General features: G+C 37.7%; 1 pseudogene; it reads right to left on the bottom strand.

The window, feature by feature from the left end:
• Positions 1-16,679: 16,679 nt before the first annotated feature.
• LOC129053215 (ribulose-phosphate 3-epimerase-like protein 1) lies at positions 16,680-71,470 on the bottom strand (annotated as a pseudogene).
• Positions 71,471-72,089: the final 619 nt, after the last annotated feature.

The raw sequence follows: 72,089 nt of genomic DNA, 5'->3' as shown, positions 1-72,089 counted from the left end.
GCTTGAAGTGTTGTTGAATTTTGTCAAAGGCCTTTTCGGCATCTATTGAGATAATCATGTGGGTTTTGTCTTTGGTTCTGTTTATATGCTGGATTACATTTATTGATTTGCGTATATGGAACCAGCCTTGCATCCCAGGGATGAAGCCAACTTGATCATGGTGGATAAGCTTTTTGATGTTCTGCTGGATTCTGTTTGCCAGTATTTTATTGAGGATTTTTGCATCAATGTTCATCAAGGATATTGGTCTAAAATTCTCTTTTTTTGTTCTGTCTCTGCCAGGCTTTGGTATCAGGATGATGCTGCCCTCATAAAATGAGTTAGGGAGGATTTCCTCTTTTTCTATTGATTGGAATAGTTTCAGAAGGAATGGTACCAGCTCCTCCTTGTACCTCTGGTAGAATTCGGCTGTGAACCCGTCTGGTCCCGGACTTTTTTTGGTTGGTAAGCTATTGATTGTTGCCACAATTTCAGCTCCTGTTTTTGGTCTATATAGAGATTCAACTTCTTCCTGGTATAGTCTTGGGAGGGTGTATGTGTTGAGGAATTTATCCATTTCTTCTAGATTTTCTAGATTATTTGCGACAAACCACTGCTCAAGGAAATAAAAGAGGATAAAAACAAATGGAAGAACATTCCATGCTCATGGGTAGGAAGAATCAATATCTTGAAAATGGCCATCCTTCCCAAGGTAATTTACGGATTCAATGCCATCCCCATCAAGTTACCAATGACTTTCTTCACAGAACTGGAAAAAGCTACTTTAAAGTTCATATGGAACCAAAAAAGAGCCCACATTGCCAAGACAATCCTAAGCCAAAAGAACAAAGCTGGAGGCATTATGCTACCTGACTTCAAACTATACTACAAGGCTGCAGTAACCAAAACAGCATGGTACTGGTACCAAAACAGAGTTATAGATCAATGGAACAGAACAGAGCCGTCAGAAATAATGCCACATATCTACAACTATCTGACCTTTGACAAACCTGACAAAAACAAGAAATGGGGAAAGGATTCCCTATTTAATAAATGGTGCTTGGAAAACGGGCTAGCCATATGTAGAAAGCTGAAACTGGATCCCTTCCTTACACCTTATACAAAAATCAATTCAAGATGGATTAAAAACTTAAATGTTAGACCTAAAACCATAAAAACCCTAGAAGAAAACCTAGGCATTACCATTCAGGACATAGGCATGGGCAAGGACTTCATGTCTTAAACACCAATAGCAATGGCAACAAAAGCCAAAATTGACAAATGGGATCTAATTAAACTAAAGAGCTTCTGCACAGCAAAGGAAACTACCATCAGAGTGAACAGGCAACCTACAAAATGGGAGAAAATTTTCACAACCTACTTATCTGACAAAGGGCTAATATCCAGATTCTACAATGAACTCCAACAAATTTAAAGAAAAAAACAAACAACCCCATCAAAAAGTGGGGGAAGGACATGAACAGACACTTCTCAAAAGAAGACATTTATACAGCCAAAAAACACATGAAAAAATGCTCACCATCACTGGCCATCAGAGAAATGCAAATCAAAACCACAATGAGATACCATCTCACACCAGTTAGAATGGCAATCATTAAAAAGTCAGGAAACAACAGGTGCTGGAGAGGATGTGGAGAAATAGGAACACTTTTACACTGTTGGTGGGACTGTAAACTTGTTCAACCCTTGTGGAAGTCAGTGTGACGATTCCTCAGGGATCTAGAACTAGAAATTCCATTTGACCTAGCCATCCCATTACTGGGTATATACCCAAAGGACTATAAATCATGCTGCTATAAAGACACATGCACACGTATGTTTATTGTGGCATTATTCACAATAGCAAAGACTTGCAACCAACCCAAATGTCCAACAATGATAGACTGGATTAAGAATATGTGGCACATATACACCATGGAATACTATGCAGCCATAAAAAATGATGAGTTCACGTCCTTTGTAGGGACATGGATGAAATTGGAAATCATCATTCTCAGTAAACTATCGCAAGAACAAAAAACCAAACAGCGCATATTCTCACTCATAGGTAGGAATTGAACAATGAGAACACATGGTCACAGGAAGGGGACATCACACTTCGGAGACTGTTGTGGGGTGGGGGGAGGGGAGAGGGATAGCATTGGGAGATATACCTAATGCTAGATGACGAGTTGGTGGGTGCAGCGCACCAGCATGGCACATGTATACATGTGTAACTTACCTGCACGTTGTGCACATGTGCCATAGAGCCTAAAGTATAATAATAATAATAATAATAATAATAGAAAAATAAAATAAAATAAAATAAAATAAAATACATCCATTAGTAGTTTGTCTTGTTTTGTTTTCGTTTGGTTCAGGAGCACTCTGTAAGTAGTAATCTTTTCAATCTTCATACTTTGAAAATAACATTTTGTCTTCTCCATGGAATGATAGTTTCACTTTTTCTAGAATTGTAGACAGACATTATTCTCCTTTATAACTCGAAAGCCATTTTATTTTCTTATGGAATATATCTTTGACAATAAGAAGTTTTTTTTCAGTCTTATTATTGGGATTTCATGGTTATCTGTCTTTGTGAGTGCTTTTAAAATTCTCTTTCTGTCTTTGAAGTTTTGCATTTTCATTATGACATGCCTGGTTTTGAAATTGTTTTGTTTTTCTCTTCTTTAGGAATTGCTATACTCCTTTGATCTCAACACCCATTTTTTAAATTCTGAGAAGTTATCCACCATAATGTCTTCAAATATTGCCTCTCTCATATTCTTTCTATCCTATCCTTACGGAATTATCATATTAAAGTGTCTCATTTTATCTTTCATATCTCTCTGAGCTTCTCTTTCACATTTTACATTTTTCCACTCTCTGTGCTGCCTTCTGAGTGATTTCCAAGATATATCTTCTAATTCCATTTTTATCCCTATGTAACCTTCCAATAATTTACCACATCTATGTAACTATTAATGGAGATTATGTCAAAGTGTATATTTTCCATTTCTAAAATTTTCTATTTGTTCTTCCCTAAGTTTTCTTTTTTGGTTTTTATAATAGAAATTCTTTCTTTAGAATGTCTTTTTAAATGTCATATAAATTTTGGTTATTGAGGTGTGCTTTTTATAATATCTCTGATTTGTTCTCATAACTGTTAACTTTTAATTATGGAATTAGAAATTGTTTTCCAAGGAGTTTCCACAGGATTTGAGCTGAGTTTCCTTATGTGGCAGTTTCATGTTTGTGTGTATTATTTTCCAAGATCCCTGTGTCCAATCATGCTGTGAGTTATTTAGCTAGGAGTTCCCACACCACACAGAAAAGGAGATTTGGAGATCCACATAAGTAGGTAAAAGCTTCATGATCCATTTTCCCACAGGTTCTGAACACTAGCCAGCTTCCTTACTACTTCTCCCAAGCTGGTAATTGTAGACTTAACTTGTCTCCAATTCACAAATGGAGCACACTTGAGAAACTCCCAGCTTTACTCAAGTGCCCTCAGTTCTAGTTCTTTGCTGTGGACCTTATCAACTTCATTGAAATCTGGTTTTTTAAATGCATTCTTCCACCATAATTTATATTTAAAGGAAAGAAAATATTATTTTTTACAACTGGGTAAATTAGAAATTGAAAAATTAAACTAAGGGTTTTATTTAATGCAAGAAATGTTAATGTGGAAAACATAGTTTTACGTCACATTTTTCGAAGGGAAATTCTATTCCTAGGAGTGTTCACAGAAAATAGGAAGGTGGACTAAAATGTTGTTGATGTCACATGAGAAGTTAGAGAACCTGGTAAACTGTGGTGCCAGAAGAAATCTAACTTTGGGACGCTTTGGACTGTGAAGTTTACAAACTTGTCAGCTTCTCAGGGTTTTAGCTTTCTCCGTGTCAAGTCGAAAATGTAGGTAGGTAGATAGGTAAATTAAATAATAAATTAATTAATCTGAGGCATGATGTCACCAACATGGCAAGATAGAAAGCTCCTGACTCTCCCGCCACCCACTGATGCTCCAAATGAACATCTATCTATGGGTCAATTCCATATGAGAGAAAGTAGAGACCAGTGGATGAACTCCTACCCACTGGGCTACTGAGAAAACATATACATCAAGTGGGTAGGAAAAGCCAAGGCACAGTCGGGTATAGATCCCCACCTTGGGCACTGTGCCACAAAATCAGAAAAGGAATCCCTAACACCCAGTTTCTCCCTGTGGAGAGGAGCATCTTCACTTCATGTATCAGGCTCACGTCTGGAATTTCCCCAGGTGTTGATTCTTAATTCACCAGTTCCAAGAGCAGAGGGGATTGGACACATGCATGCACCTTAGACTGTAAGAAAATGGGGTTTATACAGGCACCCAAATACTCCCAGGGACCTCATTCCCCTGGAGTAGTGCAGACAAAGGTCTTAGAAAACACAGGCCTCTGCTGTTTTCTCCCCAGAATGGGGTTTATAAAACACTCCTACAGTGGCAAATCAGGCAGAATGACTCTTAATAACTTGCATTGAGGAGTTAAATGGACAGTCAATTAATAACTCACCACAAGCATGGGAAGAATTTTCACTCACTACTGCATCCCCTACCTTAAGGAAGTGCATGCTAAATCTCTTGGCTCTGGGAACAGAAGGAACTGACATACACACATCTCTATAGACTGCAGGAAAAAGTAGCATTTTAAAATGGTATGTGAACACCTACCATTTGACTTTATCCCCCTGGAGCTTTACAGTGACTTTATCCCCCTGGAGCTTTACAGAGAAGGGGCCCCAAAAACCTAAGTCCCTATTTCTCCCCAGAAAAACTTTAGGACACATATCCAGAAACCTGCTTTGTAAAGCTACCTCCCAATGGACTCCACCCGAAACCTAGTAGCTCTGAGGACAGAAGGGACTAGGCATAGGTGGGTCTCCTTTGATCCCAGAACAAAGAGTTGACCTTAAATGGGCATCCAAACATTTACAGTGGCTGTAGTTCCTTGAAGCAATGCAGAAATGGGGCATGAACGTGTAGAACTCACTTTCTCCCTGGAAAGAGGTTATGACACAGACTCTCATGGACTACTTGATAGTTTAATATCTTACGAGCATATATCAAAGAGCTAACAGTGCAAACAAAAAATAGCCCTTTGGTAATTCAAGCCAGAATTTGGCTCTTCATAAGACTTCCTCCCAGATCATCCCAAAAATAAGTAGAAGCATACCTATTATTTTTGACAGGATTTTGGCTATGCACCAAGTGCTACAATTTTAATAACTCCCACCTAAGGGACTGTCATCTCAGTGACCTAGTTCTGGTAGTTAAGAGGGCTTTCTAATCTGAATGACACAAGATAACAGAAAACAAATATGTGAAAGTAAAATGGGCCCACACCCAAAAGTTATTCTTCAAGGATCAGAAGGCATAGCTCAAATGTGAGTTGAAGCTTTTTTCAAAAATCCTCTCCCAGCTTAGTACAGAAAGAGTGGGAAATAAACACCCATACCCAGCCCCACTATGAAGATAGAAAGAACTAGAACACATACTCAACACCTCCCTCACCTTTCCAACTGTATCTAAACTGCCTTGCTTCTATCAAATGAGTCTTGGGGTACTGGTAATATGTAGTACACCCTAAGATTCAGAGGGCCACTGAAGACAAAGATAGTGGTCTGGACAAACACAAAAATTAGAGAGGCACCTTAAAATCTCTGGCCAGACAGATTAGTGAAAACTTTCTCCTACACAAGAACTGGTCTAACAAGACATAAAGAGGTAGGTGTATTTTCTAATGTGTGGAAATCAACACAGAGAATCAAGGAAAATGAAAAGAAATTCCAAGCAAAAAACAAGATTAATGTCCAGAAGCCAAAAAAAATGAAGTGGAGTTTTATGAATTCACCAATAGGAAATTCTAAACAATGGTCATAAAGATGCTCCACAGAGGTCAAGACAGCAGTGTAAGAGAAAAGAGGTCAAGACAGCAATGTAAGGACAAGCTGAGAACTTGAACAAAGAGAAAGTATAAACAGTACCAAATGGTAACCCTGGATCTGAAGAATGTTATCACTGAACTGAAAAAATTTAATAAAGTGGTTCAACAACAGACTAGATCAGGAAGAATGAAAGATAGTGAACCTGAAGATAGCTCACTGGAAATCATCCAATCTGAGGAGCAAAAAGAAAAGAGAATGATAAAGAGTATGAGAAACCATCAAGCGTAATAACTTATGCATTATTGGCAGGCCAGAAGAAGAAGAAAGAAAAGGTCAGAAAATATATTCAAAGAAAGAATGGCAGAACACTCCCCAACTCTGGAAAGGGAATTAGAAAGCTAGATCCAGGAAGCCCATACAACACCAAATAAGTTAAATCCAAACACACCCACAATGTAACAAATCACAGTAAAATTGTCAAAAGTTAAAGACAAAGAATATTGAAAGAAGCAAGGGAAAAGCAAACCATCACACATAGGGATACCCCCCCACCTACACACACACACACACACACACACACACACATAGACACACACACGACTATCAGAGGAATTCTCAGTTGAAACCCTGCAAGCCAAAAATGAGTGGGATGATCTATTTTAAATCCTGAAAGAAAAAGATTGGCAATGAAGAATACTATACTCAGCAATCCTTTATTTCAAAAATTAGGGAATGATAAAGACTTTCTCAGACAAGCAAAAGCTGGGAAAGTTTATCACCACTAGACATGCATTACCAAAAAAAAAAAAAACAAAACAAAACAAACAAAAAAAAACAAATGCTAAAGGAAGTTCTTCAAGCTGACGGAAAAAGATGCTGATAAACAAAATAAAATTATATGAAAGTATAAAACTCATTGGAAAAAGTAAATACATTGTCAAATACAAAACACCCTAATACTTAAACTGCAAGTAAAACAATTATATCTCTACTAAAAATGTCAAAATACAAAACTATTAATAACAACTAAAGCCACAATAATTTGATAAGGGATACATATTATAAAAAATGTGAAGTGTGGTATCAAAAACATGAAACATGAAAAGAAAGGGGGTAAATGTGGAGAATTTGTGTATGTGGTCAAAATTAAGCTGTTATAGCTTAAATTACCCTGCTGTAAAATGCCTTATGTAAGCCTCTGGGTAGTTGCAAAGCAAAAGCCTATGATAGATACACAGAAGATAAAAAGAAAAGAACTAAAGCATTCCACTACAGAAAGCCATCAAAAACACAAAGAAAGCAAGAAGATTAAGATGGCAGATAGGAGGCAGGACTAGCTTGTAGTGCCTGCTCGGATGGACACAGCAGTGTGTGGAAACTCACATCATGAACTTTTGCTCCAAGAACTACCACAGGAACATTCCAGGAAAGCCGAGAGAATCCATGAAGGAAGTGGATCACCACTGCAGGCTCCCTGAGATGCCAAAAAACTGTGAGTCAGTTTGCTTTCTCAAAAGGGAGGCTGGTGGTCTGGGACAAGTTCTTAGCTCTCATCACCAGTTGCCTGGAAATAGACTTAGTGCTGTTGAGAGGGAAGGGCATGGTGGGAGAAAGACCAGGGTTTAGGACTGCAGACTGCAAAGGAGCAGGATGACTCCTGTGACTGCCAGCTTTCCCCCACTTCCCTGGTGACCTGTGTGACTCAGCAGAGGCAGCAATAATCCCCTTGGGAATATAACTCCACTGGACTTGGAACCACACCCCCATCCCCCATGAGAGCCACAGCAAGCCCCTCCAAAGGAGAGATTGAGCTCAGACATACCTATTTCTGCTCTCACCTAGTGGTCTTTCACTGCCCACCCTGGGAGCCAAAGACATGGAGCATTCTCCAAGATAGACCATATGATAGACCATAAAACAAGTCTCACTAAATTTCAGACAATCAAAATTATATCAAGAACTTTCTAAGACCACAGTAGAATAAAATTGGAAATTAATTCCATAAGGAAGCCTCAAAACCATGCAAATACATGGAAATTAAATAACTTACTCCTAACGATCACTGGGTAAACAACAAAATCAAGATGGAAATTTAAAAATTATTTGAACTGAATGATAACAGTGTCAGAAGCTATCAAATCCTCTGAAGTATAGCAAAAGCAGTGCTAAGAGAAAAGTTCATAGCATTAAATGCCTGAATCAAAACATCTGAAAGAGCACAAATAAACAATCTAAGGTCATACTCCATGGAACTGGAGAACAAGAACAATCCAAACCCAAGCCCAGAGAAGAAAAGAAATAACAAAGATCAGAGCAGAACTAAATGAAATTGAAACAAACAAACAAAAAAATACAAAAGATAAATAAAACAAAAAGCTGGTTCTTTGAAAAGAGAGTTGATAGACCATTATCAAGAATAACCAAGAAAAGAAGAGAGAAGATTCAAATAAGCTCAATTAGAAACAAAACAGAAGATATTACAACTGATACCACAGAAATACAAATGATTATTCAGGGATACTATGAACACCTTTACACACATAAACTAGAATACCTAGAGGAAATAAATAAATTCATGGAAATATACAACCCTCCTACATTAAACCAGGAAGATATAGAGTCTCTGAACAGGAAAATAACACGCAGCAAAATTGAAATGGTAATAAAAAATTTGCCAACGAAAAAAATTCCAGGACCAGATGGATTCACAGCTGAATTCTATCAGACATTCAAAGAAGAATTGGTGTCAATCCTATTGACATTAATCCAAAAGATACAGAAGGGAACCCTCCCATAATCATTTTATGAAGCCAGTATCACCCTAATAACAAAACCAGGGAGGGACATAACACAAAAACAAAACTACAGACCAATATCCCTGATGTACATAGATGCAAAAATCCTCAAAAAAATACTAGCAAACTGAATCCAACAGCATATGAAAAAGATAATCCACCATGATCAAGTGGGTTTCATAGCAGAGGTTCAGGGCTACTTTAACATATGTAAGTCAATAAATGTGACACACCATATAGACAGAATTAAAAACAAAAATCACATGATCATCACAATAGACACAAAGAAAGCATTTGACAAAATCCAGCATCTGTTTATGCTTAAAACCCTCTGCAAAATCGGCTTAGAAGGGACATACCTTAAGGTAATAAAAGCCAACTATGACAAACCCACAGCCAACATTTTACCGAACAGGGAAAAGTTTAAAGAATTCCCCCTGAGAATTGGAACAAGACAAAGATGCACACTTTCACTACTTCTATTCAACATTGTACTGGAAGTCCTAGCTAGAGCAATGAGACAAGAGAAAGAAATAAAGGACATCCATATTGATAAAGAGGAAGTCAAACTGTTGCTGTTTGCTTATGATATGATCATGTACCTAGAAAACCCTAAAGATTCATACAAAACTCCTAGAACTGGTAAATGAATTTGGCAAAGTTTCAGGATACAAAATTAATGTACACAAATCATTAGCTCTAGTATACACCAACAATGACCAAGGTGAGAATCAAATCAAGAACTCAAACCCTTTCACAATAGCTGAAAAAATAATAATAATAAGTATATACCTAAACAAGAATGTAAAACACCTCTACAAGGAAAACTACAGAACACTGCTGATAGAAATAATAGATGACATAAACAAATGGAAACACATCCCATGCTCATGGATGGGTAGAACCAATACTGCAAAATTGACTATACTGCCAAAAGCAATCTACAAACTAATGCAATTTCCATCAAAATACCACTGTCACTCTTCAAAAAACTAGAAAATAAATCCTAAAATTCATATAAAACCAAAAAGAGAGCCTGCATAGCTAAACCAAGACTGAGCTAAAAGAGCAAATCTGAAGGCTTCACATTACCCAACTTCAAACCATACTATAAGGACATAGTCAACAAAACAGTGTGGTACTGGTATAAAAATAGGCACATAGACCAATGGAACAGAATGGGGAACCCAGAAATAAAGCCAAATACTTATAGCCAACTGATCTTTGACAAAGCAAACATAACATAAAGTGGGGAAAAGACGCCCTATTCAGCAAATGGTGCTGGGATAACTGGCAAGGCACATGTAGAAGAATGAAACGATCCTCATCTCCCACCTATATAAAAATCAACTTAAGATGGATCGAATGGATCAAAGGCTTAAATCTAAGACCTAAAACTATAAAGCTTCTAGAAGATAACATCAGAAAAACCCTTCTAGACATTCACTCAGGCAAAGATCAAGAACCCATGATCAAAAACCCAAAAGCAAATGCAACAAAAACAAAGATAAAGAGGTGGACTAAATTAAACTAAAAGGCTTCTGCACAGCAAAATAAATAATCAACAGAGTTAACAGACAACCCACAGAGTGGGAGAAAATCTTCACAATCTATACATCTTACAAAGGACTAATGACCAGAATATGCAAAGAACTCAAACAAATCAGCAAGAAATAAACAAACAACCTCATCAAAAAGTGGGCTAAGGACATGAATAGACAATTCCCAAAAGAAGATATACAAATGGCCAATAAGTGTATGGTAAAATGCTTAACACCACTAATTATCAGGGAACTGCAAATCAAAACTACAATGCAATATCACCTCATTCCTGCAAGAATAGCCATAATCAAAAAATAATAGATGTTGGCATTGATGTGGGAAAAGAACAATCTTACACTGTTGGTGGGAATATAAACTATTACAACCACTGTGGAAAACAGTGTGGACATTCCTTTAAAATCTAAAAGTAGATCTCCCATTTGATTCAACAATCCCACTCCTGGGTATCTACCCACAGGAGAAGAAGTCATTATATGAAAAAAGATACTTGCACACACATGTTTGTAGCAGCACAATTTGTAATTGCAAAAATATGGAACCAGCCCAAATGCCCATCAATGAGTGAGTGGATAAGGAAAGCGTGATATATAAGTACACCATGGAATACTACTCAGTCATAAAAAGAAATAAAATAATGGCATTCACAGCAACCTGGATTGAATTGGAGACCATTATTCTAAGCGAAGTAACTCAAGAATGAAAAATCAAACATTGCGTGTTCTCACTATGAGGACACAAAGGCACAGTAATGGTACAATGGACTTTGGGGACTTGGTGGAAAGAGTGGGAGGGAACTAAGGGATAAAAGACTACACAGTGCATACAGAATGCATTGCTTGAGTGGTGGGTGCACCAAAATTGGAGAAATCACCACGAAATAACTTACTCATGTTACCAAATCCCACCTGTTCCCCAAAATCTTATTGAAATAAAAAATAAAAGTAAAAAAAAGCAAGATGGAAGGAAAAAAAGATCTACAAAACAACAATGAACAATAAACAAAATGGCATGAGTCAGTTTATACCTATCAGTAATAATTTTGAATGTAAATGGATTAAAATCCCCAATTAGAAGATATAAAGTGGCTGAAAGTATTTTTTTAAAAAAGCAAGACACAACTAGAGTTTTCCCTCAGTATCCACGGAGGATTGTTCCCAGGACCCCCACACATACCAAAATTCATATGATGTTCACATACTTTATACAAAATGGTGTAGTATTTGCATATACCCTATGTACATCCTCCTATATACATTAAATTATCCCTAGATTACTTATAACAGTGAAAAAGCCTACAGAATGAAAGAATGAAATCCTGTCGTTTATGGAAACATGAATGAGCCTGGAGGACATTGGGTTAAGTGAAATAAGCCAAACATAGAAAGACAAACAACACATGTTCTCACTCATATGTAGGAGCTAAAAACCGTGATCCCATAAAAGTAGAAAGTGGAATAGTAGTTACCAGAGGCTTGATGGGTACACATTTACAGTTAAATAGAAGGAAAAATTTATAGTGTTCTATAGCACAGCAGGGTGACTGTAGATAACAATAATTTATTGTATATTTCAAAGTGGCTAGAAGAATTTTGAATGTTATCAACATAAAGAATTGATAAATGTTTGAAGTCATGGATATGCCAGTTACTCTTACTTGATCATTACACATTGTATACACATATCAAAATATCACATGTATCCCATAAACATGTACAATTATTATCAATTAAAATTTTAAAAAATTAAAATTTAAAAAGACATCTGGTTTCAGGATATTATATATAAAGAAATCCCTTTCTTTATGAATAACATCAATGCCACAATATTTTCTGTCTTACTTGCTAATATGAGAATAAAAGTTTGGGGGACAGTAAGACCCATAAAATAGAGCCATATAAAGTGAGGCTGCTTTTTCAGGAAACAACAGGTGCTGGAGAGGATGTGGAGAAATAGGAACACTTTTACACTGTTGGTGGGATTGTAAACTATTTCAACCATTGTGGAAGACAGTGTGGCCATTCCTCAAGGATCTAGAACTAGAAATACCATTTGACCCAGCCATCCTATTACTGGGTATATACCCAAAGGATTATAAATCATGCTGCTCTAAAGACACATGCACACATTTGTTTATTGTGGCATTACTCACAATAGCAAAGACTTGGAACTAACCCGAATGCCAATCAATGATAGACTGGATTAAGAAAATGTGGCACATATACACCATGGAATACTAAACAGCCATAAAAAAGGATGAGTTCATGTCCTTTGTAGGGACAAGGACGCAGCTGGAAATCATCATTCTGAGCAAACTATTGAAAGGACAAAAAACCAAACACCGCATGTTCTCACTCATAGGTGCGAATTGAACAATGAGAAAACTTGGACACAGGAAGGGGAATATCACACACCAGGGCCTGTCGTAGGTTTGGGGGAGCGGGGAGGGATAGCCTTTGGAGATATACCTAATGTAAATGACAAATTAATGGGTGCTGCACACCAACATGGCACATATATACATATGTAACAAACCCGCAGGTTGTGAACATGTACCCTACAACTTAAAGTATAATAAAAATAAAAAAGAAAGAGGCTGCTTTAGACCAAGTCTCCCCCTAGATTTTTGTTTTTAAAGTGCCTCTTACTTAACTGGAACCAGTCTGAGAGGAAAACAAAATTTTCTAAACTTTGGGGTATTCTACGATTAGGATTTCTCAAAATATCCTACAGTAATGCCATTTTGAATTTGTGGTCTTGATCGCTCTGGTTCATAGGGTAAAAAAAAAAAAAAAAAAAAAAAAAAAAAGTCTAAACTAGTTCTCCTAGTCAGCCTCAAAGAATTAACTTCCTACATATTTTCCTGTCTATATGAGACCAACTCCCCCATGAGACAGGAATAGCTTTGAGATATCAGAATATATTTCCTATTCGGAAGAAACAGCAGATAAAACGTAGGCTCATTTTTACCCGAGCAAAAACACTAATCAGCTTATAGATACCAGAGAAGCATACACAACCCAACAGTGTGTGAGGACTCAAATGTAATAAATCATGAGTCTTCTTTTGAAAAGCAATTTGGAGTCATCCAATACCCATGAGTTAATCTATATGAAGGGTTTAATTTGGGCAGACTTCTATTCTGCCTTCCTTTCGTTCCTCTAATTGAGCAAACAAATGCATTAGTCAGCAAGGCTAAGTCTTCTAGGGTGAAATGTCTTGTGGTTCTAACCATTCTGCCTCATTTCCAGGATATTAACAGGACATGTGAAGATGATTTTAAAGATAATAAGATATAGCCCTTTGGAAGAAAAGCAGATTAGAGGCTTCCAGCAAGTCTATTGCTAAACATACTCACTGAAACTTAATATATTAAAAGCATTTCTTTCCTAAGGTGTGATAATCTTAAAAAAGCTCTTCAGGGAAACATTCCTGTTTGGGGTCCACAAAAAAAGAGCCTATCACTGAAGCCAATTCTAATTTCCAGTGGGTGAAAGGAGTCCAGGAATTCTCTATGCACAGAGGGAAAAGTCAATCATTATCTGCTGACTGAATCATACATTTAGCAGGGATGAAGATGTAATTTGCAGTAAATGACATGGACAATCTTTAAATATTTTGAAAGTTACCCCTGTTGTCAGCTGAATTTTTCACCTGCACATGTTGTTACTTGACAATACCATCTGCCTTAAGTATAAGTGCTTTATTATTTTCTGTGGTCAGGCCAATTTTCCAGATGCTTCCTCTTCCTTAAAAGTTAGCAAGGAAAAAAACATGAATACAGCCAGGCACAAAGAAGACTGCTATCACAGCAGCAGCTGCTGTAGCATTCTGATCTTCTAGAATACTGATGCTTTACTTTCTTTTCTGCCAAGTAAAGGTGGGGTAACCTGTCTGTCAAAAGCATGCCATTCTAAAACACATGGAAACAGGAAGGGTCTCTGTCTTCCTGGAACTTAAGTTCTAGTTGAAGAAAGATGGACAATAAGCAGGTAAACAAATCTTGTCAGATAGTAATAAGTGTTATGAAGAATAAAAGTAGTTGTAATAAGTCACAGTAACTAAGGGATGGAGGTGGGTGGCTATTTTAGATAGAAAGATCAAGAAAATTCTCTTATGGGAAGTATGATATTTGAGATGAAAGCTGAAGGATAAACAGTAGCCAAACTAGTTTTAACACTTTAGAATGTTTTTTACACTTCTTTTTAGATGTACTTATATAATTTATTTTTTTGTAGTTTTACTATACAATTTTTTTTAAAAAAAAGAAATCAAAGGACAAATCCAAGTTTTCCAGGCAAATAAACTCATATCTTTACCACATCTGATATTATCATCTTCTATATAAGATTTTAATTAAATTGTTTCTACATGCTTCATATTGTTTGATTTGATTAAATGTCTCCTATTATTCATCGTGCAAATCTTTCATAAGCTAAAATAAAAACAAACATAAAGAAATAAATTTTTACCTTGTAATGTAAAGAAAAAAAAACAAGAAAGGGTTTTTTAATGCATTCTTTGCTGAAATGTTGGCACTTTTGTTTTTCAAACCTTATTTCTCAAAACTGACGGTAGCCACAAGAAGTTTAATGATACTGCTCCTGGTATTTTTTGCCATATTTATTACATAGCAATAGTATTTACAATGCTGAAGTAGCTGACACATATTGTTAGTCACGTATAATTTTGAACACAGTTATAAAAATTTAGTTTATGGATTAACTGTGTAGCCTGACATCTTTCTTGGAATAAAATACATATCCCTTAGGCTCAAGATCCATAGTTCCAGAATATTCTCAGCCATCTGGTTGAGGTACAGGGTAAAGTTAGGCTGGAAATAAGACATTGTTAACTAAAAGAAGCTTCTTTTGCCTTACCTACTTCTCAAGGGCTCTGTTTGTAAAAAGAGTACAGACCAGAAATTCTGTGCCTTGCTGAATTCTTTCCACAGTGCCATCCTATTGCTGAGCTTTCGTTTCCTCATTTTTTACATGAGGAACAAAATATCTGCCCTATCATCTCTTACACGTGTGATTTATAGATTTAATGAGAATATATCAAAATACTTCATAACCCACAGAACATAAATTTATATAATGCTAGCCACTTTCAATTGAACATCCTCTAAATTCATTCTAGAAATAGTACTGGAAGTTTTGCATATATAGTGTTACCTCTTAATTCTCAACAAAACTCCTCAGTTTTCATAATTACATTCAGTATTTAAATGAGTTAAGAGAACTGCAAAAATGTTAGGTAATTTGATAAAGGTCAAATAGCTAGAAGGGGCAGTTGGGATTCAACCCAATATTGCTTCCAAATAGAGGCTTTACTTTTCCCTTCTACTCAGAGTTAACACAACAGACTCATTTAATATCCTTAAGAATGGTGGGTGAGACTAAGAAAACTTGGGATGGGGAGGAATCAATGAATAACCTATTTTGACAAAGAAAACGCCCTGATAAAATCTATGCTGTATTTTAGAATCCCTGGGCTTCATATATTGTTTTATAGTTTTTATTAATCAACTATAAGATGAAAAGTGAAAAATAAATGTTCAGATGCAAAAATATGATATGCCATCCCACCCAAGCTTATATTTTAAAATTCTACTTTACTCCTTTTATCAAGCATATGAATAAATCAAAAATAACATGAAATAAGAAAAACATAAAGGCTTCCTTTGCTTTTGGAAAACAGCTGAGAAAAAAGAGAAAATTATTTTTAGAAATACAGAGAAAAAGTTGTTTTTATAGTAGCCAATATGCCCTCATTAGTCATTAAGACACATTTGTTTTTGTAACCTTAATATAGCCATGTATTACTATTTATAAAAATCAAGTATTCCAGTAAAAACTCAGCATTTCACCACACTAATCTTCAAACTGCATCATTAAAAATGTAGTTGTACACACCAATTTCTAATCTCAGAACATTCTACACCATAGATTTTAATCATTGGAATAAATAATTGCTCAGAAAAGCAGTACTGCCTCAATTAAAATATGATTTGCCAGTCAATATTCCTGTTATCCAGTAAAAAGATTTCATGAGCAGAAACATTGAGCTCCTTGTGTTTTCATCAATCAAGAGAATAGTCTGGGCCAGGGGCAGTGGCTCACACCTGCAATCCCAGCACTTTGGGAGTCCAAGGTGGGCAGATCAGTTGAGGTCAGAGTTCAAGACTAGCCTCGCCAACATGGTAAAACCCCATCTCTATTAAAAACACAAAAAATTAACCAGGCGTGGTGACAGGCTCCTGTAATCCCAGCTACTCAGGAGGTGGAGACAGGAGAATTGCTTGAACCCAGGAGGCAGGGGTTGCAGTGAGCCGAGACCGTGCTCCTACTCTCCAGCCTGGATGATAGAGTAAGACTTTATCTCAATAAAAAAAAAAAAAAAAAAAAAAAGAGAACATTTCTGAGCAGCTCCCATGCAGACATTTTTAACAGACTGACACAGATGTATAGTTTTTGCTCCTCATAATGACACTGCCAGACACAGTCATGTGAGCTCCTACCTCTGCACCCTTATGGACAGTATAAGGACCTACTCCACCATCACCTCTATATCCAAAGATAGGAGCTGGGTCTGCAACCAGTGAACTTTTGGCATCATATCTTTCATAAATTTCTGTTCTCCAAATCCAGGTTCCATTGCCATTACCAAGGCTATATCTATTTTATTAGTGCACAGTGCCAAATACTCAACTGTAGTTCCCAGTTTAATGGCAAGGCCAACATTCATCCCATTCTCCCAAATGTCTTTAATCAAAGCCCTTGGGTTCTCAGTAGACTCAAGATGAAAGGTAGTGTACTGATTGGCGCCTCTTCCAGCCTTTGGCTTTACCCACTGTTTACAGCCTAAACCCTCTCATGTGCATGTCAAAGAAAAGAGTCCTGACCTAGCTGCTTTTGAAGGCTTCCTACCACAGTGTGGCCAAATGTGATGTTGGGAACAAACTGCAAAAAACCAACTGTCCTAAAGAGCACGGTCTCTGTTTGTTACATGCAGGTACAGATAATTGACCACAGAGTCGATTATCTGGAGGCACTTGTCCCCTAAATTGGCTGAGCCACTATTGAGGATAGGTGGGCCAATCTTGCAGTCTGACACCAAAGTCTGGTCTTATATAATTTATAATATAATGTTTTCTTGATCTATTATAGAATTATCTTTAAATATTCGTCCATAGCATAATTTTAACATTTTATTTGAAGAGAAATAAACACACTGAGAAATTAACCATCACCTGTAATCCCTCCATGTAAAAGCAATCATATAATGAAGTTAAAGTTTCCCATTCTTCTGCCTCTTTTGTCTTTCCAATCCCTATGCCCCTGTTCCTAACTCTCATTGCTATGCCAGAGGAATTGCTAGTAAAAATCTGCTTGATGACTGAAATTCTGACAAGCATTCTGTATTGACATATTTAATTCAAACGTGGTAGATAATTTGAAAAGGCTTAAGAGTTCTCTCATTGTTATTTTCCCTGGATATAATTTTACCTTTCCTGTGCAAAAACCAATAGAAGTCCCAAAGGCTGCAGACAGTCCTCAGTTCCCTTTTAATTGTGTAAGTGCATGGCAAGCACCAAATAAATAGTGGCTCCTTGCACCACAGTAACAATGAGAAATGATATAGCATGAGCTATGTGTCCAATAGTCAGCAAAAGATTTTATGTATATCCTTATTTAATCCTCACAAAACACTCTACCCTATACAGTCTATATTGTCTCTGTAAATGCCTCTATTTTAGAACTGAGGCTCAGAGATTAAATAAATTGTCCAACATCACATAGTAAGAGACATGCAAAGGCTTATGTTCAGGTCTGGCTGATTTTATCAGCCCTGCTCTAGATGAAAGTTTGGCAAACTATGGCCCAAACCAGCTCACCACTTGTTCTTGTACAGCCTGAGAGCTAAGAATAAATTTTACATTTTCTGATGGTAAGGAAAAAAAAGAATAGTCTCTTGTGACATATAAAAATTATATAAAATTCAAATTTCAGGGTCCATAAATTGTTTCATTGGACCACAGCTACTCTCATTTGTTATGTATTATCTATGGCTGCTTTCACACTACAACAGCAGAGCTAAGCACTTGAATAGTTGTAATATCGATGCAATATCCTGCAAAAACTAAAATATTTAACATCATAATTTAAGAAAAAGTTTTCCAACCCCTCCTATAGATAGCCAAGCACCTCATGGGCAGCAAATGAGTAACAGGCTTTGTTATTCTCAGTTTAATCAGAAAAACTGAGTTACTACAATATCATGGTATTAGATGGTTTGATATAGGAATCAGGACTTACAGAAAAGTGGAAGAAGCTACGAGAGTGAAGATCTGGAGGCTTCAGATGGAGGATCAGGGAAACCACCAATATAATTTCAACTTGAAGTGCCAGAGCAGATAAAGAAAGCAGGGCTCGTGGGGAACTCCAAGGAACGACTACCTCTGGCTTCACAACTCAAAAAGGGAGCTCAGGAAGAGCTCTGCAAAGCAACCATGTCTGGCAGTCAAGAGCTCCCAAAAATGATGCCTGCTTTTCACTTTTGCTTTCCAAATCTCTGCAAGTTCCTCTCAGAGTTAAACACTAACTCTGACCTATAGAGGAAAAGGAATTCTGGGAAACAGGCCCAGCCTTAGAACGAAATGATGATTAAGTAGATTTGACAACATAATCCAGCATATATCCCAACCAGTGTTTGGCAACACCATAGGCAATATTTCTCTAGTAGTAGTTAGTACCTGCAAAAAGCCTGCCATCTTGCCTGTGGTGGAGATGTAAATTGGGGCCCTAGGATACCCATGGCAGGTCAGGATGTAACCTTCTCAGCCCATATCTGTTAGGTGTGGCAGTTTTGCTTGGGCAGCCTTCTATTAAACCCCTTATTCACAGTACTTATGCTGTTTCTGCTTTGGGATTGGATCCAGACTTGAACCCCAAACTATTCAACTATGTACCCAGTATTTTATAATCTTCATTGTCATATTGTGTTCATTATCGTTAAAAGGGACTTCCCTAGTGCCCACTTCTGCCTCCGAGGTGTGCTGGGTGCCTTATAAACTTCATCTCATTTAATACACTCAATAACCCCTCCAGGTAGGGTGGTTTAACCTCTTTTTACAGATGAGGAAACTAAAGTTTGAAGAGATTAAGAAAACTTCCCAAATTCACAGTGTAAATGGTGAATCCAGTCTTGAGTCTCTGTTCCGTATGATTCCCAAAGCCAAAGCCAGTACAGCGGACTACTGTGCTGTGTGCCACAGACAAGTTATTCTCAGACTCTGCTTCCAGAATGCTCCCCTTCACTGTGGCTTGCAAATTGTAGAGCTTTTATTTGCTGGTAATCTAACCGCCCACAACGGTGTTCTAACTCTCCTTCCCTCAAATTAGACCCTTGAAAACTTCCAGATTCAACTAGAGTTCACTAACTTCTTAGATCATATTGAGAGGTGACAGCGTGCTAGCAGTTCTCACAGCCCTCGCTTGCTCTTGGCACCTCCTCTGCCTGGGCTACCACTTTGGTGGCACTTGAGGAGCCCTTCAGCCCACTGCTGCACTGTGGGAGCCCCTTTCTGGACTGGCCAAGGCCGGAGCTCAATCCCTCAGCTTGCAGGGAGGTGTGGATGGAGAGGTGCGAGTGGGAACTGGGGTTGCATGTGGCGCTTGCGGGCCACCTGGAGCTCCGGGTGGGTGTGAGCTTGGTGGGCCCCACACTCGGAGCAGCCAGCAGGCCCTGCCGGCCCTGTTCAATGAGGGACTTAGCACCCGGGCCAGTGGCTGCAGAGGGTGTACTGGGTCCCCCAGCAGTGCCAGCCCACCGGCGCTGCGCTCCATTTCTTGCCATGCCTTAGCTGCCTTCCTGCGGGGCAGGACTCGGGACTGCAGCCCGCCATGCCTGAGACTTCCCCCACCTCCCTGGGTTCCTGTGCAGCCCGAGCCTCCCCAAATAGCGCCACCCCCTGCTCCACGATGCCTAGTCCCATCGACCACCCAAGGGCTTAGGAGTGCGAGCCCATGGTGCCGGACTGGCGGGCAGCTCCACCTGTTGCCCAGGTGCGGGATCCACTAGGTCAAGCCAGTTGGGCTCTTGAGTCTGGTGAGGACGTGGAGAGTCTTTATATCTAGTTCAGGGATTGTAAACACACCAATCAGCACTCTGTATCTAGCTCAAGAATTGTAAACACACCAATCAGCACCCTGTATTTAGCTCAAGGTTTGTGAGTGCACCAATCGACTCTCTGTATCTAGCTGCTCTGGTGGGGCCTTGGAGAACCTGTGTGTCCAAACTCTGTATCTAACTGATGGGGATGTAGAGAATCTTTGTATCTAGATCAGGGATTGTAAACGCACCAATCAGCACCCTGTCAAAACAGGCCACTCGGCTCTACCAATCAGCAGGATGTGGGTGGGGCCAGATAAGAAAATAAAAGCAGGCTGCCCGAGCCAGCATTGGCAACCTGCTCGGGTCCCCTTCCACACTGTGGAAGCTTTGTTCTTTTGCTCTTTGCAATAAATCTTGCTACTGCTCACTCTTTGGGTCCACACTGCTTTTTGAGCTGTAACACTCACTGCAAAGATCTGCAGCTTCACTCCTGAACCCAGCAAGACCACGAGCCCACCAGGAGTAATGAACAACTCCAGATGCACTGCCTTAAGAGCTGTAACACTTACCACAAAGGTCTGCAGCTTCACTCCTGAGCCAGCGAGACTATGTAGCCACCAGAAGGAAGAAACTCCAAACACATCCAAACATCAGAAGGAACAAACTGCAGACACGCCACCTTAAGAGCTGTAACACTCACCGCAAGGGTCTGTGGCTTCATTCTTGAAGTCAGTGATACCAAGAACCCACCAATTCCGGACACAATATTAACTACTGAATTTATCCTAGATAGGTATGGGTATCAGATATATTGTCTTTCTTGTTCTTTTTTAGCAACCCTGAATCAGTCAACCCATCTGCTCTACTAGTTCTCAACACACAGCATAGGCCAGGGAGTTCCTGACTATGACAACAAAGAGTTGTCATAATAAGTAATCTCCTCTCCTAAGATAGGTAAGTATAGGGTAAAAACTCAAGTGTGGACTCATGAGACTGCCTGTTTTAATCCAGGCCCTATCAATTACCACCTGTGCATGACCTAACCCCTGTGCCTCAGTGTTCTCCTCTATAAAATAGAGATAGTAATCGTACCTACTTTATACAATTACTGTGAGGATTAAGTAAATTAAGATATTCAAATAACTTACTGCAACGGGGTATTTAATATAAGCACACACTATTGGCCATGTTTATGGTGATTATATTCATAAATCAAAAACATCACAAAACACTTGCTTTTCAAAATGATGCACAGATGCTTTCTACCTAAGCCAATTTGAACAATGGCTTCTGGTCAGATTAAATAGTTTCTCAGTATAATAATGATAAAAGTAATTAACAGTAGTTAGCCAGTATGGTGCCTTGTAATATTGAAATAGCTTTCCCATTAATTGTAAGCATGAACTATTATTTTCGCTCATGGCCTAAATCTCCAGTTAATAGGTTCTGAACCGAGGCTATGTCAGATCAGCCAGCATATTGGCAGATTTGTGAAGAAGCAGAAAAAGGTTTGGAAAGCTGGTGTTCTATTGCTAATGCATGTGGGACCCTGTGCAGATGATCTGCATGCTAATTGCTTTGCTAGAAACTAGATTATGCAGAACAGACACAAGCAATATTACAGTATCAGTGACATTCTCTTTCCTTCTCTCTCTCTCCTTTTCTCCCATCTCTCTTCTTGCTGCTTATCTCTATCATGCAATCTCTTTGTCACCAGAGAAGAGAAACACTCCACCCTGTCCCCAAAATGAAAGAAGAAATCTGAAAATAGTCTTTTATGGAGTCTCCACAGCTGGAAAGTAATTGTTAAAATAACCTTTGTGATCCAGGCACACTAAAATGGCTTTAGGCATGAGAGTATCATGGTCAAATTTGCATTATAGAAAGATCCACCTGGAAACATAGAGAATGGGATTGAAGAGGGACTAACCTGAAAGCAGGAAGTATCTGTTACAGTAATCTAGGGCGATATTATAGTGGTCTGAATAAGGTGTTGTTAAATGGAAAGAAATGGATACTTGTGGGAGGCATTTAAGAGTTAGATCTAAAGACTAATTGGATAAGGGGTTGAGAAAGAAGAAGTCAAAGATGATCCCCAAGGGTTTGTCACAGGCAAGAGGATCCTCTGGGCCTAGAGATAATTAGTAATACAAATTATTTGATTAAATGGCCTCACACACCCAATTCATTAACATAATGAGTTAACATATTCCTATTAGTACAGGACTATATAAACTAATATATTCCTATTAATGTTGAGACTGCCTATCCATAAAACATTTGAATATGAGAGAATCATTGACAGCAGTATTCAGGAAACAATCATCAGCTGTGCCAGGAACCAGGGAAGATAGAGATGACTAGGACATGTAATGCAACATATGCAAAGCACAATTTATAAGTGTTACAATAAGATAAAATTTGATTAATTCTATATAGAAATATAGGGAGACAGAAAATAGATTTCAACCTGCCAAAACAAACAGTGGCTTCAGAAAAAAAAAGGGGAGTTTAAACTGTTCCTTGCAGAATGAGCAGAATTTCAACAGCAAAGACATCCCATATGATAAAATGGTTTGAGCAAAAACTCACAAGTATGTAAATGTGCTCACCATATCCCAGGAATGCTGAGTACTATTTTTCTTCTCATCTTTGACATACGATGCGCTATCAGCATAATAGGATCTGGGAGATGTTGCAGAGAGAAATACATTAAATTACATTTCAGTTTTGAAATGCATCTTATTTGAGTACATAAAGGAAAAAATAGTGTACCTTGGTATCAACGGTAGCTAAATGTGACACAGGAAACACATGGTTTAGGGGAAGTTAAAGCAGGAGAAAGTCTGGAAGCAGGAGTTTATATTTGATCATGGGGACAATGGTGGCGCATTCAAAAGTATTTGAGCAAAAGAGGGTTGCTATGAGATTTGTATTTTAAGATGAGGTCTTCAGTGCAAAAAGTCAAGAAAAAGAAACAAAAATTCAGAAAGAGTGAGGTAAAATTGTCTCTATTTGCAGATGACAAGAATGTTTATGTAGTAAGTCCTAAACAATCTACAATGTAACTCACAGAAGTAATACATGAATTTATCAATGTCACAGCATACAAACTTAATATTATATATACATATGCATCAATAATTGGAAAATGAATATTTTAAAGATGGCATTTACAATACCATCAAAACACATAATATATTTAGGAATAAATTTAACAAAAGACCTCTACACTGAAACTACAAAATACTGCTATATTAGTCCATTTTCACACCGCTATAAGGAATACTATACGTGTATTAATCCCAAATCATAACGGCGGTAGATCTTTTTCATAGAAATTGACATATCAATGCTAAAATTTGTATAGAATTGCCAATGACCTTTAGGTGATACCTGAAGTAATCTTGAAAAGGAAAAACACTTATATTTATACTACATAATTTCAACACTTATTATAAAGCCACAGTAATCAAACCATTTGTAACTGGTATAAGGGTAGACAAATAGATCAACAGAACAGAATCAAGAGCCCAGATAAAGCTTCACAAGTATATCGTCAGTTGATTTTTGGCAATGGAACATAATCAATCTGATGAAGGAAGGAAAATATTTTAATGAATAGTGTTTGTACCACTACATACCCACGTGGATAAAATAAACCTTGACCCTTACCTTACACTACACTCAAATTTAACTCAAAATGGCTCATAAATCTAGATGCAAACATTAAAACTATAAAAGTTTTAGATTACGTAGAAGCTTATTTGCCTGATAGGTAAATTTTCTCAGGTAAGACACAGAAAGCAATAATGATTTTTTTTAAATGCTAAATTAGACTTTATTATAATGAAAAACTCAGGCCTCAAAATACATCATTAAAAAAACAATAGACAAGTCACAGGAGAAAATATTTGAAAAATGTATCTGACAAAGGGTATGTATCAAGAAATATTCTTTAAACTTCAAAAGCTTAATATAATCAAAATATAAACAATATAATCTTTTAGAAAAGCAAGAGATTTTTAAATGTCTCAAAAAAGATATAAGCTGGCCAATAAACACATGAAAAAGTACTCTATATAAGCAATCATCAGGGAAACACAAATAAAAAATTACACTACAAGAATGGCTAAAATGAAAAAGATAACAACTCTAACTGTTGGTGATGATGAGGAGCACCAAAATTTCATACATTGTCAGTGGGAGTGGAAAATGAAACAAACATTTTAGAAAAGGCTGGCGGTTTCTTTTAGTTTTGTAAGCAATATACTCTATGGCCCATCAATTCCACTTCTAAGTGATTTCTCAAGAAAAATGAAAACACACATGAGAAAGCAAAGGAAGGAAGGAGAGAAAAAAAGAGAGAGAGAAAGAGAAGAAAAGAAATTGTACACAATGTTTATGGCAGTCTATTCATAATTGTCATAAACTGGAAACAATCCAAATGCTCTCAAACATGAACATATGAACATGACTAAACAAACTGTAGGATACTACTGAGCAATTATTACTATTATTATCTTTTAGACAGAGTCTCGCTCTGTCACCCAGGCTGGAGTGCAGTGGCGCAAACGCGGCTCACTGCAAACTCTACCTCCCGGGTTCACACCATTCTCCTGCCTCAGCCTCCGGAGTAGCTGGTACTACAGGCGCCCAGCTAATTTTTTTGTATTTTTAGTAGAGACGGGGTTTCCCTGTGTTAGCCAGGATGGTCTCGATCTCCTGACCTCGTGATCCGCCCGCCTCAGTCCCCCAAAGTGCTGGGATTACAGGCATGAGCCACTGCGCCTGGCAACTAGTGAGGAATTCTTAAAAATATACTACTGATACATGCAATAACATGAATGACTCTCGAATGTTTCTAGACTGGATTACTGACTAAGCAAATAATGACTTTCATAATAGAGATAAAGAATGTAAAATAAATAATTGTGAAGGGAAATACATATGATTTGGTTTTGAAAATATTACGTTTGGTATGCAAAAATGATATATATGTGGAAATGGAGGTCTGGTATTAAGGAGAAAAACAGGCTTAAAGATAGCTATTTGGAAACCAATCAATCCAAGGAAGTAGATGTGTCAGCTTAGAGAGAGTGCACAGAATGGTTAAAAGAATAAGAGTTTTGAGAATACCCAAATCTAAAAGCACATAATAGGAACAGGAAAAAAAAGAGCCTAAAAATGATGAAAAAGTGAAGGGCTATACCTATATAAAGTACAGCTCTCTAAAAAAGGTACATTCACATAACATTTATCTTAAACTTGGAAAAAATATTGGGATAGACAGCTTCTGTTGCAAATGACAGAAAAATCTTAATCAAACTAGCTTAAGCTTCAAATGCAAATAAATTTCCTGGCTTATATAAGTAATTCCTAGTCGTAGATTTAGCATCAGATATGCTAATATCAGAAATCAAGTCAGGCCATTAGGACTCAGCTTTTCCCTGTTTCCTGGCTGCTGAACCATGGTGAGAAAGAAGATGGCTATGACCACTCCAACCTCACAATATCTCGGATGTAAGACCAGTGGGAAGAAAGGAACCTCACCTCCCCAGAAGTTTAGACGACACACCCAGAATTGAGCCAAACTTATTCTAAATAATCTACCCTGAATTACGAAGCCATTATGAATAAATATTGTTCTCAGAACAATACAGTACAAAACCTGGCCCAGTTTCTTCCCTTGGAACTGGAAAGGAAGTCACTTCTGCTGGAACCCAATGTACTGAGGATTGTCTAGGTGGAGAGAGGAAAGAAGAGTAGGGAAGCAGGAACAGAGGATCACCAAAAGAAAATCAGGGCTGCTACCAGGAGTAAAAAAAATGAGTAAACAGGTGCTGGTGTGTGTAAACAAACAAACAAATGATAATCTCTATAAAACACAATAGAGTAGAAAAAGACAATTATGTTTCAAATATCAGCTTTGCAATTTAGCAGCCCTGAAAAGTTGAGAAGGTCACCTAAATTTTCTCAATCTTGGTTTTCTTATTTTTGAAAGAATTAAGTAAAATAATATACAACACAGGATTATTGAGGAGCTAAAATTAAATCATTTACGTGAAAATATTTAGCATGTATACTTACTGAGATCACAAAAATCAAAACACTGGAAATACCAAATGCTGGTGAGGATGTGGAGCAACAGGAACTCTCACTTGTTCCTGATGAGAATGCAAAATGGTACAGCCACTGTGGAAGACAGTTGGAAGCTTTTTGCAAAACTAAACGTACTCTTACCATATGAGTCAGAAATCATACTCCTTCGTGTTCATCCAAAGGAGTTGAATGTCACTTAGTTGAAATCAGTGTATATAATAACTTTTATAGATTGACTTATCTCACTAAAATATGCATTTGTTTCCCCCATGTCTTTTTGTGGCTTGATAACAAATATTTTATTTCATGGGATCATCAACCAAAAAAATCTTGGATCAACTCTACATAGTATTCCCTTTCATAAACTTTTCATTAGAAGTACCAAAATGTCCTAGGGTGTGAGGGAGTATGAGTGGATTACCATATCAATCTAAGGATTAATAATACGTCAGTCCCTGTAACTAGGGAATATTGAGACAAATTAAGGGTAGACAGGATTTGGAGATGGTCATGAAGTTGTAGGCATAGCTAGACCTATTCTAGAGTAAGAGGAGTTCTGGGTCTGTAAGGAAACCTAGTTAACAAGGAATACTAGTTTCATCTTTAATATCTCCCAGGACTGAGGTCTTGGGCCTTTCCACGTGGCGTTCTCTCAGTAGACATCTCTTTGCCCGAGGATCTAATTTTTAAAAAACAACACACACATACACATACACACCCATATGTGCTTACATTTATTATATGTATGTTATATTGTGTATATATAATATGTTTGTTTAAAAACACATATGCATTATACACACATATACATATATATACTCACATTTACTGTATATGTAAATATGTATTGCAATAGAGTATGTATCTATCTATATCTATGTATATATATATTACCAGTTTATCTTCAAGGCAAAGAGAATAGGTCTGGTGTAATTTCAAACTGCAAATTAGTAAGTTAGTTTATGTTTCCCCATATTCTTAATGTTATCTGGCATTGGAGAAACTGAGATTTTAATCTATTTAATACAAATACAAATAATCCACTTAATACAAATACCTGAAATCACTTTTTAGACAGAATACAATTCCCAGAAGAGAAAAACCAATAAATTGGTCAACCACAGGACTGGTTTTCAGATAATTTTATATTCTTGTGAAAAATCAAAAGTAAGCAAGAGGGCATCATAATGGATTCATTGGCACTTGGCGTTAAATGAAATTATACTGCACATCATATTAGGAAATAATGATATGCTTAATTTTATACCTGGACTTTTTGAATCTCCCAACCAGTGCCTGATGTTTTCCAAAATTACACAGTCACTGTTGAGAGATTTGTCTTTATAATAACTCCCACAGAAATCTGATTGTTTGGGTGATATCTGAAAATCAGAAGTGGAAAATAATATATCCTTTTTAGAGTGGATACAAGAACATCTTTTAAAGAAGAAAATGTCTTTATTTGCAATGCCCCACTTAGAGAGGGAGGTGAAATCTAACAGCATGAATGTTTGTAGGGTTCAGGCTGGCTGAACTGCTGTGTTTGGGATAAAACAAGACTAATTTTGCTCCTGCAGGGATGGGACGGAGAAGAAAGGAGGGTAAAGAAGAGGAGGAGGAGGAGGAAAAACTGGTTAATGTGCAGCATTCAACTTGAAGTTGTGTTACTGAAAAATAAATGCCAATTCTGTCTCCCCAAGGCCACTGCCACTTCCAAGTCTTCAGTTAAATCTACCAGGCACATAAGTTGCCTGTTGGAAACCTTTTGCAGAAATTAAGAAAAGCACAAAGATTTACGTCTATGTCTACATGGTAAAGAACTGAGATAGGGCTTAACGATTGTGCACTGGCTCACGAATACAGGGACCAAAACTTTCCATGTCAGAATTTCTATAAAACAAAAGATCCTCTGGAAATTTTCAGAGACTTAGAGACTGCCACAGGGTAAGACAATTGAGGTTTGAACCAACCTTTCCTAGATCAGAAGGAAGAGAAACACTATAGCTGTTATCTTACTGCTACACACATAAGCAACTTGGGCAACAGAAGCTAAGGAACCCTTTGAGATATCCTTCAGCTTGCAGGAACATGATTCGAAGCTTGATTTTGTTGGTGTAAATTATTGATTTGGGGCCATCTGATGGGAAAACTACAAAAATATCCATAATAAACATGCTGGCTACTCCTATGAGTGAAAATCTACAGCTTGACTTTTTTAACAGATGACATAAAGGGGAATAAAGGCAGCAGCAAGGTGTAAATTTATAGAATAAGATTCTAAAATAAATATGGTTGTGAAGATTGACAGAATAACAGAAGAAAGGGTAAGAGAAATAGGCCTTACCACTCCTTTGAGTTAAGCATCGCAGTTCCCCAGGGTATTTAACTTTTCTTTTCCCTTTGTGTATGTCATTTGAACAGCTTTTAGGCAAAGCTATTTTAAACTGACATATTTCATGATAGGCTGAGAGCACCACTCTTAATACAGAGTATATCCCTGGTGTAGCTTCGCACCATCATACATGACCTTGAAGAATTCAGCAACTGTAGCTTTCCACATAGGAAAACATGCAGCGCAGTATTTTCCTAAAGGTTACAAACATTAAACTTGGTTGAACAGTAGTTAGAAAATCAAGTATGATAATCAATCCACTTTAATGAATCTGTTTCAAGCTTCTCTAATGTTTAGTTATGTGAAAACTTGCCATAGATACACATTCCTTCTGATACTATTCTAAACCTGGAAAAGAGTCAGGGTAAGTCCATATCAATAAATAGACTAAAAGGTAGTTACAAATACTTTAAAAGATTTGTGTATAAACTTCACCACCCACTTATAGGTCTATGTAAAATCAGTATGTCCTTAAAATGTCCTATCATTCCCACAGTAGCATTTGCCATGGATTCCCTTCCCAGAAAGCCTCCAGAAACAACAAAAGAACGAAAGACCTTATCACTGGCCTTTAGAAAAGGGAAAATTGCACCGTGTGTTTTTCACTACACAATCATAGGTCTCTGCTCAAGGTCAGGCATTTCCTTCTGCTCTTGATGAGTTTGCTGTAATTGCAGTTAGCGACACAAAAGCAGGTGCCCTGAGAGCTCCACTGTTTTTCAGCTGGAAGAAAGGGAAAAGAGGCTGAGGCTCCTTTGTCGTGACAGCCCTCTGATTTAAAAATATCTGCAATTTGTCAAAAGAAAGGACAAATGTAGAAAAAAGAAAAGAATACTCTCCCAAAATATAAATGCCATCTGATTCATCTTGCCTTGGCCAGCCAAAGTGGTCCCTATGCATGCTACATGTGAACTCAAATGGTATATCTGGCTCTCTGGCAACATGAGAAAGACTGGGAACAATCTGGAAACGGAATAACAACCAAGGAACATAGGAGTTGGACCAGAAATGACTCCCTCACCAGATCGTGCGCAACTGCCTTAACTGATTTAAATAAAACATCATGATGAGAAATCTGAAATATATTAACATCATATTTTTATGCCATTTATTACCATGTGCCAATGTAACATTTAGTAAACTGAAGATTTCTAGGCAGAAAATTTATTAATATTCTACCCTCTCTCAGTCTTCCAGCTCTATTCTCTGCAATCTCTATGAACTAACTTACCACCTTTGAATACAAATAGGACAACATCTTCAAATAATTACTCATACTCTCACCTGCCTTATTATCAGAAGTGCAGATTCCCTTCTGGGAGTCCCCATCACCATCCAGAATTATCTAAGTACCTAAATTATCTAAGTACCTAAGTATTGTAAAAGGGGATAATCCCCTTTACAGTGAGTACAAAGAATAGAGTACAAAAAAAAGAGTCAAAAAAATAGGAATTCCAATTAATCCACTACCTCTGGTACCTATAGTGATGTCACATCCTCACCAACACTTGTTATTGTCTGCTTTTTTGTAATAGCCAACCTATTGTTGTGTGTGAAGCCACATCTTGTTTTGTTTTTCATTTTCATTTCCCTAATAGTAAATGATGTCAAGCATCTCCTTGTGTGCATAATGGCCATTTTTAAATCTTCTTAGGTAAATACATATGTAAATTCTTTTTCCAAATTTTAATTTTTTGTCTTTTTATTGTTGAATTATAAGAGTTATATATTCTGGATGCTAGTCTCTCATAGATAAATACTTTGCACATCTCTTTTCCTATTCTGTGGGTTGCCATTCCACTTTCTTGATGTTCTTTTAAGCACAAAAGCTTTTAATTATTGCTACAGACTGAATGTTTGTGTTCTCTCAAAATTCATGTGTTTAAATCCTAATCAAATGAGATGGTATTAAACGATGGGGTCTTTGAGAAGTGATTAGGTCATGAGGATAGGGCCTTCATGAATGAAAACAGTGACCTTATAGAAGAGACCCCATAGAGCTCTCTCAACCCTCCCATTATGCAAGGACACCGTGAGAAGATAGCTGTCTATGAAATAAGAAACGTGCCCTCAAAAGACAGTGAATCTGCTGATGTCATGATCTTGGACTTCCCAGACTCCAGCACTGTGAGAAATATACGTCTGTTTTATTTATAAACCATCTAGTCTATGGTATTTTGTGATAGCAGCCCAAATGGACAAAGACAATTATGATGAAGTCAACTTTTTATATATTTTCTTTAGTTTCTTGTGCTTTTGCTGGTAATTTGCTGAGGACTTTTACTCGTATGTTCATAAATAATATTGATCTGTAATTGTCTTTTTTTTTTTTTGAGATGGAGTTTCGCTCTTGTTGCCCAGGCTGGTGTGCAATGGTGTGATCTTAGCTCACTGCAACCTCTGCCTCCCAGGTTCAAGCGATTCTCCTGTCTCAGCCCCCCAAGCAGCTAGGATTACAGGTATGGGCCACCATACCCAGCTAATTTTGTATTTTTACTAAATACGAAGTTTCTCCATGTTGGTAAGGCTGGTCTCGAACTCCCAACCTCAGGTAATCTGTCTTGGCCTCCCAAAGGGCTGGGATTACAGGCATGAGCCACCGGGCTTGGCTGTAATTTTCTCTTCTTGTGATGTCTTTGCTTGATTTTGGTGTGAGGGTAATATTGACTTCATGGAACAAGTGGAAAAGTATTACCTCCTCTTCTATATTTTGGAAGAGTTTATAAACATTCTGTAAAATTCACCACTGAATCCACCACCAGGCCCTACTCTTTTCTTTGTAACAAGGTTTTGATCACTAAGACTTTTGTAGACAAAACATTGTTGGATTTTGTAAAATTTATCCTGCCAAATTGTGCCATTTGATTGAAGTATTTAATCCATTCACATTTAACATAATAACTAATAAAGTAGAATTTATATCTGCCATTTTGCCATTTGTTTTTTATATGTTTTATGTCTTTTGTTCCTCTATTTCTCCATTATTGCCTCCTTTTGTATTAAATATTTTCTAGTGTACCATTTTAATTCCCTGGGTTCTTTAACTATTTTTTCATTATTTTTAGTGATTCTCTGGGGATAGCAATTAATATCATAAATTATAGCAATCTATTCAGATTAATACAAACTTATTAAAATGTTATTCCTTTTAGCACAATTCTCTCCCATTCCATAGTGACATTATACAAAAAGTACATTTTTATGCATTGTAGGACTATGAAAACAGATTTATTGTTTTATAAAGTTGTCTTTTACCAACGCACAGCCAATATCATATTGAATCAGCAAAAGCTGGAAGCATTCCCCTTGAAAACCAGCACAAGACAAGGATGCCCCCTCTCATCACTCCTATTAACACACTATTGGAAGTTCTAGGCAGGGCAATCAGGCAAGAGAAATAAATAAGTGGTATTCAAATAGTAAGAGAGGAAGTCAAATTGTCTTTGTCTGCAGATGACTTGATCCTACATCTAGAGACCCCATTGTCTCACCCAAAATCTTCTTAAGCTGATAAGCAACTACTGCTACGTCTCAGGATACAAAATCAATGTGCAAAAGTCACAAGAAATCCTATGCAACAACAACAGGCAAACATAGAGCCAAATCATGATTGAACTCCTATTCACAATTGCTACAAAGAGAATCAAATACCTAAGAATACAGCTAACAACGAAAGTGAAAGACCTCTTCAAGGACAACCACAAACCAGTGCTCAAGGAAAGCAGAGAGGACACAAACAAATAGAAAAACTTTCCGTGCTCAAGGGTAGGAATAATCATTACCATGAAAACGGCCATACTGCCCAAAGTAATTTATAGATTCAATGCTATTCCTATTAAACTACCATTTACATTCTTCACAGAATTAGAATACATTATTTTATAATTCACATTGAACCAAAAAAGAGTTTGTATAGCCAAGACAATCCTAATCAAAGAGAACAAAGCTGGAGGCATCACGTTACTGGACTTCCAACTATACTGAAGGCTACAATAACCGAAACAGCATGGAACTGGTAAAAAAAACAGACCCATAGGCCAATGGAAAAGAATAGAAAACTCAGAAATAAGATTACAACCATCTGACTTTTTACAAACTTGACAAAAACAAGCAATGGGGAAAGGAATCCTTATTTAATAAATAGTGCTGGGAAAACTGGCTAGCCATATGCAGAAAATTGAAACTGTTCCTCTTCCTTACACCTTGTACACAAATTAAGTCAAGAAGGATTAAAGACTTGAATGAAAAACCCCAAAGTATAAAAAACCTAGGAGAAAATCTAGGCAACACCTTTCAAGACATAGGCACAGGCAAAGATTTCATGTTGAAATTGCCAAAAGCAATTGCAACAAAAGCAAAAATTGACAAATGGAAGCTAATTAAACTAAAGGGCACAGCAAAAGAAACTATCATCAGAGCAAACAGGCAACCTACAGAGTGAGAGAAAATTTTTGCAAGCTACCCACCTGCAAAGGGCTAATATCCAGAATCTACAAGGAACTTAAACAAATGTACAAGAGAAAATACAAACTCCACTAAAAACTGAGCAAAGGATGTGAACAGACACTTCTCAGAAGAAGACATTCAAGTGGTCAACAAACATGAAAAAAAAGGTCAACATCACAGATAATTAGAGAAATGCAAATGAAAACCACAATGAGATACCATCTCACATTAGTCAGAATGATGATTATCAAAAAGTCAAGAAACAATAGATGCTGGTGAGGTTGCAGAGAAATAGGAGTGCTTTTACACAGTTGATGGGAATGTAAATTCGTTCAATCATTGTGGAAGATGATGTTCCAATTCCTCAAAGATCTAGAACCAAAAACACCATTTGACCCAGCATTCTCAATACTGGGTATATACCCAAAGAAATATAAATCATTTTATTACAAAGATGCATGCAGGTGTATGTTTATTGCAGCACTATTCACAATAGCAAAGACATGGAATCAGCCCAAATGCCCATCAATGATAGACTGAATAAAGAAAACATGGTACATATACACCATGGAATACTATGCAGCCACAAAAACGAATGAGATCATGTCCTTTGTCTGGACATGGGTGAAGCTGGAAGCCATTATCCTCAGCAAACTAACACAGGAACAGAAAACCAAATACCATATGTTCTCCCTTATAAATGGGAGCTTAACAGTGAGAACACGTGAACCCTGGGGAGCGGAATAACACACACTGGGACCTGTTAAGGAGTAGGGTAGGGGGAGAGAGAGCATTAGGAAGAATAGCTTATGCATATTGGGTTTAATACCTAGGTGATGGGTTGATAGGTGCAGCAAAAAACCATGACACATATTTACCTATGTAACAAACCTGCACATCCTGCACGTGTACTCCAGAACTTAAAATTAAAATTAAAATTGAAATTAAATTTTTTTTCCAAAGTTGTCTTTTGGGGATTCCTTTCCAAGATGGCCGAATAGGAAGAGTTTCAGTCTGCAGCTCCCAGGTGATCAACGCAGAAGACGGGTGATTTCTGCATTTCCAACTGAGGTACATTGTTCATCTCAATGGGACTAGCTGGACAGTGGGTGCAGCCCATGGAGGGCGATCCGAAGCAGGGTGAGCACAAGGCGTTGGGGGATTTCCCTTTCCTAGCCAAGGGAAGACATGACAATGACAGACAGTACCTGGAAAAATGGGAGACTCCCACCCAAATACTGTACTTTTCCAATGGTCTTAGCAAATGGCACACCAGGAGATTATCCTGCACCTAGCTTGGTGGATCCCACACCCACAGAGTCTTGCTTACTGATAGCTCAGCAGTCTGAGATCGACCTTCAAGGCAGCAGCTTAGCAGGGGGAGGGGCATCCGCCATTGCTGAGGTTTGAGTAGGTAAACAAAGCAGCCTGAGATGCTCAAATTGGGCAGAGTCCACTGCAGCTCAGCAAGGCCGACTGCCTATGTAGTCTCCACCTCTGGGGCCAGGACATAGCTGAACAAAAGGCAGCAGAAACTTCTGCAGATTTAAACACCCGTCTGACAGCTCTGAAGAGAGCAGTGGTTTTCTCAGCATGGTGTTTGAGTTCAGATAATGGATAGACTGCCTCCCCAAGTGGGTCCATGTAGCCTAACTGGGAGACACCTCCCAGTAGGGGCTGACTGACACCTCATGCAGGTAGGTGACCCTCTGGGACAAAGCTTCTAGAGGAAGGATCAAACAGCAATATTTGCTGTTCTGCAGCCTCTGCTGGTGATACCCAGGGAAATAGAGTCTGGAGTGGACTTCCAGCAAACTCCAACAGACCTGCATCTGAGGGTCCTGACTGTTAGAAGGAAAACTGACAAACAGAAATGAATAGCATCAACACCAACAAAAAGGAAATCCACACCAAAACCCCATCTGTAGGTCACCAACATCAAAGACCAAAGGTAGATAAAACCACAAAGATGGGGAGAAGCCCAGAGCAGAAAAGCTGAAAATTCTGAAAACCAGAGCACTTCTTCTCCTCCAAAGGATCACAGCTCCTCACCAGCAGTGCAACAAAGTTGGTTGGAGAATGACTAATGAGCTGACCGAAGTAGGCTTCAGAAAGTCAGTAATAACAAACTTATCTGAGCTAGAGGAGGATGTTTGAACCCATTGCAAGGAAGCTGAAAGCCTTGATAAAAGATGAGACGAATGGCTAGCTAGAATAAACAGTATAGAGAAGACCTTAAATGACCTGATGGAGCTGAAAACCATGGCACGAGAACTACGTGATGCATGCACAAGCTTTAATAGCTGATTTAATCAAGTGGAAGAAAGGGTATTAGTGACTGAAGTTCAAATGAATGAAATCAAGCAAGAACACGAGGTTAGAGAGAAAAGAGTAAAAAGAAACAAAGCCTTTAAGAAACATGCAGCTATGTGAAAAGACCAAATCTACATTTAATTGGTGTACCTGAAAATTATGGGGAGAATGGAACCAAGTTGGAAAACACACTTCAGGATATTATCCAGGAGAACTTCTCCAACCTAGCAAGGCAGACCAACACTGAAATTCAGGAAATACAGAGAACACCAGAAAGATACTCCTCGAGAAGAGCAACCTCAAGACACATAATTGTCAGATTCACCAAGGTTGAAATGAAGGAAAAAATGTTAAGGGCAGGCAGAGAGAAAGGTTTGGTTACCCATAAAGAGAAGCCCATCTGACTAACAGCGGATCTCTCAGCAGAAACTCTAAAAGCCAGAAGAAAGTAGGGGTCAATATTCAACATTATATAAGAAAAGAATTTTCAAACCAGAATTTCATATCCAGCCAAACTAAGCTTCATAAGTGAAGGAGAAAATCTTTCACAGACAAACAAATGCTGAGAGATTTTGTCACCACCAGGCCTGCCTTACAAGAGCTCCTGAAGAAAGCACTAAACATGGAAAGGAACAACCAGTAAAAGCCACTGCAAAAACATGCCAAATTGTAAAGACCATCAATGCTAGGAGAAAACTGTATCAATTAATGGGCAAAATAACCAGCTAAAATCATAATGACAGGATCAAATTCACACAGAACAATATTAACCTTAAATATAAATGGGCTAAATGCCTCAATTGTAAGACACAGAGGGGCAAATTAGATAAAAAGTCAAGACCTATCAGTGTGCTGTATTCAGGAGACCCATCTCATGTGCAGAGACACACATAGACTCAAAATAAAGGGATGGAAGAAAATTTACCAAGCAAATGGAAACCGAAAAAAAAGCAGGGGCTGCAATCCTAGTCTCTGATAAAACAGATTTTAAGGCTGGGTGCAGTGGCTCACACCGGTAATCCCAGAACTTTGGGATTCCAAGGCCGGTAGATCAAGAGATCAGGAGATCGAGACCATCCTGACTAACGCAGTGAAGCACCGTCTCTACTAAAAATACAAAAAATTAGCCAGGCATAATGGTGGGCGCCTGTAGTCCCAGCTACTTGGGAGGCTGAGGCAGGAGAATGGCATGAACCCAGGAGGCAGAGCTTGCAGTGAGCTGAGATCACGCAACTGCACTCCATCCTGGGCAACAGAGAAAGACTCCATCTCAAAAAAAAAAAAAACAAAAAAAAACAAAAAAAAACAAAAAAAAAAAACAGATTTTAAACCAACAAAGATTCAAAGAGACAAAGAAGGCCATTGCATAATGGTAAAGGGATCAATTCAACAAGAGGACCTAACTATCCTAAATATATATGCAGTCAACACAGGGGCAACCAGATTCATAAGGCAAATCCTTATAGACCTACAAAGAAACTTAGACTCCCACACAATAATAATGGGAGACTTTAACACCCCCCGTCAATATTAGAAAGATCAACGAGACAGAACGTTCAGAAGGATATCCAGGACTTGAACTCAGCTCTTCACCAAGCAGACTTAATAGACATCTACAGAATTCTACAACCCAAATCAACACAATATATGTTCTTCTCACCACCATATCGCACTTATTCCAAAACTGACCATACAGTTGGAAGTAAAGCACTCCTCAGCAAATGTAAAAGAATAGAAATCACAATGCACAATGCACAGTCTCTCAGACCACAATGCAATCAAATTAGAACTCAAGATTAAGAAACTCACTCAAAATTACACAGCTACATGGAAACTGAACAACCTGCTCCTGAATGACTACTGGGTACAAAACGAAATGAAGGCAGAAATAAAGATGTGCTTTGAAACCAATGAGAACAAAGACACAATGTACCAGAATCTCTGGGACACATTTAAAGCACTTCGTAGAGGAAAATTTATAGCACTAAATGCCCACAAGATAAAGCAGGAAAGCTCTAAAATCAACACCCTAACATCACGATTAAAAGAACTCGAGAAGCAAGAGGAAACACATTCAAAAGCTAGCAGAAGGCAAGAAATAACTAAGATCAGAGCAGAACTGAAGGAGATACAGACACAAAAAAACCTTCAAAAAATCAATGAATCCAGGAGCTGTTTTTTTGGAAAAATCAACAAAATAGATAGACTGCTAGCCAGACTAATAAAGAAGAAAAGAGAGAAGGGTCAAATAGATGCAATAAAAAATGATAAAGGGGATATCGCCGCTGATCCCACAAATAAAACCTACCATCAGAGAATACTATAAACACCTTTATGCAAATAAACTAGAAAACCTAGAAATTGATAAATTCCTGGACACATGCACCCTCCCAAGACTAAATCAGGAAGAAGTTGAGTCTCTGAATAGACCAATAACAGGCTCAGAAATTGAGGCAATAATTAATACGCTACCAATCAAAAAAGTCCAGTACCAGATAGATTCACAGCCAATTTCTACCAGAGGTACAAAGAGAAATGGCATCATTCCTTCTGAAACTATTCCAATCAATAGAAAAAGAGAGAATCTTCCCTAACTCATTTTATGAAGCCAGCATCATCCTGATACCAAAGGCTGGCAGACATACAACAAAAAAAAGGAGAATTTTAGACCAATATCCCTGATGAACAACAATGCAAACATCCCGAATAAAATACTGGCAAACCAAATCCAGCAGCACATCAAAAAGCTTATCCACCACAATCAAGACGGCTTCATCCCTGGGATGCAAGGCTGGTTCAACATACACAAATCAATAAATGTAATCCATCAAATAAACAGAACCAAAGACAAAAACCACATTATTATCTCAATGGATGCAGAAAAGGCCTCAACAAAATTCAACAGCCCTTCATGCAAAAAACTGTCAATAAGCTAGGTATTGTTGGAACATATCACAAAATAATAAGAGCTATCTATGACAAACCCACAGCCAATATCAACTGGAAACATTCCTTTTGAAAACTGGCACAAGACAGGGATGCCCTCTCTCACCACTCCCATTCAACATACTGTTGGAAGTTCTGGACAGAGCAATCAGGCAAGAGAAAGAAATAATGGGTATTCAATTAGGAAAAGAGGAAGTCAAATTGTCACTGTTTGCAGGTGACATGATTGTATATTTAGAAATCTCCATCATCTCAGCCCAAAATCTCCGTAAGCTGATAAACAACTTCAACAGTCTCAGAATTAAAAAAAATCAAATGTGCAAAAATCACAAAGCACTCCTATACACTAGTAACAGACAAACAGAGAGCCAAATCATTAGAGATCTTCCAGTCAAAATTACTTCAAAGAGAATAAAATGCCTAGGAATCCAACTTACGAGAGATGTGAAGGACCTCCTCAAGGAGAACTACAAACCACTGCTCAAGGAAATAAGCACGGACACAAACAAATGGAAAACATTCCATGCTCATAGATAGGAATAATCAGTATCATACGAATGGCCATACTGCCCAAGGTAATTTGTAGATTCAATGTCATCCCCAACAAGCTACCAATGACTTTCTTCACACAATTGTAAAAAACTACTTTAAAGTTCATATGGAATCAAAAAAGAGCCCGCATTGCCAAGACAATCCTAAGCAAAAAGAACAAAGCTCGAAGCATCATGCTACCTGATGTCAAACTATACTACAAGGCTACAGTAACCAGAACAGCATGGTATGGGTACCAAAACAGATATATAGGCCAATGGAACAGAACAGAGGCCTTAGAAATAACATCACACATCTACAACCATCTGATATTTGACAAATCAGACAAAAACAAGAAATGGGGAAAGGATTCCCTGTTTAATAAATGGCGATGGGAAAACTGGCTAGACATATAGAGAAAGCTAAAACTGGATCCCTTCCTTACAACTTATATAAAAATTAATTCAAAATGGAGTAAAGACTTAAATGTTAGACCTAAAACCATAAAAACCCTAGAAGAAAATCTAGGCAATACCACTCAGGACATAGGCATGGGCAAGGACTTTATGATTAAAACACAAAAAGCAATGGCAACAAAAGCCAAAATTGACAAGTGGGACCTAATTAAACTAAAAAGCTTCTGCACAGCAAAAGAAGCTACCATCAGAGTGAACAGGCAACCTACAGAATGGTAGAAAATTTTTGCAACCTACCCATCTGACAAAGGGCTAATATACAGAATCTACAAAGAACTTAAACAAATTAACAAGAAAAAAACAAATAATCCCATCAAAAAGTAGGCGAAGGATATGAACACACACTTCTCAAAAGAAGACATTTATGCAGCCAACAGACACATGAAAAAACGCTCATCATCACTGGCCATCAGAGAAATGCAAATCAAAACCACAATGAGATACTATCACACAGCGGTTAGAATAGTGATCACAATTGCTAAAAAGGCAGTAAACAACAGATGCTGGAGAGGGAGTGCAGAAATAGGAACTCTTTTACACTGTTGGTGGGACTGTAAACTAGTTCAACCCTTGTGGAAGACAGTGTGGCGATTCCTCAGGGATCTAGAACCAGAAATACCATTTGACCCAGCAATCCCATCACTGGATATATACCCAAAGGATTATAAATCATCCTGCTATAAAGACACATGTGCACATGTTTATTCAGCACTATTCACAATAGCAAAGAGTTGCAACTAACCCATATGTCCATCAATGATAGACTGGATTAAGAAAATATGGCACATATACACCATGGAATATTATGCAGCCATAAAAAAGATGAGTTCATGTCCTTTGCAAGGACATGGATATAGCTGGAAACCATCACTCTGAGCAATCTATCACAAGGACAGAAAACCAAACACCACATGTTCTCACTCATAGGTGGGAATTGATCTATGAGAACACTTGGACACCGGGTGGGGAAAATCACATCCCAGGCCCTGTCATGCAATGGGGGACAGGGGGAGGTATAGCATTAGGAGAAATACCTAATGTAAATGACAAGTTAATGGGTGCAGCAAACCAAGATGGCACACGTATACCTATGTAACAAACCTGCATGTTATGCAAACGTACTCTAGAACTTGAAGTATAATTTTTTTAAAAGTTGTCTTTTAAATTAGATAGGAGGAAAAAAAAAGAATTACAAACAAAAAATACATTATCTTGACTTTGAAATTTACCTACATAGTTATCTTTATTAGTGTTCTTTATTTCTTCATGTGGATTCAAGTCATTATCTAGTGTCCTTTCATTTCGTTGTTTCTTGTAAGGCATGCCTGCTACCAACAAATTCTCTGTTTATCTAGGAATGTCTTAATATCATCTTTATTTTAAAAACATATTATTGTTTTGCTTTAAATAGAATTCTTGCATAAAATCCTTTTCCTTTCAGCAAGTTAAATATATAATCCCACTGCCTTCTGGTTTCATCGTTTCTGATGAAAAATCAGTTGTTAAACTTATTGAGGATCCTTGTTACATGATGAGTAATTTTTCTCTTCTTACTTTTAAGACTCTTTCTTTGTCTTTGGTTTTTGACTATGATATATCTAGGTGTGGGTCTCCTTGAATTTATCCTATCTGAGGCTTATTAAGCTTCTTAAATATATGAATTTATGGTTTTCTTCAAATTTTAGTATGCCCTATATGTTGATGGCTGTTGTGATACCATGGTTCTTGTCTTCTTAATCTAAAAGAATTTAAACAGGAGACACACAGCAAAATACATGCAGTATACAGTGATTTACTGCAAAGGAAAAAGAATATTCTGAAAGTTAAGTGAAGAATAGACATTACACCCTGAGAGAGAAAGTGAGTTCAGGCTGGGCTGCTCATAAGGGTGAGACAGCAAAGCCTGGCTCTAGGAAGATTCTTTTTATGGCAGTCTTACTTGATTATTTATAAAGAGGTAGGAAGAGATGTTTCTAGTAAGAATGTTCTTGGTGGTCCTCTGGGTGCATATGCATAGTAGCTGTACATACTTGTTCATGCATCACATTTCTTAACAACATCTTAAATCTCCATCCAAGGGTGTGTTTTTCACTATTATAATGAACAGTGGGTCAGTCTAAGGACAGGTAAAATCAAAATGCACATGTTCTCTACAGGGGAAATTTTACACTGAAGATAGCTTTGCTTGAATCCACTCAGTTACAATGCAAATGCCAAGGCTTATTGTGTTGACTGCATGGTCACCACAGTTGCTGTGTCCCAAGGACATAGTCACTACCTCTACTACCTATCCTGCCTCTTATATACAAGACATGACATCTGTAAAAACAGGTAGTTCTACTTCTTTCTTTGCAATCTGGATGCCTTTTATTTACCTAATTTTCTGCCTAAAACTATTATTTCTTCAAATACTCTTTCTTTTTTTCTCTCCTCTTCTTCTGGAATTCCCATTATGTGTATGTTGTTACATTTGATGGTGTCCACAGAGTCCTAGACTCTTTTTCTTTATTCTTTCTTTTACACAGACTGGATAATCTCAGTTAACTTATCTTGAAGTTCACTTATTCTTTATTTTGACAGCTCAAATCTGCTGTTGAGCCCTTCTGGTGAATTTTTTATTTCAGTTATATTTTTCAACTCCAGAATTTCTATTTGTTTCTTATTTATAATTTTTACCTCTTTATCAATATTCTCTGTTTGATGAGACATCATTCTCATACTTTCTTTTAGTTGGCTAGACATGGTTTATTTTTTAAATTTTCTTTCTAACTGTGTTCTTTAAATAGCTAATTTAAACCTTTAATAAGTACAATGTCTGGGCTTCCTCAAAGATAATTTCTATTGACTGACTTTTTTCCCTATGTATGAGTTATACTTTATTGTTTCTTTGTATGTCTCATCATTTTTTCTAGAAAACTGGACATTTAAGTAATATAATTCTGAAAATCAGATCACTCCCTCTTAGAATTTGTCTTTGCTCTGTTTTTATTTTTGCTGCAATGTGTTTATTTAAGGACCTTCTTGAGCTAATTCTGTCAATTAGTCTGTATTCTAATTCTATTTGTACTATTAGCTGTGTGTAGCCATTGGAGTCTTTGCCCAGTTAGCTTAATGGTCATATTATCATTGGACAAAGATTTCTTTAAATGCCTAGAACCAATAAGTCTCCTAAACTTTGTGAGGATCTCACTGTACATGCTGGGTCACATCTTTAATACTCAGGCAAGTAGTTTACAACTCTGTCTCAGTCTTTACTTCCTGCTTGCATATAGCCTCAAAGTCAGCTGAAGGTGAGTTTAAAGCTTTCTCAGGTCTTTCCTGGGCAGGTGCACAGTCCTAAACATGTGCAAAGTGCTACATATGTGTTTGTCTTTCTATATTCCTAGAAATATGTTGAAGCCTTTCCAAGTGCCCTATGTACATCTCATTCCTTAGATTTTTCTTTTAAATTAATTGGGTGGGTTTTTGCTTGCCCCAACTGCTATCACCACCTTAGATAGCTGCAATGTTTAATTATGGCCACTGATTGCTTTAGATAAATGCCCATTGGGAAAAGACTGTTTGCACTGGGCCAACTTTCAGTCAGGTTAAATAAAGACAAGCGTTGTGAATGGATTTTCTAAGGAATTTTCAGGCAGGTCAAAAAATGGCAGTTAGATGAATATTGGGTTTGGAGGAGTTCCTATCCTATTCTATGTTTCAGAAGCTGCTACAGTTTTTACCATAAGTGTGAGGCTACTCATCTTTAAGGGTACCACTGAACTGGCAAGAAAGGTATAGGACTAGGGGCAAGTTAAACTCCACAAAGTTTGCTGTCCTTTCAAAGATTCAGACATTTCTTGAGTAAATACTCCCTGGGTTATTGTAAACATTTGGTTAATTTTCAGCATTTTGATAAAATTGATTTTTACTATTTTTGGCAGCAATCTCTGCTTTTATGGAGGAGAGGATATTTTAAAGTCCTTACTCCATTCCTGATGCTTTCACTTCCTCCCATCATTTTTAAGTATACTTTTTTTGTGGGTTTAACATCTGACTTAATATGTACCTGGTTATACATCATTTCTTATCCTATGACTAAAAAGCTATCAGGATCAAACTGAATGGACAAACACTCTATACAGATCAATAAAAGAATCCATCTGATAGCACTCTCCACTCTGTAGACCATGAAAGGTGTCATGTTTCATTATCAGAGTCACACAGCAAATAGTCATGTAGCAAGCAACTTCTCCCAGGCCAGAAAACCTGGCTTATTCATTACTCTCTTATTACTGCTTGATTCTTTTTAAAAATATATTTTTTAAATTTTTTAGCATAAAGTTAAAATATTAAATACACCCCTATGGCGAATGACAAAAAAGCAAGGGTTTACTGCCCAACTCTTTGGCGTGAACCACATTCAACAATTTATGTCTTGAGTTCTTCAAAGGATTATCTCTATTTTAAATAACATGTTTATACTATGAATTCCTCATTTATCAAATCTAGATATCATTTATTTCCTTATTGCTATGATAGATGAAGATTTATTTCATTATTCAACTCTAAACCTAAAAAAGGTTGATGCTTACTTTATTATTTTCAGTTTTTCTATTGGTTACCTTTATAAGTTTAGATCATTAATACAGTATATTATTTTTCCACCAACTAGAGATGGAGTATCTTTATTCCCCATATATGTAAGATAAAGATCTTAATAATCCTACCATCCCTACATGTTTCTTTCCACTTTCTCTTTCGCTACCTCAATCAGGATGCTTTTCCATCATCAAGTTTGAGAATGTATACATTCCAGTCTAAAACATTTATGTTTTGCATCTAATCTATGGGTTAACTCTAAATGTTGAAAATCAATACACAATATTTCCTTTATTATTACTCTGTTGTTCAAGGCATAGCTAAGTGGTAAGCTATGGTAAAAATTTTCTTCCTTGGCATTGAAATATAACTCTCTCTGTGCCAATTAAAGAGCAGTGTTTCTAATGATAAGGTCAAATGAGTCTTCTGTCTTTTCTTCTCCCTCCCCCATCCCCACTAATTGCTCAAACTCTGGCATATTTGAGTTTGCTACTCGTGTGATGTAACTTTCTTGTACATCTTTAAAAAATCAATTTTGCCTTTTATTAAGATTCTGATGGCCTTACTTAAACTGTGAGCCCCATAGTCAGTTCTTAGTAAATATTTATTGAAATTAAATTACTTGGAATTATCAGTCTATCCCCACTAATAAATACAATGTTAAAATATTGTCATTTCCCAGGGATTTTATAAATAGTTACTGGCAAAAGAAGAAAAAAAATATAAGCCCCTTTAGGATAAATTCCAACCCAATCTTTAGCAGTACTAAGTTTGCTCAAAATTTTTGAGGGCAATATTAATATTATTCTGTGAAGCATGGCTCCCAGAAATCACAAGGACTACTTAGTAATTGCTCTCCAAAATGGAAATAAGTATTACATTTTTTCATAATTGTGCTAAAATTACCTGTCAAGTTCAAAATAAAAAGTATCTGGCTTCATTTAAAGAGTTTACCTAAGGCGTTTGTTCCCAAAGAGTGTGCAAATAATGAAGAATTGCAATACTCAAATCTAGAGAAAGAAACAAGAACCCATGAGCAAAATATTGACAGTGATAAAAAGAAACACCATTGGGAGAAATAAGCAGCCTTATTTATCAAGACAGTGAATGATTTTCAGCAGCCTTCTAAGCCAAACTTTATAAAGCCACCCACAGCCTTTCCTATTTGAATATGTACCCCTGCCCAGACCCATGGTGTATGGATTCTAATTTGGGTGTTTGGACCCCTATAAATTAGCTTCAGGACATTGGTGAAATATTTATATCTATATAGAGTGTTTTGTTTATAATGTTTCTGGGTTGAGACTTTACAGATTTAAATGGATTTGTAAAGTGTTCTAAGACCCCAAAAATGTTGAGATTACTACCACATATTAAACAAGCTATTGGCCATTGTGTGTTGAAAGGCCAATACATGAACAAACACACCTAAGACTGCTTCTGCAGAAGCACTACTAATTTCTTCACAGCCACACATAACGTCTCTCTTTTTACCTGCTACTTCATCAATCTGCCACCCTAGATACTTACTTCCCTTTCTTTTTTTCTGATGTTATGCCTATGAGAAATCACTTATGGCCTGAAGAAAATTAAAAATGAGGCCTACACCTCCTAAAGAGTATTTGCGTAAACCTCGGAGCCATGGGGTAATAGCAAACCATCTGCCAAAAAATTTATGGAAAAAAAGTTTTTAAAACATCGTAGCCTTCTGATCCACTCTGCTGGGGCCTAGAGAACAAAATGTAGTAGGTGACCTAGACTCTTACACAGACAGTTGTACATGCCATATTGGGAACAATATATTTCATGGAAAAATAGAGGCCTGCCCCTCTAGTGAGGTTTCTAGGATCTATAGCTCAAGGCATATTGCAGTATCCCCACAAAGTGATGGAAACTAGCTTCACTTTGAGGCCCCTAACACTAAGAAAGCGTCACAGTGATTGGTGGGCCTCTTTGAATTTTAAAAATAATATACATTTCTGTGTGCTGCTCTAACCATTTCTGTTGACTCCAGTGACTATCAACTTAAATGATGCCAAGGGGAAATAGAGATGGTCCACTGGTTCGACACTGACACTTGGTCCTTATGATACAGCAGATTTAATGGGGCTTGATGGGTCTACCACAGGTTATGATGCTTCATAGAGACTTTTGTAAGATTTGAATGACAACTCCTAGATTTTGAGGATAAACATGCCCTTTTCAAGCCATCGTCCTTTTGAAAAGTATATTTTAGTTTGCTATTGGGCTGAATGAAGACACAATATCTCACTGTAGGACACCAGTCAACCATGTAACTTCTCCATATAACATCATTAAGTGCTATCTAATCAATGGCACCCCATTAATCTCAGGCATATTCAACAAAGCCTAACCAAATCAAAACCTAACCATGATCAAATGATTGATACATATTGATGCATATCAGATGACTGGTATTTAGGCACATATATATGTATATAGGTAGAGACAGAGATAGAAATAGTGAAAGAGACACGGGGGGAGGAAAAGAGGGAGATACAGAGATAGAGAGAGAGAGAGCTGGGACAGATCTTAAAAGCATAAGTCATTTGCCTGAGTAAGTTATTTACACTCCCTAGATACTCACTCACTCATGCTTTCTGCCACATCTAGATCAGCCCTCACTATGGCCTCCTGTGGAGATTCCTCTGACCAGTGATCTGATGGAAGGAAAGATGTAAGCTTGGTCTACAGACAGGTCTAGCCCACAGTTCTATACCGTGCTAGTGCCAACAAGTAGTATACTATAAATAATCTTATAACCCTACACATGGTTGGCAAGGAAAGACAATAGCCTGTGGGTGGAAGATTGAACCAGATATTATTGACCTTTCACTTAGTAATTTATGTTAGCAAACAATCTGAAAACATGAATGGCTTACAACAAAGGTTGATTTTTGCTAACTGTATTGTTGGCTCTGGGTTAGCTGTGGCTTTGCTCTACATGTTTTTCAGTCGTGTATTTAAAGTGAAAAGAGCAGCCACTATCTATGGCATGGCATTTTGCTGGTTACATTCCATTGGTCAAAATATATTACATGAAGAAGCCTAATCAATATTCTCAACAGTAGGCTATATTGTCCTTTCATAGGAAGGGCATTTAGATAGAAAAAACAGTGTCTACTGTAACAGTACATATCATTGTTCACTTTTTCTAGAAATACTGTTCAATGTATGGTGCAAACCCAATTCATAGGGAGTGACTGATAGTGTAGCTGGATCAAGACTGGAGAACTGGTACAAGAAATCACAAGGGAGAAGTATGTATGTAGATTTCTCAGAATGGACCCAGAGTGGAGGGTATTTGTTTTCCATATGAAGCCTCACCAGAAGGTTTCACTGTGGAGTAAACTCAATCAGACAATGTATCTAGTGCATGTCAGTCAATCTCTGTCTTCAACCAGTTAACTCATGAACTAGTGGCTATGGCAATAGAGACAGAAGAATCTCCCCCATAAAAGTCAACCAGGCACTACCACTGATGAGTGCTCAAACTGCCAGCAACAGCAAGCAGCCCTAAGTCCTAATATATAAAACTATTTATCTGGGTTGAGGGCAACCAGGTATCTATCTTGCAACAGACTGATTGCATTGGCCTCTTTCTATCAAGGCGAGGACACTGATTTTTTTCTCACTGGAATAATCACTATTTCTAGATTTAGATTTGCAGCAGTATACAGTAACAAGGCATCCTCACAAATTGTTTCTGCAGATTCTCAGTAATTTTAGAGTCTGGTTCTCCATCCTTCCCACTGATTCTGTGACAGTACACATATCCTTCTAATAAATCTCCTTTTAGCTCAGAGTCATTTTCTGTTATTTGCAACTCAGAATCCAGACTGAAAAACAAAGTCCTTGGTATTTCTCACAGTCACTTTCCTTATTAATTAAAGCCTTAAATTCTCAACTTCTCCATAAATAAAGAGGGAATCTGCCTGTTTCTTAGAATTATGGATCTGGCAGCCAAGCTACAATCAGATTAATCCAAGAGGAGTTTCTTAGAGATTCAAGTTTAGGCTGTCTAGGCAAAACAGTGGTCAAGCTGAGCAATTATCCATTGAATTTGTTGAATATAGGCAGTAAATCTCAGTCATTCACTTTATCAAATGCTTTTTTTAAACCATTATATATTTTGTTTGAATTTTCTGTCACTTTTCCACATATTTCGTTTTTTCTGAATAAAATAAGTCAAATTAGGCAGCTCAATTTAAAATCTAGCAGTTACTGCTAGCATGTCTATATGTTTTCGGCAGACATCTATTCTAAGAAGATGTACATCTAGCAGCTTCTTAGATACTAAAATAGAAAAGAATTCAGGCAACTCTAGAGCAACTTGTAGCACCTGTCTAGATCTCCTGGATGGCTTTTAAAAATGTCTCTGCGCTACATTCTCCTGCCCATATCAAATTTCCACTAGCCTTGGTATAATACCTGGGTTAAGATAGATTAAACTCTGAAATTTTAATGAGTTAACACAACAAAGTTTCATTTCATTCATCAAATATTTTATTTAAGACAGCTCTTCATCATGCAGTTCCATTGAGATCCAGAATTCTCACCTTTGTGGTTTCATGACCTCAATATACAACCTTCATTATCTTTTGGCCAGAACAAGACATGTGTCTTCAACCTAGCTACTGGGGAGGCTAGGAAATGCAAGAGGAGCACTATCTACCTCTGCCCCAGTTAAAAAAAAGAGCCAGGTATAATTCATTTTTTCTAGTATTGAAAAAAATTATTTTCTTTAGTAGTCAGTGTATTCCTGACACTGCATATGCACTAGAATACCATAAACTTGAGCTATATACATCAGCCTTTCCTCAAGATTACAATTCAGGGAAATGTGGGGAGAAGACAAAGAAATCAAACAATTAGCAACATCCTGTAATAAGCACAGTCCTGTTGAAGAGGTTACTGTTAAAGCACACAAAAGGGGAAACCAGGGTAATCTTTGTGGAGGAAGTATTTTTCTGAGCTGAACTTTTAAAGATCTGGTTCAAATTAACCAGATAATAGAAGGTAAAAGAATGTTCTAGATAGAGAAATTAGAATGTGAGGATACTTGGAAACCAGTAACTGCACAATAATTTCAGAGACACAGTGGATTAGGGATAGAACGGAAAAAGTAACAACAGTTGAGTTGAAAGTAGTCTGTCCCAAAGGGTATTCATAAGAATTATTAATCCCCTGAAATGCTCCATGACAAAAACTTTCAATGATTAAATATGTAATATGATTGGGAAACACAGATTATACTAACCTTTTAGAATACTGAAGGTTCTAGGAAAGCCTATGGTATCTAACTAAGCCAGCGTGACCTTTTTTGACTAGTATTTACCAAACTCAATATAAAATCCTATTAACAGCTCATGGAGTTAGTATTTTAGGAAATACATGTAGAGAAAATCAAGGATTAGATATAGTTGCTGGATCAAAAACTGCCTCATGTAAAGAGCTTTATTTCTCATCCTGCATGTTATTGGAACAGTGTAGAATTCCAAATACAGTAAAAACTTGAAGGTGTTACTATGGTATGGTAATGTAAGCATGGGGTTATTAGGGTTTAAACAGATTTTTTAAAATTATGTCACTGAATCCACTAGGCCATTTGCTCAGGGCCCATAGTTTCTTCATCTCTGCATATACACATTCTTAGCCCAAGGGTTTGTATGCAGTAGAGTCTCCATAAGTTGAAGAGTGATTGAGTGTACTAGGAAGCTTCTGAAATGGTGCCCCAGGATCCTTGCCCTCCTGGTATCCAGGACCTTTGTGTAGTCTCCCCTCGAGTATTGGATAGATCTAGTGACTTACTTCTAACAAACAGAATATAGCATAGGATGTTGCTACTGTGACTGGGTTACAGAAGATTGTGACTGTCATCTTACTTTTCTCTCTCTCGCTGGTATTCACTCTTGCCCTCTTGCTTGCTTGCTACAATGTTGTAAGATGTCTTAAAGTATAAACAACAACAAAAAAAGATGTCTGTGGAGCAGTCCATATGGCAAGGAGTTCTGAGACATCACAATCCAACAAGCCAACTCATGAGGAACTGAAACCTCAGTGTAACAGCAGACCACAAGGAATTAAATCCTACTAACAACCTACTAACAACCATGTGATTGAATTTGGAAGTGGATTATTCCCAGTCAAGCTTTGAAATGACTGCAGCTTTGTAAGAGATAGAATCTAGATGATTGTGCCAAATTTGTGATCTACAGAAATTGTAAGATAACGAATGTATATTTTTGAGCTGCTAAATGTTTATGAAATTTGTTAAGAAGTGATAGATAACTAGTAAAGTAAATGATACAATAAATCTCATTTTCCATCTTATGTACTTGATATTCATCAAATATGCCTTTTTCTTTTATTCATAAATTACACAATAACTGTGTGATGGCGTGATTAGCTTCCTTTTCTACCTTTTCCTGTAAAATGTTTTGCTCTTTCTTATGTGATGTTGCTATTTTTTACATTAAAGAAGTGAAATAGTTTTTCCTATCCCTTAACATCGGGTTTAGCTTGGTACCTTGCTCTGGCTAATAGAACAAGGCAGAAGTAACAGAGTGTCAGTCACAAGCCTAGGTTTAGGAAGCTTGTAGGGTTGAGTGAAACATTTAACTTTCTCAATCAAATTTCCTTGCATTTCTGCCACTGCCATGAGAGAATGTGTTCAAACTAGTCTTCTTTTTGCAAAGGACAATGAGAGGCCTGGATCTGAGCCACCTGGTCAAGCCAAGCCTCAATGTGCTGCTGCCAGACTATCCATCAGATCATGAACCAAATAGTTGCTCCTTGATGTGTGCTCCTGATACTTTGGATTTTTTTTTTTTTGCTTTTTGGGCATTACTGTGCCCATCATTTACTGATAATATGCTGTGTTCAGAAAAGGGGGATGGGAAACTTCCTGGTGAAAAACTGGTCTGATAAAGAAAACCCTGAGTCCAAACATTAGATCAAAGGGAAAGTATATAGCTGCATTTTCAGGCAATGTCAGTAATTGGACCAGTGTTTCTAAAATCTAGGATTCCCAGATCTTGTTATTAGTAACTCGCTAACACCCTCAACATATTATGGGAAAGAAAGTGGATTTCAGCTAATCATTTATCTTAATGAGTTATAGAGATGAATGAAGCCATTAAAAAGAAAATCCCCTTCTTCCTTAGATAAAATTACTTTTTCTAGAGTTTCTGTGGGTCTGGCTAGTATTAATAGGGAACAAATTTTACTTAGTTTTCCCTTTCCCATTACCATGGTTCATAAATTTGATACTTTGGAGGAACTCATTAGCTCCTTCAGATTATAATTTGCTGGAAGCCATGAAGTTTAGAGTGAGTTTAATTCTAACAGATAAGTTATATTTTTTATTAAATGTGTGGACATGGGGAGGAGAAAATGGTCAGTTAAAAAGAAATTTAGTCTATGAATATTTTATACATAGTCTAAGAAATTTCAGTCTTTGGTGGACTGAATTATGTTGGAACCAAAGACTCCTGCTTGAGGATGATTGCCTTTAAGTTGTTAAAAATTATTATGGTTTGTATGTCATTGTTTTTCCTTTCAATTTTTACCCAGTTATGTTTGTTTTTTTTTAATGACCTTCCAATAAGACAGCATTTCTTATTGCTCTGCTCAAATTGCCAAATCCCTTCCTAAGACAGCTGAACCATCCTAAAACATTTTGTACAGTAAAACGGAGCCTTTCTGGTTGTTTTTACCCTGGCCAAATGCATCTTCATAAGCTATATGTTCTTCAAATTTCTGTAGTACTGATAGTAGAATATTTTAAAATTCACAAAATTGGGAAAAATATTTACCGTTCAAATAACATGACAAATTAAACCAGATTTAATGATGATGTAGAAAAACCATTTCCTTGAAATACTAGTCTAGGCTTTAATTGCTGTAATTATCCCTCAGCAGGGGGATGGTATAGATTTCCCAGCTGTACCAGCTGCATGGCATGCTGGGACTAAGGGGAAGAACAAACTGAGGGACTGATGGGGTTTCTGGAGTAATCAAAAATGCAGCTCTCAGGAAGGAAATGATCCAAAGAAGTCCAATTTTCAACAGAGACAAAGTAAAACCAAGCTGGATTTCTCACTGAGGAAAAATAAGAATGGAATACGCCATTCAAGAATGCATGGTAGAGATGTTATCAATGCCAGTTGCCAGGTTGGGCCTTTCCAAGTGTTCCATTAACGCAGGACACAGAAAAGAAAAAGTGTGAGTCAGACTCCAAGTGTGATAGGATAACCTTATGAAGAATTAGCTCCTGTGTCTCATATATTTCATTCCCTTTAGGGGTGACCTTACCATCCCCTTCAAACAGTGAGGAGTAAGAAATTCTCAGATGAGACCAAATAACAATACATCCAATGTTTTGTCTTTAAATATTTAAAAACTAGTGCAAGTAGATGCTCAAAATGCATGTAACAGACATATAATCAGACAGAATGAGTCCTTGCCCCCAACTATTTAAGCTGAGGATTACAACAAGAGAGAAGAAATTTCAGAAGTTGGTGCATCTACCTGCCCCAATCTCTCTCCCTAAGTCCTAGAGGTGATGGAAGGAAGAAGTGATAGAATATTCTAGATATGTTTGAGGAATAAGAGAGCTAATAGAACTGTACCTCACATTCCTTTTTAAAACATGATAAGTGGGCTGCCTTAATAATATCCCTCATATAACAGTGACAAGGAATCCGTACGTCAGGGATGGCTGGGGGTGATGTCCATGGCAAAGGTGATGCCAGGGAAATCCTACCTGGCTTTTCCATGGGCCCACACACAGAACAGGTGAAAGTTCCTTATGCCCTTGAGAATAGCAAGTAGGAACAAACAAAGGCTAGCAGAAGTTCTCTCTTACATTCTCCCCTCCCCCAAGAAAAATAATTTCCTGGGAGTGGGAAGGAGAAGTAAGCCAGGTGAGCAGTGCAGACTTGATGATTAGAAGCCATGGAAGACTAAGCGTCTAAATCCTCTACAGGATAATTTTTGTCTCTCAGTCAACACCTTATACAAGAGTCAAGCCTGAGAAGAAGACTTGGTGGCTTCTTAATGGTGCAGGAGGCCAGCAGAAGGAGAGAGACGGAGATCAAAGAAGAGGAAACCTGTTTCCACCAACAGCTGAGTAGCCTTTTGTTAAACCTCATGGAGCTATAGGCAAAGGCCAAATCATTAAGGACTCTATAAGTCAGGTTGATGAGTTTTAACTTTAATTTTATACTTTAACTTTTTACTCTTGGGCAATGGAAGCCTTTGGATGTATATTAGTCCATTCTCATGCTTCTGTGAAGAAACAGCTGAGACTGGGTAATTTATTTAAAAATATATATAAATAAAATAATAAATAGAGGTTTAATTGACTCACAGTTCCACATGGCTGCAGAGGCCTTAGGAGACTTACAATCATGGCAGAAAGCACTTCTTCGCAGGATGGCAGGAGAGAGAATGAGTGCCAGCAGGGCAAATACCAGATGCTTACAAAACCAACAAATTTCATGAGAACTCACTCACTATCACAAAAATTCACATACTACCACAAGAACTCACTCACTCTCACAAGCATGGGGGAAACCGTCCCCATGATTTAATTACCTCCAAGGGGTCCTGCCCTTGGCACAATGGGATTATTACAGTCCACGGCGAAATTTGGTTGGGAACATAGAGCCAAACACTCTCAGTTCCCACCGCCAGCCCCAGGTAAACACTAATCTACCTCCTGTCTCTACAGACTTGCTTTTTTGAATATTTCATATAAAAGAAAATATATAATATATAGTGTTTTTCTGTTTTGCTTCTTTTTCTTCACACAATATTTTTCAGTTTTATATATGTTTTAGCATGTATCCCTAGTCCATTATTTTTTATTGGCAAATAGTATTCCACTCCCTCCATGGAAATATCCATTCACCACTTAGTGGACTTTTGTTTTTCCAGTATTGAGTTTTCAGTATTGGACTATTTATAAATAATTCTGCTATGAACATTCATGTACAAATCTTTGCGTAGATTTGTGTTTTTGTTACTTTTAAGTAGTCTCCTAGGAGTGGAATAACTGGTCGTATTATAAATTTATGATAAACACGTTAACTTTTTAAGAAATTGACGAATAGTTTTCCAAAGTAGAGGCATCATTTTATATTCTACTCATGATGTATGAAGGTTTCAATATCTCTACATTACTGATAGCCATTCTAGTGGCTAAAAAGTCATCTCTTATTGGTGGTTTTGATTTGTACATTTCTAATGATGTGGAGCATCTTGTTATGTGTTTATTAGCAAATTGAGAATTTTTATTGGTGAAGTTTCTATTCAGATTTTCTTAATTGTGTTATTTATCTTATTATTGAGTTGTACAAGTTATTTATTATTCTGAATATATGGCCTTTATCAGATAGTAATTCAAAAATATTTCCTCCCAGCCTGTGGCTTGTCTTTTCATTTTTTAACGATGTCTTTTAAAGCACAAAACTTTTACATTTTTATGAAGTTGGATTTATCACTTTTTTCTTTCTTGGATCTTTCTAGTGAAGCTTGATGTTTTTATTTAAAAAGAATTCCTCTCCAGTGATTTCTGCCTATATGTCATTGGCCATAACTCTGTCACAGAGCCAACATTAGTGGGAAGGGTGTCTGACACTAATAAAATTTGTCCCCAACAAAATCAAGTTCTGTTATAAGGAGAAAGTAGAAAAGGCATAATGGCTATTTGGTGAGCAGTTAGCATGGTCGGTCAGTTTTTTAAGCAACATGATCAAATTTTACTTTAGAAAGTATATTAATTTCTCTGTTGTCACAATAATGCTTTATAACGACAAACACAAAACTTATGTGGCAAACACAATAAATGTTTATTGTCCGTCTGTTCAGAGTCGGCTTAGCTTTCACATGCCTGGGAGTGGTGGGCTGTTGGCTAACCTAGGCCAGTTTCAGTGGGATATGGCGACTCTGCCCTGTTCCATAGGCCTCTCATTGTCCAGCAGGCTAGACTAGACTTGCACCTGTGGAGATGGCAGAGGTACAAGAGAACAAGGTAAAACAAAATGTCCCTGGAGGCCTAGGCTAGGAAGCAATATTCCCTCACTTCTGCCACATTCTGATGTCTAAAGCAAGTCATAAAACCAGCCCAGATTAAGAAGAGGAAAATTAGGTTGATTTCCCTTTTTTTGTGAGGAGAATTGCAAAGTCTCATGGCAAATATATGTATACAGGGAGGAGTGAAGAACTGTGGCCATGAATGCAGTCAATCTAATGTACAAAAAACTGAGCTAGCCTAACGGTCAAAATACTAGCAAGCTTCCTATTACAATAACCAGGTGGGAAGATGGTGGCACGAGCTGAGATAGAACATGTGAAGATGAAGAAAAACAGACCAGCTTCAGAGACATTTAGGAGATAGTGATAAAGTATGGGGGGTTGATTAAATCATGTGGAAGGGGAGGAGAACAGAAACGGGAGAGGAGCAGTCAAGAATTTAGTATAATATTTCCTCTTTCCACTATTCAATGTTATTTAAGAGAATGACTAGAGGAAGAAAATAACATAGTAATATAAGAAACAGTATAACACACACTTGCAATTTACTTACCTTCAAAACCAACCCAGTTTTATTTTAGCATCAGTTTGATTTTACACTGATTTCTTAGGAGTGCTGCAAGATGGAATAACTTGTGACACATGTCTGTTACTGAGATCTAGTTTAATGGACCACTTTATTCTAAATGATATATTATGGGTTAGGTGAGAAGAAAAATGTTTTTCCAGAGCCACATGAATATGGCTTTCAGTCAATTCACCTTGATAATTCCCCAGAATAAATCAGTACTTAACAAAACCAAGCCAAATGTCTGTCAGTTTTAATGGGGAGTCACAAAGTTTCATGAAAACAGTGACACAAAAGAGCTGAAGGGGCCTGTGAATCAAAAGTTGTAAGATGTGAATCAAATGATACAAGTTTGTACATCATCATAGATGCAGGCACAGACTTCACTGACAGTAAGAATTCCAAGTCTTATCATCATGAAATATGAGATCCCACAGGGTTCATGCAGTCTTCAGATGAAGAAGTTCCAGTTTGAAAATCAATGCTAGAAAGCAGATATTTTGCTGCGTCTTGATAACTGTGTTCTCCAGTGGAAATTTCAAATTACATTTTATGTGGGGGAAAAACTTTCAGTGGCTTGGAGCCCCTAACAAAAGCCACACTGATTTCAAGAACAGACTAGGAAGAGATGACAGCATGGCCTGGTAAACCTGTGTAAGGTGAGGGGCCTCAGCACAGTGAAGGATGTGCTATACCTGGAAGGAGGAGAGGGGCAATAATTCCTTCTCCAGAGAAACCCTAAACACTTCATCATGTGTCCCCAGAAAAGAAAGAAGCCAAAGTGAGGGGACAAATATGATACTGGTCTCCATGATGACTGACGTTTGCTTACTCACTGGCTTTTTCATACAAGTTGTTGTGAAACATTTCACTAATATCACTGACATCATGGATAGTGAGTTCTGAAGGGATATGAGGACACACAGATAAGAGGGACTCTGCCCTTCCTGTCTTGAGGTAAGAATGATAGCAAGCGCCTGTGAGAGCTGATCATGTAGCAGCCATTTTGCATACTTATTTTATTTACTCTTCTAAATAACCCAAAAATGTAGGCACTACAACTATTATTTACATGGCAGAGAAACAGATTCAAAAAGGCTATGTAGCCAAGCTCATGTGTCTGGAAAAGCTGTTCAACCAGGATCTGATCTCCTCCCACTCAGGCCCCAAATTTCTTGTTCTTAACCATGCCTAGCTTAGAGTCTAAAAGGGAAGACAGAACATGGACAAAATCAAGTATGATTGGGTTAGACATACTCATCCTCCTAATGCTTTCCACATGCCAGCATTATTCTAAACACTTTCTATGATTCTTCCTTTAATCCCTACAGCAATGCCACAAGGGTGTTGATAGTGCTATCTTTATTTTAAAGGTGGGGAAATTAGGGCATAGAGAAATTACATAATTCAACCAAGGTCACATCGCCAATAAATGACAGAGCTGAGATTTGAACCCAGGGAGACTGGCTGTAAAAGTTTATGCTATCAACACCACACTATGCTGTCTCTCTCAAAAGAAAAGACACAAGGCTAGAGGAGTGAGTGATTTTTTGAGGCTGAAAAGTAGAAAAGTACGTGGTAGAAAAGGAGTTAAATATTTGATGGAAGATAAAGATGTGTGCTGGGTTTTTTAAAAAAGGTGGATATGTGAAGAGAGGGTGAGGTTTAGGTGTAAGACATTCACCTGAATAGATTTCTCTCTGCCATCTTTTCTTTATTGTCTAGGGTCAGTATTATTTCCTTCATAGCGTTTTTGGTTTGTAATTACTTATTTACATATTTCCTTACTTCTTCAAAAAAAGACCATAAGGGCAGGAATGTGATGCTTTTCATCACCATATGCCCAGTGCCAGGCATGCAGAAGGCACTCAATGATCACTTGTGAAATGGAGGAAGGAGAAAGAAGAAAATTGGCAGTTGGGAAATGGGTAATGGGCTCATAATAGGTTCCACAGGAATTCAGAAAATATGGCCACAGTTAGTCAAGGTGAGTTTTATGTAGCAGGTGAAATTTGAGCCCACTAATAGTTTTTAAGATAGATAATATTGCATTAATACTGAGATTCACATATTTTCACATTTCATGTCTCTGAAATAGGAGCCCGTATTTTAAGCAATGTTATATTTGAACTTAATTGGCATTATTTTCTCTACCTTAGATGACAGAATAACAGTCTATTTTATAATTGATGACATCTTAGATTTAACAAAATAATAGAAATGATTTGTCTGACTTCCATAGATGGTACCTTCTGGGAAACGAATGGAGAAGATAGAGGCAGACTACCCAGCCTCTTGGAAACCAGTCGTATTCTCGAGTTGATACGAGAGGCAGGAGGAGCCATAGTGACTTTCTGAGCAGAGGAGTAACCTCATCAAAATGGTGCTTAAAAAAGAGGTAACTGGACTCAGCGTGAAACAATGACGAGATGGAAAAGAACAATATCAGTAAGGGCAGCCTGGAAGTGAGGAGGTGGAAAGAATCACGCCCTGAAGTCAAGGACAAGAGCCTCATTCACAGCTGTGTCACCAATTCTGTGACCTGAGATGTCATTTTACTCTTCTGGGTCTTGGTGTCTCTGTTAATAAAACGAAACAGTCAGAACAGAGCAACTCGCAGATGCTCCTGAATTTTAAAACTCGATGATTATTCCAGGTGTGAGGCAGCAGGACCCTGCTGTTGGCTGCACACAGGAATATGGAACTTGAGAGATGGACACAAGAAATATTTTGAAGGAGAAACAGTTTGTACAAAGGTGTGATGCTGGAGAAATGATGGAACAGAAACCAATGCAGTATATCTGAAGAGGAGGAAGAAGATGTGGAAGGGCAGAAAAGGACCAGACTGTGTAAGGCCTTGGGAGCCACATTGAAAAGTCTGGACCTTATTCCAGAAACAATAGGGAGCCACTGAAGTTCATAAGCTAGCAGGACTGTAATCATCAAATATTCACTTAAGCAAAATGGTCATTTCGGTTGCATTACTGAGAGAAAATGTTAGAAGGACATGACCAGAAAGAAGCCCACCTGAAAACCATTATGAGGATCCAGTTGAAAAAAATGAAATAAAAAAGGCTCAAATTAGAGGGGCAGCCATAGGGACAGAGAGAACTAAAGTTTCAAGACACTGCAACACATAATTAGCAGGATTTGACAAGTGATTTAATAGTGAGAGAGAAAAATAATAATAGCAGCTAATTCACAAAATGCCCACTGGTTTTATTGCCTTGCTTTCAGCTGCTCTGGGTTATCTTTAATTTTAATCTCAGATCACACCCTCCCCGCATCCATCTGCTAGCCCACCTGCCCTCGCACTCATGTCTTGGGACTCTGAATCCAATATCGTCATATTGGATACCAAACCACACCTCAGCAATCCCCCTTCCCAGTTGTCCCACTGTTCATTCCACCCCTTATTTCTCATTGCCCTCATTTCATCTAAATTCTCTTGATAAATCCAAAGATATAACAACTATCCCAACACTACCGTAGCAGACCCTGCATGCCCTGTCCTCAGCACTCACCGTCTTGGCCAATATCCACATCTTTCACTGAAAACGCTGCGATTCTGCATGAACACAAGTCCAGAAATCAGGGAATTAAAGCCTGATTAACACAGATTGGGTTCTCCAGGGAGCAGACTTTGAGATACAGTTCAGTGTGCAGGGTGTTTGTGAAAGAGTTCCCTTGGTATTGACACCCATGAAAGAGAATGGAAGGAAACAAGATAGGGCAGCGAGAAAAATCATGTTGTGTTCCAGGCCCCATGACAGTCTTGGCCAACCCTATTGGGAGCTCTCAAGTTAAGAATTGTCTCAGTTGGTCTGAAATGCCCAGGCCTTTATAAACCCACTTTAATCCATCTATGGAATGTGAGCTACCGGTGAGGGCATGAGCTTGACAAGGAGGTTCTCTTCAGCTGGGGCAATTACTGAGTGGACTGACATTTGAAAGTTGTCCTCTTACAGCAAACCCACTAGGTGGGCAACAGGTCCTTCCTTAAAGGGGAACCTGGGTGGTATCTCATATGTCCTCCACAATTCCTCAGCAGGCAAGCTTCAGTCAATGACACAGAAGAGTTGGATAATAAATAGCCCAGCATCTTCACCTCTTAGGGTTGGGGCTGGTGAGCAGATCACTCTAAGGCATGGTCTAGATCATGTACCAGAATACCCTATTTCCCAGGGTGATAGCGTGCTCAATATCTTACCACTTATTGGATTTCTTCCTTTCCCGGCCTCACGTCCCCACTCCCTGACTGTGCTTCCTAAATAAACTATGTGTATTCAAATCCTTTTCTCAGGTTTGTTTCTGAGAGAACCCAAACAAAAACACCCCCCAAACCTTCTTTACTCATCTGTTCTACATGATAAAAGCAAGCTATTTTTTAAAGGAATGACCTATATCTCTAGGTTATATGCCACCGTTTCATTGCAATTGATATTTTTTTTTCACTGAAACAGTTATTCAAGGTAGTGTGAATGACCTTGATACATGTTAATGCCTCAAAGATGTAGGCTGTTCACAGAAAATGCTGATTTCTTTAACTAACGTTCATTGTTTATCAGAAAGCTCAAACCATTTGACAAGCAAACATCCTTAGCATGTCTCTGACTTAATCAAAAGCAGGTCAGTGAAGCACATTCCCCAGTCATAAACTCAGCCAATAATAAAATCAATCTTTCTTGAATGGTTAAGTCTGACACCTGTTTATAGTAGCTTGTTGGCTGCTCAAGTGCCCACATCTGCATTCAGTAGCAGCTAGCCAGGAAGAAGTCTCTGTATACCGCAGGTATACCTGCTATTGGCCTATTTGCAAAGGCAGATATAACAAGAGAATAACACCTCATGGCAAAGGATGATGGATGGGCTAAAAATTCCCAGTGTGTTTGGTTGCTATGCCAAAGTAGCAGTACCAGGTGGGGCATGACTACACAGACCCCATTAACCAAGAATAGCTTTTCTTTATCTAGAAGACTACCCTGGTTGACAGATACAATAGTACCCCCTTATCCACAGGGGATATGTTCTAAAACCCCCAGTGAATGCCTGAAACCACAGATAGTACCGAACACTATATGTACTATTTTTTCCTATACAAATAAGTCTATGATAAAGTTTAACTTACAAATTAGGCAGAGTAAGAGATTGACAACCTAAAGTAGAATAATTATGGCAATGTACTGTAACAAAAGTTATGTGAATGTCTCCATTCTGTCTGTCTTAAGATGTTTTATTGTCTTGTGCCCACCCTTCTTCTAATGAGCCATCAATCTGATAAAGAACTCAGCTACTAAGTGACTAGCAGGCAGGTAGTATATACAACATGGTTGCCCTGGACAAAGGGATGATTCTCGTCCAAGGCGGGACAAAGTGGGACAGCGTGAGGTTTCATCATGCTACTCAGAATGTTGTCCAATTTAAAACTCATCAGTTGTTTATTTATGAAAATTTTCATTTAATATTTTCAGACCATGGTTGTTCACAGGTAATTAAAGTCTTAGAAAGTTAAACCATGGATAAGAGGGGACTACTATAAATATGATAAGAGGATTTTTTTTTATTTTCTTCACTTCCTTTAAAATGGAGCCTTTGACTTTTTGGTTCCATTTGTAGAAAATACTTGGCATTTAAGTTTATAGGTCAGATATCATAACAAGGCATTAAAGAATACAATCAAAAAGAATTTTCCCCCACATGGAAGAGATTTTTCTTCTCCCTGAAACAATGATTTGGGTGTAGGTAGCTTATTTATGAAGTGACTCCAAGAAACTCAAGTGGGAAGTGAGACAGAGAAGGAGGAAATCCAATAAATGGTGTGTTAAATAACTAGTTACCATGAGGGCAACTGGGGCTAAATCTTATAGGGAATTCTCTGAGCAATAGTGTGAAGCAACCTCAGAATCCTTCTACTAGGGACAAGGAGGCTGGGGCATTTATCCCCCAAATCCCATCACCCACTGGCAAACAGCACCCACAGGGATGTCAATAACATGTAATTCGAGGTGTATCTGCACAGCTGAGCAAGCTCTTTCATAGTACCAAAAAAGTCCTCAAGCAGAGGAAGATAATGACACAGGTGCTGGCATGGTAGGTGGAAAACTGGCTCAGTACCAGAAATTGGCTACAGATGCAGCTCAGGTGGGCAAGAGAATGAGCGAATATAGGGCAGGGCATCAACCATGCCTGCTGTAATATGCTTGAGAGATAAGGGAAGACAGTAAAAGGCAGAGGCAGAGGAGAATTAAGGGCATGAGATACTCGTATGACTCTTTGAGAAGGGGCCCCTTCCCTTGTCCCCCACTGGCCAAGTCCAACATGAAGAGGAATGATTAATCCCCGACAAGTCTTAGGGCCCAAGGGAAGAAAGAATCTGTGTTCAATTCCCTCAAAGGGTTCTTGAACACAAACAAATAACTTGAGTTTCCCCACCTCTCACTAGCTTGGAACAGTAACAAATGTAGAGTAAAAATGATGTTAGAAGGTGATTTCAGGAAGCACATAAAAATACACAAAGGATAGAAAAGTGGATAAGAGAAGGCACAGTGTCATGAGAAGAAGTAAACAGTTCAAGAACTGACAGACAAGGTCACTGGAAATGTGACTATTTCAGCAGAAGTGCAAGTGGAAGGGTAGTGATGGCTGAGAACAAAGCAGCTGAGATCATTGCAGTGGATGCCAGCAAAAAAACAGATGCCAGACAAGTTACAGTTTCCCCATCTAGAGTCACATACTTTGAAGTCCAAAAAATCATAAATGCTTCTTCAGTGTATTTGTCTGCTTGAGCTTCCATAACAACACACACACACACACACACACACACACACAAAAAAAAAAAAAAAAAAAAAAAAAAAACAGACTGGATGGCTTAAGCAACAGAAATTTATTTTCTCAGTTCTGGAGACTACAAGTCCACAATCAAGGAGCCAGCTGATTTGGTGTCTGGTATAGGCTCTTTTTTTTTTTTTTTTGAAGGGTTGGGGGGGTGCTTGCAGATGGCCAACTTCTCACTCTGTCCTCACATTAGGGAAAGAGACAGAGGGAGAGGAACAGGAAAATGAAGAGAGAAAGGAGAGAGAAAGAGAGAGGCAGAAATCTGGTGTCTTTTGTATACTTTTCATAAGCTCTATCTCCAAATACAGCCACACTGAGGGTTACAGCTTCAACATATGAATTTAGAAGAGCCACAATTCAGTCCACAGCATTCTGAGAGGAGAGGGGAAGAGAAATGTCCAAATTGACCAAGGTTACATCTAATATTATTATGTATCTTAGTTTTGGCTTTTCAAAAGGAGAGCTTGAAACCAGGATTTATGGGAAGGTGATTTACTTAAGAGGTGATTCCAGAGAACAGGAGTGAGGGACTAGGGGAGTGAGTCAGAGAAGGAGGCAAAGCCAATGTAAGGGAGTGTTGATGAAGTAGCCATTGTGCGTAATAGAAGCTCAATTCCACTGGGACTTCCTGAAAGTCATAGAGAATTGTCCACCTCTGTTTGTCCCAAGGATAGGAAGCTGAGGAATTTAACCACTGATTCCCCTTCCCCATCTCATATTATGGGATGAGGGTGTATATATATAGAGATTTACTTAAGGAATTGGCTCACATGACTATGGAGGATGGTGAGTCCCAAGATCTTCCAGGTGAGCTGGCTAGCTGAAAACACAGGAGCCAATAGTGTGGCTCCAGTCCAAGCCCAGAGGCTTGAGAATGAGAAGAATCATGCAGTAGTTCCAGTCTGAAGGCCAGCATGCTCAAGACCCAGGAAGAGCTGATGTGTTAGTTAACAACCAAACACAGAAAAATTCAATCTACCAGTTCAAAGACATTAGGCAGGAAGAATTATCTCTTCTTCCTGGATTCTCAGAGGAGGGTTAGGCTTTTTGTTCTATTTAAGCCTTCAACTAATTAAATAAGCCCTGCGCACATTAGAAAGGCAATCTGCTTGCCTCCTGCTAATTTAAATGTTAATCTCATGCCAAAGTACCCCCTCAGAAACACTTGGAATAACATTTGATGAAATATCTGGGCACTCACAGCCCAGTCAAGTTGACGTATAAAACTAACCATCATATTATCGAGATGTTAATCCTTCTATACTTCTAAGCTACCTGTGCAATATAGTCCAAGTGAATACCAGCCAACGTTTGTGAATTTAGAGAGACCCCTAGGCAAAAGAGCAAAAACTTAGCACATAGACATCTCACTGATGACAGTTGGAAGTAAATCAATGTCCTTACAGAATTATGTACACAGCTAAGGTTTAAATAAGAAATGAGGTAAAAGTGATGTGATTTGGGGCAGGAGAGTATCTTATACATTAGTGTTTACAAAATTTATTAAGATTGTTATTTTTCTGCCATCACCAGAATAGAGATTCCAAAAAAAAGATACTATATTGAGTTATGGAAACATTTAGAAAGCTACACTTTCTGCAGCTACACTTTCTACATGGATTTTGTAGTCTGGAATATTCATAGCCACCTTACACATATACAAAATCTTAACAAGCTATATTAGCTTAATAAAATCGTGGCAATCAATGAGTTGCTGCCCAATCATTTCATATCTAATATGCTTGCCATTAATTTTTTCATATTAGTTTATCCCTTGAACATTTATTGGCTGTATAAGCCATTATGTCAGCTGAGAGAAGAAAAGGTGGAAAAGATGAATTTTCTGCTAATAGTTTCCCCATTTCTGCCTTCAAAGATAAAAGACTGATTTTATGAATACTGGAAGCTGTATGTCATTATGACTTCAGGCCTTAATTGGGCACATTATCTCTGGTTGGAGATTGGGAGGAAAAACAAATATATACCCCAAAATTGGAGGTCATAGATGTTTGCATGAGTTACATGTCGTTTCCACTCAATGGGAAATTATCTGATCTCAAACATCTAGGCATGCCCACACCTAAATTTATAAAGATATGAACAGACACTTTTCAAAAGAAGACATTTATGAGGCCAACAAACATACGATAAAAAAAGATAAAAATATTTTTATTAAATTACTACCACTACCTTGTTCCCTTTTACTCTTTGCCAATAAAAGAGTCAAACCAAACATGTGATATTTTTCTTCTTCTTGTTCACAAATAGAGGTGAATGTCTTCAAAATGTTCCCTCTGCATTTCCTTCCTACTTTTTCCTTCTTATTCATTGGCTTTTACCTTTCTCTAGTTTCTGCTTTTGACCATTCTCTCCCAAAAGTCCAAAGAATAACAGTGGAAAGCCAGTGGAAAGGGGAAAAGCAAGAAAAATGGTCAGTTTTTAAGAAAACAATTTCAGTTCCTTCTTTTTCCATTTCAAACCCCAAACAAGAGTCAACTCTCATAAAACCCCCAATTTATTCACTTGACTCAAAGAGTCTCAGAGTGTGTTCTACCCCCCATCAGTGAGCTACAAGTGTTCCCCTGAGAGACCACCAAATGATTTACAACTGCAAGTCTTTGGTTATTAGAAGTGAGTGATACACAATTCCACAGACTTATTTTTTTATCATATTTTAGCCATATGTTAATAATAGAAATAATAGCCAGCATGTATTGCTTACTATTGCTAGGCACTCTAATAAATACTTTGCATGCATTAACTCATTTATTCTTCAAACCAAACCCAGGGATAAGTACTTTGTCATCCCTATTTACAGATGGGAAATCAGAGGCACACAGAGGTACAATATATTGCCCAAGATCACCTAATCAGTAACAAGTGCAACCAGTGCAAGCATTCTGGCTACAGAACTCTGTGCTAACCTGACTCTACCTGAGCCATGGAGCATTATCAAAATTTGGCATTTATAACTAAAATTAGTACTTTACTAAAATTTACTGAGGATTCTTATTCAGTAGTCTAATAAACTATCTATCTACTGTGCAACATTACAAATGTCCTACTAAGCATGAGTATATGCAGTACTTGAGTTTTTCTAAGTTGCTAAATCCAATGGTCAATTCTCAGTCCTCACCATACTTAATCTCTCAGAAGCATTTGACACAGACTCCCTCTTCCTCAGAATATTTTCTTATTTTTGGCTTCCAAAATACTAGTCCCTCTTAGAAAGAATATAGATGGCTCACCATTTTGTTTCTGTGACGGTACATATTTTGCTAGTGCTATGCAATGAATGTGTGTTATTTAACACATTATCAAGGTTAATGTGCTAAAATTACTAAGCTACATTTCAGTTTATAAGGTGATCAAATAAATGACCATTTTTCAATTTTTGTTTCTCTTCAGCTCTTTATTATAAGGACTTTTTCAACTGGAAAGTAGGTCTAATAATTGTACCATTATAAATCATCCTCAGTCTATAAGAGCCACAGTTAAAAATGTGTGTGATCCACTGATCTTGGGGTCACTGAATGTGTGCTTGGAGTGTGTATAATAAGGTGATTAAGAACTCAGTCTCCAGAATTAGACATGCTTAGGTATGACTTTCCAGACCAGCAACTACTAGTTATGTGAACTTGGGCAAGTGACGTAACCTCTGAGCATCTCCATTTCCTCACATGGAAAATGGGCATAATATGAGTACTTACCTTGTAGAGCTGTTGAAAGAAATATTTGAGATAGTACAAAGATAAACACTTAGCCTTGAACCTGGCACATAGTTTGTGCTCCGCAAATATTAGCTATTATGAAAGTAATGTTTCTGGTCGGGTGCTGTGGCTCAGGCCTGTAATTCCAGCACGTTTAAAGGGTGAGGCAGGTGGATTATTGAGGCCAGGAGGTCGAGACAAGCCTGGGCAACATGGTGAAACCCTGTCTCTACTAAAAAATACAAAATTAGCCTGGTGTGGTGACATGCGCCTGCAGTCCCAGCTACTCAGAAGGCTGAGGCAGGAGAATTGCTTGAAACTGGAAGGTGGATGTTGCAGTGAGCCCCTATATTGCCACTGCACTCAAGCCTGGGTGACAGAGCGAAACTCTGTCTCAAAAAATAATTAAAAATAAAAAATAGAGTAATATTGTTTTAAACAAAATATACACAATGGAATCATATCACTGACAATTAATTATGTCACCCAGAAAAGTTGAGATTTTGTACAGCTATGGAATCCAGGTTATGCCAATAAGGGAAAACGTATGCTAAATATTGGTTTCCTGAGTTTTAAATGGGAGGATAAAAAAAGAACAAGCTCATTTCAACATTTTTTCCCAAGGTCAAAATTAATTTTGCTCTGAGCTTTGCAAATCCCTCCTTTAATTGTCTAAATATCTGTAATTGAGAGAGGAATGAATTTTATATGTAAGTTTACTTCCTCTAGAGACCAAAAAAAAAAAAAAAAGAAAAACTTTGAGGGTACCAAAATGGTTTGCTTGTGCGAACAGTAAGACCTAATGGAGAAAATAAATCATCTAAAACATTAGCTGCAATCACTCTGCCAACAATAAACGGCCTTAAGATACATATTAATTTCATAAACGGATAGAAAGAAAATTAGATCTCATCTATTCCACCTTTGATTTTTTTCTTACCTTTTGAAGTTACAATTTTAAATGATCTACAAGATTCAATGAACAGTGTACATATAATATAGACAAATATTTCAAATTTAGTGTTCCTTGATATCTTGAGTCCAAATTTTTTAAGAAAGAATTTTATGCTAGCACCTTCCATTTACTCTACTACAACCCAGTGATGCTAGTGAGAACAACTTTTAGCTGAGGAGGTGTACTGGTTCATTCTCACACTGCTATGAAGTAATACCTGAGTAATTTATAAAGGAAAGAGATTTAATTGACTCAGTTCCACGTGGCTTGGGATGGCTCAGGAAGCTTACAATCATGGAGAAGGCAAAGGGAAAGTAGGTACCTTCTTCACAGAGTGGCAAGAGGGAAGTGAAAGTGAAAGAAAAAAATGCCACTTTTAAAACCATCAGATATGGTGAGAACTCCTCACTATCACGAGAACAGTATAGAGAAAACCACCCCCATGATCCAATCACCTCCCTCCAGTTCCCTCCTTCAACATGCAGGGATTACAATTCCAGATGACATTTGGATGGGGACCCAGAGCCAAGACATATCAGGAGGCATTAGCATGTGTTGCAAATGAAGGAAAGCTACACATTTTCTGACATTCTTTCCATCAAGAGGTCAGGCCTATGTTCTCTCCCCTTGAAAATGGGAGAGCTCTATGACTACTCCACCAAGAGATTATGGCAGAAGTGGCATTGTTCTAGTGCCTGGGTCCAGGCCATTAGAGACTGGCACTTTCCACCTCCTTTCTGTTGGAACACTCTCTGGCAGATGCCATGTAAGACCCTGAGACCGCCATGCAGTGAGAAAGCTTCTACTGGCCACAAGGATAGTCCACAAGGAGAGAAAAAGACAGCTAACCAGCCCACAGCTATTTCAGCCATCCCAGCCCAGGCACCAGACTTGGGACTCTTACCTTAGCCACCATTTGACTGCAACAACGTGAAAGACCTTAAGCAAGAATCACCTATCTAAACCCTTGCACCTCCAGATCTTTGAGAATTTATTATTATACAATAGATAACCTGAACAGCATAACATTTCACTTATTGAAAGAAATAGTTAACTGCAAATCAAGATAGGCCTTTTTTCTACTCTTTCTTTATAAGCTTTATGTAGAAATGGTCCTAGAATGAGGATTACAATCCTGCAAGCTTTATTGCAGTCTCAATCTAATGTTCACTTCAGAGTTTATTTCAGTGTTCATTTCAATGTTTATTTCAGAGTCTCAATCCAAGTAAAAATAGATTCTATTATTTTCTTTCAAAATAATAATCACTATTACTTACTTTTTCATCATCCCCCAGTTCTCTTCATGTAGAAACAGCTAAACATTTCTAAAACAGCTATATCTATTCATCCTTAAAAGCCTTGTTAAAATAGGCTTTAATGTTATTGTTAGCAAGTTATCAGTTGCATCAAGTGTTTCATAAACTATAGGCTTTCATCTCTGTATTTTCATGTATGAAATGCTAGAGGATAGAAATGATCACTGTCTGGAGGCTGAGCTGATAAGACACTAGGATGATGGGTAGACATCAGTGAAATGCTGATACTTATAAAAATCATGAGGTTTTCCAGGTTAACCATAGTTTCTTAGAGCTGTTCAACCATGACTCATTGAAGAAGATACACATTTTAATGATTATAATTAAATATCCTGAAAACTAAAGTATAAAATGATATCATCTACTCTCTATCTTTACTATTTTCATTTTTTGAGTGAAGAGTTTAAAATTTTTTCTATTTTTCTCATTTACTACCTAAATTAGGAATTTCACCTTTTCTGAAGCAGTGGCTCACTCGTTGATTTATCCATTTATTTATTCCACAAATTGGACGTCTACTATTCGTCAGACACCATGTCAGGTTCTAGCAATACCAAGATGAACAAGACAGACTTGGTCATTACCACAGACTTTATATTGTAGCAAAGAAAGAGGCATTAAACTAATAACAAAGTGTTTTAAGAGTTATAAAGTGCACCAGGGAAGGGAGGAGTACAAGGAGTTTTGCAGGCACATAAAAGAAGCTTCTAACCCAGTTCTGAAGGCCTGAGAAAGCTTCCAGTTTCTCATATAATTTAATCACCATAACACTATTATGTCTCAGCTTTTGAACAATTTTAGGAATAAAGCAATGAAGTGGCAGAGGGAACCAAAATATTATCTTTTCTTTTTAAGTCTTACAGTATATAACTTAGCATGAAAGCCAAAAATACCTGCTATCTGCATCCCAGAATTAAATGTGGTCATGTATCCAGACCATGTGGTACTAGACCATGTTAAGCAAGAAGCACAGAGCTGAACTAGGCATGTCAGTTATTATTTCCAATTTTACCACTCAAGTAAATCACTAGTTAGTTAAAAAGAAAGAGAAAAGCAGAGAGGGGTCTGAAATCTCACATCAGTAGAATTTCTTCACTTGAAAGAAACCACTGTGAGTGCGTAAGAAGCAAGTGATTTATTTATGCAAGAAAAAAGCCATTACCTTTTTTTCTAACTAGTTTTTTTGTCCTGCTGTTCTTTTTAACAAAAGAAATATCACTCTGCAAGTCATCTCCAACATTCTGATGGTTTCTATTAACAGCAAATACCTATTGCACAAAAGGCTCAAAATTTAATAAATAACTTTGATGTATAAAATTATTTTCTTGCTGATTCATCAATAAGAGTGGAAATGCAGTTTGACCAGATTGGACACTTCAAATACTTTCTCTTATTATTACCATATGCTTTTCCAGGTGCAAAGCTGAGTGTCTGTCATTCCACTTAAAATGCAGTCGATTCCTGTAATAAATGCTCACTGAAAACTTCTGCCGAGAGTTTATGCTAATTTTTCTCTGTTCTACCCTTTGAAGAATATGATAAAAATATTTTCCTTTTTAAAAACTAAGGAGAAAATATGTTTAATGAAAATTTTGAGTTTTTCTATGTCTCACATTTTCACTCCCTGCCCTTCACCAAACTCAATATTTCATTTGTCCACCCTCTACATAAGTAAACTTTTCATGCCAAAATTATTCCAGAAACAGAGCTGAACACTGGTACTTGGTAAACTGGATGAATGAAATAGTGAGTGCACAGATGTTTTATAAACTATAAAGCATAAACGGATGTAAGAAGATTTGTAGGAGTTCTCATTTTGTAAGGGTAATAGGATCCCTGTAATAAACTGATGAGAAAATTTATATTTCAAAGCAATGTGCCAAATGAAAAGTTGGGATAATTTTTAAATTGTTCATTATTTAAATATTTTCACATATGAACATGTTTTCACACATATAAATAAGTTAATTTACATTTAAAATTAACATATTTTAATATTAAATTATTCATTAATAATAAACTTCCTGGATGTCAGCAGTAATTGTTAAAAAAAAAAAAAAGAAAATGGCAGTGGGTTGAGTGAAGAGGAGGTCCCAAATCTCCTTATACTCTAAGCAAAACTGTCTCTTACCAGCCTCTAACCTCCACCAGCACAAGTGTTGAGGGAGACACTGAGCTTGTGCTTTTGGCAGGGACTCTCCTGTCCTCGGCACCATTATCCCAACACAGCCTCACCATCCCTACCTTTCCTAGAAACCATCATAGCACTAATTTAATATGCTTTCAAAATTATGAACATCCAAATCTCAGTTTATCCCACATCCCATATGGCTCTGTACAATACCTGTTCTGACCAAACCACCTTTCTCCAAGTCCCAAATCCTTCCACTGTACTCTCTGGCACTCATGGTGAAGCATCAACAAAAGCCCCTTCTTCAAATGCCTGTGGCTGGGTTTTAAAACACAGTGGTTATTATGTACATTGAGATTCAAGATGGACAATCTGAGTTGAATTCCCAGCTCTTCCCCTTCACTTCTCATAGGATCATAAGCAAGGTACTTAACCTCTTTATGCCCTAATTTCCCCATCAATCACATGGAGTTGAAAATAATACCTTCCTTGGACAGATTGTTTTAAGGATTAAATGAATATATAGAACATCGGTGAAGAGTTCCTGACACACAGTAAGTGTTTAGTAACTTTTTTTTTTTTCCTTCCTTCATCTTGTGCTCTCAGTGAGCTCTGGCTCTCACCTGAGAGGTTGATTTCCCTGAAGTTCCACCAGGTGGTGTCTGTTTCTTTCCTCACATTCCTCATGCCACTGAGACTTATGGATGAATGGAAGTCTTCCTTGCATTTCGGTATTCTTTCCAAGTCATGATCCTTCCCTTCTCCCAACTACCCCCTCCAACTTTGAAGTTCACACTTCAAACTATGCTTCCCACTACTCCTCTTTATAGCAGTCATATACAGACTACCAGACCATCCCCTCATTCCTTGAGGATTCCAACTTCTGGACCATTGTTGTTCATCTCTATTATTGTCATTATTTGGGGCAATTTCAAAGTCCATGATTCTGATCCTTTCAATTCACTTTCCTGACCACTTCGCCTCCAGTAATCTTCTCCTTAACTTTAACAACTCACTCTCTGTTGTACCCTATATATAGACCCTGCCATTGCCAATAAGTTTATCCCCTTCCCATAGTCTGAATCTCTGATCACTGTCTCCTATCTTTCAGCTCGCTCCTTTACTACACTTGACTCCAAAAATTATTTGTCCTCCCAGTTTTTTTATAGCCTATCTACTAATTCCCCTGTATCCAGACTTCCCTTTATATGAATTTGTAGTGCATGGTCTGTCATTACAGTCTCATTCTTCTCCTTGTGCTTTCACATTTTATTGTACTCTGCTGCCAAACTCAACCAAAATGTAGCTCTTTTAAAACACTTTGCTTTCCTCCAGACAGATGAATA

The sequence above is a fragment of the Pongo abelii genome, chromosome Y (genome assembly GCF_028885655.2).
Source record: "Pongo abelii isolate AG06213 chromosome Y, NHGRI_mPonAbe1-v2.0_pri, whole genome shotgun sequence".
Taxonomy (NCBI): Eukaryota; Metazoa; Chordata; class Mammalia; order Primates; family Hominidae; genus Pongo; species Pongo abelii.
Note: the sequence above shows the minus strand (reverse complement) of the source record. Positions and strands in the feature narration are given on the sequence as shown.